Here is a 72,089-nt window from a genome sequence, read left to right as displayed (position 1 = left end):
CTACTACCAACTACCAAAAAAATCAGCTAATATACTCTGGTTTTTGCATATCCTTGCTCTAATTTAATCTTTTCTACTAAGTGGTCTCCAGATGTGTTGGGACTCCAATTCCCAAAATGTCTAGCTAGAATGGCCTTTGATGAACCATGATAGGTAAGTTGACATTCAGTGGATTTAACATTTCAGTATCATTGGAACTTTGACAATATTTAATAACTTGAAAACAGAAACAAAAAAGGAAAGAAATTCCCACAAGTTCTAAAATATGTACAGTTTACTTAATATTGTTATCAAAATTCACAGATAGTAATTTAAAATGATTATGAATGTCCAGTAGTTTGAATCCAGCTTATTATGAAATCTGTAGACAGTTAAAAAAGAAATGAAATTATTTCTTCAGTTCTCCCATGATAGTCAATCTCCATGGCTGAATTATTGAATTTATATCCCATCTTTCATCCAGAAGTTCAGGGTGGTATATACAGCCCATTTTTTTTCTATTTTTTTCCTCCAAAAATGGACTTTGTGGGATAAGTTGGGCTAAGAGTAGTAATTAGCTCAAAATCATTCAAGGATCTTCAATGGCTGAAGTGTGGACTTGAATCTGGGTTTCCCCAGTCCTTGTTAAACACCTTAACACACATTATGCGGTGTTATAATTCTTCTACAAGTACCTCTCCATAATGTTTTCCCTTCTATCTATTATATCTGCCTTCAAGACCAACCAGTTTAGCAAAAGCCCTCTCCATGTATGATGAATTATGATTCCCATAATCCCTAACTACTATAGTCATGCTGTTGAAGTTGAAAAGGATTTTTCGTCCATACATCTGTAGGGCATCAAGTTAGGGCAGACTGTTTTTGAGTGTTCTTTCCTCACTTTATATGTTCCTTTTGTGCTTTTTACATCTACCAAGGAAGCAAAAATGAATGATATAAACTCCAGAGATCTACTCCTTCCTGAAGAATAAGCTCTACATATTAGACCTGCTTCAGTCTTGCTGACAGCAATTCCACATGGCAGCCTGAAGCTGCTTTGTTCCCATGCTGATACCAACTGGAAATGAAGCCAGCTTAAGAAACTGCTGACTGGATTTCAAGCTTTGGCAGTGATGTTGGCCTAGTCTTCTGTCCAGATAGTTCCTACTAGTATATTTCCCTGCTTCCCTTCCACTTGTGCCAGGAAAGCAAGCTTCAACTGCTCTCTTTTCCATAGGAGGTTCGTGAACATGTGGTTTCCATTAATAAATCTTTTGTACACACACACACGCACACCATTGGCTTTTCTTCAGACTTGATATCTTCCCATTTGGAAAATCTGCCAATATACTAGTAAAAAAAGAAGAAAAAACACAGTTGTCTCATTCTTCCACCCTTCCACCTGTGAACCTGTAAAGCAAAGCAAAAAGCTCAGCCTTTCACTGGTCCACTGGTGAATCAGTGTTTCACCAGTCTACTAGGCCACGATGAAATCACCATAGGGCTGCCGCCAGTGTCTGGAGGGGAGGGGGCATTCCTGCCACAATGCAGGGCAGCCAATTGGAGTAGAGGCATTTACCTATAAGAAAATGAAGCACAGTAGGTAGACCACTTGGTATCTCTTGCTGGAAGAGTTGGAAAACACTCATTTCGACATGCAATAAGAAAAGACTATGGAGTATGGGAAACAAACATGGTGAACTTGAAGTCCCGGTATTTGGGGAGGGGAAAATATGACATTGTTAGTATTACTAAAACCTAGTGGGAAGGACCTTATGATTAGTATGTAATAATGGAAGGATATAATTTGTTAAAAAAAAGAGATCCAACAAAAGGGGGAGTCACATTTTACATAATGAATGACCACACATGTATGGAAATTTATAACACTAAGGATTATAAACCCTGCTGAAAATGTCTCAATGAATATGAAGGGAAAAGAAACAATAGTGATACTGTTGTGGGTGTATACAATATGCCACCCAACCAAGCAGAAGGTATAGATTAAATCTTCACCAATCAGCTGCCCAAGATGTCTAGGAAACATGCCGCACAGTAAATTCTAAGATCATTTGGTCATTCGCTCCCAAGATTCCAAAAACTTTAACTTCCTCAACCATTTCTTTCCTGTTGATAAGTATTAAGTCCAGTATTATTGAACCTCTAGTTTTCTCTTCCACCTCATCAAAGTTGCAGATGATACAAAGCTGGGGGGATTGTTAACACTTCAAAAGACAGACTGAAGGCTCAAAAGAATCATGATAGACTTGAACATTGGGTGCCATCTAACAAAATGCTGTTCAGTGGTAAGGAATGTAAGGTTCTACACTTAGTAGGAAAGACCAGATGCACAGGGACAAGATAGGTGGTACCTGGCTCAGCAGTAGTACTTGTGAGAAGGATCTAGGTAGATCTAGGTAGATCACAGATTAAGCATGAGTCAGTAGTGTGCTGCAGCTTCCAAAGGCCAATGCATTCTTGGCCTGCATCAACAGGTATAATGCTGAAATCATGGGAAGTGAGAGTTCCACTCTATACTGCACTCTTCAGATCATGTGTCCAGTCTGGTTGCTGCAATATAAGAAGGATGCTGAGGGACTGGAGAAAGTACAGAGAAAAGCAGCAAAGATACTGACGGGCTTAGGGGTTAAATGTTATGAAGAACAGTTATAAGAACTAGATATGTTAGCCTAAAGAAGAAAAAGCTAAAGGGAGACAAAATAGCAGTCTTCCAATACTTGAAGGCCATCACAGGGAAGAGTGTGTATTTATCTTCCTAGTGCTCAAGGGTAGGACAAGAACCAATGGATGGAAGTGATACAGAGAAAGATCCAAACTTGAAACAAGAAGGAATTTCCTGAGCGTGAGAGCTGCTGAGCAGTCAAACAGCCTGCCACCTGGAGTCATGGGTGCTTCATTAATGGAGATTTTCGAACAAATGTTGCCCAGCCATTTATCTGGCACAAGGTCTGAGGATTCCTGCCCAGGGCATGCAGTGGGACTGGAAGATAACCAAGATCCCTTCTAATAGTACGATTCTATGATTCTAAGACAGGCAGAGCTGCCTTCCTAGAGGGCTGGCTGGGGCAGGTTGAGGGCCCCGTTATGTGTTTCTCTCCTTGATTCAAGAGTAGTGGGCCATCTTTGTGCTGAGGCAAACAGAATGTAAAAATGCCATGTTTTCTCAACTTGTTCTGATTATCTGTGGTCTAAACTGCATGCCTTTCATCCACATTGAATCTCCCCCTCCCAATCCTTCCTTCAGGTATAAGTTCCAGAAAGTCTCCAGTGCAAGTCAAGGACTGACTCACACCAGCCCTTGAAACTAATGGCAAGTAGCTTAGATCTGATTAGCTGTGCAGAGGAGCTAATGGGAGGTGTTCAATGGAAAGAGGGAAAGGGTTAGATCAGCAGCAAGAAAATAATTGCTTGCTCATTGAGAACATTCAATAATTGGTAATGCGCCTTCCAACATTAATATGAGTTAGCAAGCCACAGCAATTTTTCTCAAAAAACATATTTCATATTCTTAAGTCCATTCAGTAATTAAATGACGGTCCTGTGGATTTTTTTTTTTTTGATTCCCATTTAGAGAGAAGGTAACAGTCCCAGTATTACAGTCTTGCCTACTGTGTCATGATACTTTCTATTGACAAACATTCTAATAAATCAACTCAGGCATGGCATATTTCATTCGCATCCTAATTGCAGTTCTCTCTCATTATTGATATTAATGACCCGGTGGTTCTAACAGTTAAGTGATGAACTGAGCAGAAAGCATGGTCCATAGGTTTTTGCTGCTTTTTAAAGAAATAGATTCAAATGTGAATTAGGATCTGCATGCAAATTGGAGTCTAAAAGAAATGGTTGCCTTTCAGCACTATTGAGTTTGCTTATTTTATTGGAAATCAAAGTAATATTAACAAGTTTCTGTGACAGCATTTAATGATGCTTTCCCTCACCGACTGTACTAGGTGCCATCACAGTAGCTATGAGTGTGCTCCATCGCAAAATTTCTGAGGCTTGTGTAATTAACGATTTCTCTATGATTAATTTACAGAACAGCTTTGTCTACTCAGAAGCAAGCACTGTTGAATTCAGTAGGATCTCCTTACGATTAAATGGGTAAAGGGCAGCAGCCCTAACAGAAGAGAAACATACTTCTATCTGAATGTGACCCTCTCCTGAATTCTTTAAAATAGATATATTTAGGTTATATTTGCATGCTTTGCTATCAAGATACATTGATTTGGCTATAGTGTTAATAATCCCAGGCAATTCTTAATTCTTAATTCGTTATTTATATGGTAAAACAAGCAAATAAATGTCATACAGAGGTGTGCAAAACATTTTAAATTCAAATTCCTTTGTTTTGCATTTGAAACAGTTGTTTTGATTTCAAGTGGGCTGTTCTGCACTTAAAATGGGGCATTTTGAATTTGAAAGGATTCAAATTCAAAACATTATGCACACCCCTAATGTGATATGTTAGTAATACAGCTTCTAATTGTGTGCATGTGAATTATCTTCAGATTCCTGCTCTTCTATAAAACCCACTTTTACAGATCCTAAAAGACAGGTTTATAGTTGGCTGCAAACTCTGACAACCCATTCATCCTAAAAAAGGCAAATGCAATTTGTATTTGGCTGTGTTCTTGGATCTGTTTTTTCCCTGGATGTAGTGGTGACAGTTATGAGGACTACCTTTTCTAACAGCTTTTCTGATTGAACATACTTACAGAGGGTGGATTTTGTATCAGGCCAGACTACAATAATCCTCTCTTTTGGATCCACCATTAAAAACATCTCAAGAACTTGAACTGATCCAAAATTTGATGGTCCAACCTCCATCTGACACTAGGAGATGCTTGAGGGTGACCTTCCAGTTTTGAAAAGCTCTCCCCCTCTGTAGTTTCATCTGGTTCCCTCTTGGCTATATTTTAGACAAGCTCTTGTAATTTTATAAGGATATTACTGGAAGGTACAATCATGGTGCCTTCTGGAACTGATGCCACTTCTTTCCTACCTGAAGGTGCCCCTAAACTCTAGAGACTCTTGCCTTTCTTATATTACTGTTTATAATAGGAGAACAGGTAAGCATAGATCAGGTGACAGGAACCTTTCTTTGGTGGAGGGATGATTCCTTTGAAGTAACTTACTGAAGTCTGCATCCTAACAGTAGGCAGAGTCAGAGTCCTGTGTGGTTAGACTAATTTCCTCCCCTTTTTATTCCTACTCTTCTATTCCATCCACTGGCCTGTCTGAGAAAGAACAGGTTGTTCTTAATGACAATCTGGACTGATAGTTTGTAGATGACTTCTGAAATTAGTCTGAGAACTTAGCTTATGCTTATGTGTGTGTGTTTTTCTCCATGGGACTGGCTCCTATAGTCTCAGAAATACCAGTATAGGAACCACTATGAGACGTTCCTAGCTGAATATGTGGGGTGTGTGTTATCTTTAGATACAGCCAACAAATGACATTAATTAATTAATGCCATTGAGCAAGCATTAATACTAGAGCAGACAGTATAATTATAGCAGCTTGGGTTTAAGAAGCCATATTGATAAAGATATGCTTTAAATAGCTTCAGGAAGACCTATTTTTATAACATCTGTATTCTTCAGTCAGTATATTTTTGCCATGGAAAACCACAAATGATCCAATGGTTGTCGTATTTCACCTAGGCCTCTTTGGCAAAGGAAGTCTTTGCAAAGAAACTGTGTTGACAAGCTAGGGAAAAAGTTTGCTTCCTTTTGTTTCTGGGCCAAAATATGATACCATCCTGGACAATATTCTACTTTTCCTTTCAATCCTTGCTTATTTCTGATGAGTTGGGAAAAACCTGAGCTCCATGCTTTGAACAGAGTTGACTAATGGAGCTTGCTGAGCTTTCTTATGAACTTTCTTCTCCTCTTAATTTATACATAGAGTTATCCCAAAGTGCAAGAAATGTTAAATCCATATTGGATCTCCCTATGTTCCATTCTCTTGGGCTGTATAATAAAGTATTTACTGCTGGTTGAAGTATGAATAAGGAATGTGCTCCTTGCTATGTTTGTTTTATGTCTCCCCCAGTGGCAGAAAGGTCTGGCAAAATGTTGTTGTTAACAGATAAAATCCTTCCAAAATGCTTCTGAGGAATACTGTTGACTAGCTATAAGAAATGGGAACTAACTTGCATTTTTATTATTATTTATGAATAATTGATCATGTAGTTATTTAGAACAACTAAAATATGATTTAATTCAGCTTTAGCCAGAAACTATGCCTGATGAGTGGGTGGCCTTATCAACTGAATGAATGAATAAACAACTGGTTGTAGTTCAACCAATCCACATGCCCGCATGAGTAGAATAATTAAGGATCAAAATACTTCTGTTTCCTGTATTATTATTATTTCTTTTAGTACAGCTTGATTTGTATTTCTGCTGCAATTATATGCCTATACAATGACTAGAATCAGTTTAGTCCAGTGATTAAGGTGTTGGGCTTGGACCAGAAAGACCTCTGATCAAGGGCCCACTTGATTGTGGATCTTGTTGAGTGACTTAGCTAATAATTTTATTTCAGCTGAATCTACCTCACAGAATTGTTAAAGTAGGCATAAAATTACAGGAGTTGTTAAACCAGGCATAAAATTATGGGAGACTCATTTATGGTGCTGTGGGCTATGTCCCAGGTAAAACTCAACTGGATAAAGAGTCCCCCTTTGGGGGGAGATGGGTGGTGACAAAAATTTGAAATATAAATAAATAAAAAATAAATAAATAATCAATTTCCTCCAATATGACCAGCAATCTCAACAACTTTCTCAAAAGAAAAGGTTGGAGACTGGTCAAAAATTGTCCAGAACTGTTCAATCAGAAAGGACTTTTTGAGGAGATGGGCACACCACTGTCTCCTTTAAGGCAGGCAGAACCACCTCCTTACTCAAAGATGCACTTACCACTGCATGGACATCACCTCCTGGGAAGCCTTAACTAACCAGGAGAATCGTGGATCTAAAATATAGGTGGCCAGGTTCCATCCTCAGTCCACATCCTCAGGAGTTACAGGGTCTTAGAACACTATGTTAAAAGAATTCTAATATTACTCAAAAATAGTAATAAAGCTACAGGACTACTTTTTTGCAGCTTTTTTGTCAGGGCATTCCCATACAAGTGCCTTGTACTATTTGGGGATCAGCTCTAGATCTAATTGATCTTACAACATAATCTATTTTTGAGAGCTAAATTAACTCAGGTCTCATAAATTATTTCTTATAAACTGGAAACCAGGAAGGGAATGCTGGTATTTTCCTTTGAGTTGCAATTAGTCTGCAGATCTGTTGGTCTGCAGTCTGTTTTCCCACTGCCTCACCCTTTTCCTCTTATCTCAGGAGTTTGAATTCTTGATCTTTCTTTTCTAGTAACGGGAAAATGCATTCTTAGGACAATATATGAAGGAGCACAACACTGCATTCCAGTTATATCTAAAAAGACCAGGGTCAGGCTCTGCTCAGGGCCTGAACAGAAGATCATTGAGGATTCTAGATTGTCTGCCTGGGGTTGAACTTTATGTTTAAGTTCTCATCTTCTCCCAAGAAATCAATCAATATCTGTGTAATTAATTATGAAATATTTAAATAGAGATTACTGTTTACATGGCACATATACAAGATGAGCTACAGAATATAAATTATTGCTAGAAGTAATAAAACAATTACTTTTAGAGCTCCAACAATTAACATGGGAGAAATGTGGGAATATCAACTTTCATTTTTCAGGCTAATTGAGATAGGAGAAAAAAAAGGATTAGCCTATCATAGTATTCTGGTTTTCTGTTTGTAGCAGTACTCTTAGCTTGCAAGGACATTTTATCATGAATAACTGCTTAACACTGCTGATTATGGATAATCCAAGCTAATAGAGATCTAAAAATTGAGCCCTCTACTGCAATGAAAGACAAATTCCATAGAAAGGATCTTGTGCCGGATTTCAAATGAACAATGAGTTGTTTTCTTCTCTTACAGAAACTGTGGCTTGGAAAGAGAACTTTATGGATTCCTCATTAATCTTGTTTTTCTGCTTAAGTTTAGAGTTCTTTCAGAGTTCAGGTGTAATCACAGCCTTCTGTTGCAACCAGAGCCACCATCTGCTGAAGCATTCTGTAAGCAATCTAACATTTCCCTAGAGATAGTTTAGCATTCAATTCACAAAGAAGGATGGCAGGGACGTGTAAACAAAAGGAGACAACTGCAACAGTGAAGAATGGGCTCTGCTCTAAAGATTCAATATGTTTCTTTGTAGTGGAAAAAGCCTATAATGCTATAAAAGCCTGGCACGGTTTTCTGATGTATTAATTGTTTTTCCTGCGCATCTCCCCTCTGTGGCAACATTATAGTTTCAGAAAGAACAACCTCAAGATCTTTGGGGGAAGAGGACTACTCAGTGCTGATGTGTATTTCAAAACAGGGCCTAGGTTCTCTGGTTCCTGCCAATGTTTGACCTTCTGGGACAAGGTAAGGATGCCATTTATGCTTTTCATCTCAGGCAGCTCCAGAAAACCCCAAAGGTGAGACGTGTTGGGCCTGCAGAGAATGACAGAGGGAACTAGATGCTTTCTTTTGCCAAGCAAAGGCATCCTGCAGCCTTTGTTTTAAATTTGTAGTTAATCTTCTCATGCTGCTAATGAGAATTCGTTTTTTAAAAGAACTCAGAATGGGAGCATGGGGGATATCAGTGTCCACTAGTAATTGTGTGAAGGGTGGGGGCGCTAATTTTAATTCAATGTAGCATGCAGAGATGCAAGTCTGAATCAGTGCCACAGAAGATAAGTGAAGGGCATAAGAGCCCTGCTGGATCAGTCCAGACTCATCCAGTCTGGCCTTATTGTTTTCCTGACAAAATAAAATAATACATGCTATTTGCAGAACAAACATTTTCCCACAGTAGCATAGGAGCATTTATCTTTGGAAAGCCTACCATGAGGACACTTTCTCACTGCTGCCCCCCATTAACTGGCTTTTAGAAACAAGCTCATGAGCACATGGAAGTCACATATGGAGCCGTTTGGTATCTGGACTACTAGCCAATGACAGCCTTGATGGGAAGCCCTGTTCCCAGGCCTGCAACTAGGGTCTGTTTCACCCGGGGCAAATATGGATTCCATGCCCATTTTGGTGCCCCTCCAGCGCTCATTTTGGTGTCCCCCCAGCGCGGCGCCCGGGGCATATGCCCCGCTTGCCCTCCCTAGTCGCAGCCCTGCCTGTTCCTGGGCAATATTAGAGAGGCATCTTTGCTTGCAACTGGAGTCACGCATTTTCATGAAATTCTCCTTTCCCTTCCATATAGGATTCTTTTCCGTTTAGGGTTTAGGCCATGTCACCTTATTTATTCCTGGGTTTATATGCTGCTTTTTCACAATGCCATTTTAAAATGGGATATTCATTTGCTTACTAATGCAAGACTTGGCATGCTTTCTTTCCAAACAGACATTTCCCCAAAGTGTCTTACGTGTCTAATTTAAAACTGATATTTAAAAAGCTAAAATTAAAATAACAAATAAAAATGGCTGAAAAAGTAAAGGCAAAAATAACCAAACAGTAATGTCATTTAAATAGACGGTAAACAGCTGGAGCTAAGTAACAGTAATAAACCAACCTAAAGCTAAGGAAGAAACGTGTCTAAAAGCTTGGGGCCATAAACAGCTCTTTTGCTGGTGTTGAGCAATCAATACAATGAATGGCACGTACATCCCTCTGGGAAGGTCACTTCTGAGCAGGCCATTTTTTCGTCTCTGGTGCATACCCAGAACTGGGGCTCTGATTTTAGGGCTTTGGTCAGAACAGCTGATAATCTGGCATAATTGTGCTTGACTTTCTCCTATGCTTATTTTTTTAATTTTTGTAACCTGCCCCTTCCTCCAGGATGTCAAAGAAGCATACTTAGTTCTCCTCTTCCCTGTTTCTTTCCTCACACCAATCTATCGTCTCTCAAGTTAGCCTGAGAAGCTTTTCTTCAAGAGGATCTATTTCATGGATTGGCTGCCTATTCCTTGCCTCATGCCTTCCAGAAACCTGATTGCATGGGGGGGGAGGGGGATTACATATATGGCTGCAAATGATCACTAGATGGCAGCAAAGAGAGGCTTGTCCTATAGACCTAGTAGTCCAACTTTGGGGCCATAGCAGAAGAGCGATGCAGAAGAGTGATGCAGAAGTAAGGAGGGAAGAAGTGAGCCACTGCTGTTTCTGCTACAACCTCCTTCTCCACTGCCATCCCAAGTCATCTGTGGCCTCAGTATGAGCATGTGCTGGAAGCAGAGCCCTTGAAGGCCCTGGAAGCATCCCTGGTGATCTCTGCTGGCTGCTCTATTCCTCTTTCTGCTCTCCTCTTTCCTGCTTGTGAAGGAATGAAGGGAAAGGGGATAGGCTTTCCATATCTGGACTGCCAACATCTAGATGGCAGCCAAGAGATACAGAAGACTAATTCTTTGCTCAGAGGTTTGCCTTGGAGTCCAGAAAGCTCTACTGGTGCAAGCCAGATGTGATCCCATGCTTGGCCTGAGAAGGCAGCCTTGACCTTGAGATGCAAGACTGGCTTGGCTAATTCTCTTTAAATGAAGTCATTATGGACTTGGTTAACCTTTATGCTTTGGGAAAGTACTGGAGGGAAATGCATAAACAAAATCTAACTGTGGAGAATTGAAAACTGTGCAGTATTTCCTCCATGAATTTTAAGATGACACTTAAAGAGCTTCAACAAATCCTTTGAGAAAGTTCCTGGCAATGTCTCCTCACCCTGCAACATTAAGTAGTCCTTCATTTCTTCTTCTAATGATAGAAATATTTTCTGTGGATTTAGAGGGAGAAGAGGCAGAATAATATTAAAACAGCTTCAGTTTGTGATAGCTTTTAAAAAAAAAAAGTATATTGTACACTTAATGACCAAAAATAAAAAAGGAAGTTTCCTTATGGAGGTCTGTTCCAAAGCTGTCACCTTCTATGGTCACAGGAGTCAACTAGTTTGTTCTCATCTAATTTGATTATTTTAAAGCTGGGTAGAAAGGTGATTTACAAATCTTAATAAAACAAACCAAGGGAATGGAGAAGAGTGTGCTTCAAAATAAGAACTACACACTTTTTCAGTCAAACATTTATTATGGCTGTGAACTAACATAAATAGAACTCAAAAATTAAACATTAATACAGCAATCTCACCATCATTTTGGGGAGCTCTGATGTTGGAGCCTTGGTGATATCTAAAGTCCTAAGAACATGAGCCTAAGAGAAAAATCCTTTATGTTAGCTCCCCAAAGAGTATAGATTCTTTACTCTGTTAGGTGAATCTTTTGGAACAGAGAGAATATTGCATTCTGCAGATCTAAAGCCTCTTTTAACTCAAACTATAAGCAATGGTGTTCATACAGTCAGTGGTACCACTTTGGCTTACAGGCACAAAGGTCCTGCCTGTGCTTTCAATCTTAAAACAACAAGAACAACCAAAAACACAAAACCATACCAAATCCTGTCCTGCTGCAGGGAGAGATGTGCCTGGCAGACAACCTTGGTGCATACTGAGTAGATGGCAGCAAAGAAATAGAGGAAACTTTTAACTATTTGCTGCCATATAGTGGTTGACTAAATTTTGCAGTCTGATAGGCCTAGATAAAGCCCATCCCTTTCCTCTTTCCTCTTTCCTGCCATGTTACATTTTTTATTGGGGGGGGGGTAATTTTTTTTGACAATCTTTTTGCTTTATTTTTCCGCAGGCTGTAATAACTTTTTTAAAAAAAATCCCACCATGCTTTCTCCTGAGTCAGGAGTAGGTTTTTCTGGTGCTTGCTCTACTTAAACTAGAAGAATTAGCTCCAGTGAGTCTGCAAGGATTATGACATATACAGGCAGACTAATCAAGCAACGATACTAGATCACAAGTATGCTTAATCAACCAACAGCAATAATAACACAATACACTAAACTCTTCCTCACAAAGATAGAAATCCCATTATATTTACAAACCTATGATAGCTTCTATATGCAAATAGCATAATGTTGGTCACCATGAACAGGCATGCTTGGTATGTCTGATAGTTTGACAACTAGGAAACAATCACTGATTGTGTGACTTTTTTGGGGTAGGTGCTACTGGGGGCAACTCAAGAAATTTCAGCTGAGTCTGCAACTATTGTATGTTAGCTGCAACTTTGTTCTGTGTTCTGTTCTCTTCAGCCGGTTAATGTGCTGGGTTTCAGTGCCAGAAGATTGCTTACCTTGTTTCAGCTCTTTATCCTGAACGCTTTTTTCACCAATTAGGTTTCAAAGGTCCGGCACTGAACAGACGGTATGAGCTAAGAACAGCATTGGTGGCATTTGGCTTTTATTGCGGGGAGGGGTGTACTATGCATTGCACTGTGATATGTGAACAGAAAATTTGAAAGCTTTAGAGTTTTTTCTTTGGACGAAGCATTCTTGAAACTTTGAACAAATCATTCAGTGATCCATTTGTAGTTGGGTGATAAGGTGGTGATGCTGTGTGTCTGATTCCATGCTTTTTCAGGACGGTCTGGAACTGTTTGGCTACAAATTGCACTCCATTGTTACTCCCTAATTGTTCTTGGACATCTGTTCTCACAAAGAGTTCTCTTAATCCCTCTGTGGTTCACGTGGCTGTTGTTGAAGTCATTAAAGACACCTCTGGCCACTTCGATAGCACAGTTCATTTCGACCTGTTTCTCTCTCGCTCTGTACGGTACTGCAAGTTTATTCACATTGGCTTCTACTCCTGACTGCAGCTCTAGAGTATCTCTAGCAGCAGTTTCCATGGAGATAGTGATTTCAAATGCCCCCTTCAATGCTAAATCTGCCTTTGTGAAAAGTCTTTTTAAATGCTTTCTTTCAGAATTCCGCAGATTAGCCAATCTCACAAGGCATCCTTTAGCCCTTGGCCACATTTGCCCTGTTCAGACAGTTTTACAAAATTCAGCTGGATGGGCTACAATGGACTTTTCTCTCTTTCTGTTTGCACTTATATAACCTGAAATGCTTTGCAATCAATAACGGTTTGGGCACCAAATGAGCCTGCCTTATTTTTACTAGTTCGGCAAAGTGGAATTGAGAGGGCCTTTGTGGGGCAAATAACCTTCTTCATGAGCTGAATGCTTGCCTCCTATAACACCCTTTTCCAGCAACTACCTCATTTGCCCCCCAAAAATCATTCAAGTCTCTCTGTATTTAATATCTAGTTGTCTGTGGCATCATCAAACACAGGAGTCTTTTCACTAACACTTGCCATCTTGCTGTGCTCTTCTTTCCCATGTCTTGTGTGTCAGCATTATTTTTCCTCAGTTAGTGAATTAGTTTTACTATCCTTGCTCCCACTCTGGACATAAGGTGAAGCTTGAGAGGCTTCCCCCCATTCCACTTCATGGTTGTGTCTTTTCTGTTGATCAAACAAAAGACAGGAGTAGGCTTCCTGCAGCTGGTCTTATAGAAACCTGTAGAAAAACTCCAGAGAGCCTGCAAGAATACAGATACAGGAAGCCCAAGGTAACTGAGCAACAATACTAGAACAAAGACATGCTTAATCAACCAGTAGCAATGATAACACAATACACAACTTGCGTGCTATTCAGCCTTGATTCTTTCCACATTTTCAGTACAGTCACTAGCAATTAATAGTATCTTCTAAAGTCAACTGATCATTGTTATGCCAAAATAACTCACAGGGTGGTGGTTGTGGGGAAAATAGGAGGAGGAAGGAGTATTAGGTATGTTCGCCACCTTGAGTTGTATATGAAAATAAAAGGTGGGTTAAAAATCTTTAAAAAATGCTTTGGGCCCTGTATGAGATCAGCACCTATCCATAATCCACTATTCATAAAAATAATAAAGGTGGGATAGTAAGTAAGTAAGTAAGTAAGTAAGTAAGTAAGTAAAATAACAGGAAAGAGGATGGGCTTTATATCACTTCAGAGATGGTTGGATGATGTTATGAAGATACTTTAAATCACTAGTGTGGAGACTCAGCCCAAATGAAGTTATCAACTTCTGATTCGGATAGCATACCAGTTTGCAGATATCACATGATGATTTATAGTCACAGCTCTTAGCACAGGCTATCCAGAAGGATTCCATCTTCATTTGGCCCCAGCCCACATAGCCAATGGATCAGGATTGGCAACTGTAGTCCAATAACATCTGCAGATTCACTGCTTTACCATTCCTGTTCTGAAACTAAATTGATAGCCAAATCTCAGTGAAAATCTACAGAAACATTGACTATGTCCTTAGTCATCTTCACAAACATGTTAAATTTATTTATTATTTATTATTACATTTGTATCACCACCAATCTCCCCCCCAAAGGAGGGACTCTGGGTGGTTTACAATAAAAACCCAGTTAAAATTCAACACAATTATAAAACAAATATAAATAAAAATATCAAATATCAAATATCAAATATCAAATATGGTAGAATCCAGATGGACTAAAAAATTCAATATCAGTCCATGAGACTAAAGGGCCATTCTAAGGGGCTAGCCATCGCCAGGAGTGGATATTCCCCTTCCTGCTCCAAGCATGCAATTATAACATTACATTTTATAAGTATCCTCGATAAGATCACAAGGGTCTACATGACTTTCTTCACTTGTTCTTGGGGATTTCTTTAGTCTGATGCTAAACTTCCAGCATGGCTCAATTTCAATCTTATTTTCACTGGCTGTGATGTTGAAAGATGCCAAAAGGGCTTTTGTGGGCTTTCCTTTCTTAACTGTTCCTCAGTCAGGAGGCCAACATGTAAACCTTCCTGGTGGCAAGGAGACCTCCAGCAGATCAACTTGGAAAGTGCTGTGGAAATCCATTATCTCCTGAGTGATGCTGTCACATGGCACAGATTTATTCCCACCATCCATGAGGGCGACATTAGCTTTATGATGTTTATGTACTCACCATAAGGTTAAAGCAATTCCTACGATTAAGTGAGATGGAATTGCATTACCGTAATGAAATGCACTTTCCTGATAAAGAAGAGTGTCACTTTCACAAGTGGAAGCACTGTTAGCACATTTTTATGAGAGAATTCCCAAAATCATATCTTAATTGCTTGGACAGCTGTGTAGTTTACATAACGAGCAAACAATGCCAAGGTTTTTTATTTCCTTTGTCAGCTGTACTGGATGTTAGTATGCATGGTGGACCTTTTTTAGGCCTTTTATTACTTGATTGCAAATCATTCTTCATTGCTGCCCAAATTTATAGAAGGACATTGCTCCCTAAGGTGCTGTATCCTTTCAGGTCTGTAACTGAACATGACTGATGGCTCCAGTGTAACAGTTGCTTATTACGGCGCTCACTGAGCTATGATTGCCCCAATACTTTATGTTGGCAGATGTGTTTCCCTTGGAACAGCATCTCGGAGACAGAGGTCATTGATCAAACCCCCCTCTGGCTGTTCCATTATGTGCAAATTATTGCTAAAAGCAGAGAGACCAAGATGCTCTGTGAATGTGTGTGTGGTGCACTTATCCCAGAATCGGGGTGGGAAAAAGGCTAGCATAAAGGAAACAAAGATTAAAAGGGAAAGGAAAAAGAAGGACGGAGGCTAAACCACCATTTTAAGCACATACTGTACACTAGGAAATAGATTGGTGGTAATGCATTTCAGTTTTAAGTAAACATGCTAACATTTATGTATCAATCTAGGCATACAACATTAGTATCGGTGGGCCTTAATTCCACATAAATGTGCGATTAAATGTATGATTAATTCTACATAAATTGGTGATTTTATCCATAAGTTAAAACTCTTTTAAGAAGGTTTGGAGGTTCTACGTTTCCAGATGTATTAGGGCATCCCTTTGCCCACATTACATTCTGGGGACAGTCCCATCTTATTTTGTAAAGAAGATCAATGTTCACAAGTCAGGCAGGGTAGACAGATTCAATTACATCATCAATGAATGGATCACTGAAAGACCTAAAAGGCCAAATTGAAGACACATCATTCTGGAGACAATCTATGTGGTTGCTAAGAGTCAACACCAACCTGATGGCACTTAACCAATTAATCAGTTAAAACCATAAGAGATTGTGAGAATGGAACAAGATGGGAAAAATGAACCAGTGAGAGAATGATTTGCCCAGAGAAAGCTGATCTGGGATTACATACAAGTAAACAGTTCTGTTAAAACTGAATAAATGTTAGTCAATTTACAAAAATACTTTTATTTTTAAAATATTTTTTATAGGTCTAGAATGCCCTTTTTTCCAGGTCACCAAATATCAAGCTTCATTGAGCCTTTCTAGATTATGAAAAATGTAATCTATCCAGGTCAATTAAAAATTTTCCCTGGGGAAATCTCCGCAGAATTTGTGTGTGTGTGTTTACGTTGCTGTAAGTATATGATTAAATGCGACTCAAGAAAAAACAGTTATTGAGGGTCACACCCTTACTGCATCATCTGATTATCTGTTATAATATTAAAGTTAATATAACTGTAAGCTGGGGGCTGCAGTAATAGTTTCTGTATTAAAGCAGGGCCTATGTAATTAATCTATAATTTAGAATTTCCCTGAGTATGTAAGAAACTCCATGTTTGGTTAATATTTTGAGAGGCTGTTCCATATATATTCCATCACAATATTTTAAAATGCTCTTGTTTCACTTAAGCCAACAATGTCATAGTTAATTTTTGCAAGTTCCTCCATGCAATAGTTTTGGCATGCAGCACTGAATCTGCTCCTAATATTGTAGGAGGGGACCTGGAACTTGGTCTGCAGCAACCTGTTAAATCTAAGAACAAATCTTTTGTTCTTCATGTATCTTGGAATGCCCATTACCTATTAAAAAAAGGTAGATCTAATATCTTACACTTTCAGATATATCACAGGACATTTTTCCTAGCTTACTAGAATAAGAATTTTCAAAATTTAACTTCTCTTTGGGCATAACTTGAAAGTTCTTATATGATCTCACTGAAATTCTGGCAAGCATGTGGGGCCCCTTGTCTGTATGGGATTTCAATATTCTCAGTTCCAACAAGACGTAGCTGAAAAATTGTTGCAGATGTGGGTACCTATGAAAAGCTTATGTTCTGGGATATTCCCAGTTTAAAAATCTAAATCTGCTTTTTCAGGTAAAGTGGCCTTCTCATAACTTGATTACTTTGGATCTACTCTGCTCCAAGGAAACTGCTTTTAAAACTATGCAGGCCTCAAAAATAAATTTGATATATTTCGCAGTATATTGAACATGAGTATTTGTTATTTTAAATTTCTGTATGGAGTTATGCTTCCAGCATTGGCAGTTCAATGTGCCAAACACTGCTACATGACAAAAGATGAAACAAAATTTTGACTCTTGTGATTGGTTGCTCCAATCTCAGACTTTTGATGGTGGGACTATATGAAGATGGATAGAAGAGGCTATCTCCAGTCTCAGCTCACTGCTGACATATTTTCCTTTGAATACTAAAGACCCTTTATATTTTGAATGACCATATTTTGACTTATTTTTAAGTTCAGCATTCTCATTCCCATTTGCCCTTGACTGATTCTTGCTTGATTCACTTTCAGTTAGTTTGTTTATCCAATGTTCCTTTTCCGCTTCCTTGCCTATTTATTTTTAGTTTATTTGTTTTATTAATCAAATTTTGCCACTGCCCATCTCCCCCCAAAGGGGGGACTCTGGGCGGTTTACAACCAGGATTTATTTATTTATTTATTTCCACTCTGCTATAAATTTTCAGTCATAGTACTTTTAACTTAGTTTTTTCCCCTTAAACATTTATCCTTCCTGCATATCATTCATTACTTACCTTATTTTGTATTGTATAAAATTATAAATAATATAGGTTTGTATGCAAGCATTTTTTCTGTCTTTTATCCTTGTAAGGGCTGAAGAAGGGGTTAAGTCACACTGTACCAGTAAATAATTACTGGGAGCTCCCAGGGCTGCAACTGGTAGAGGGGGCAAGCGGGGCATGTGCCCCGGGCACTGCACTGGGGGGTGCCAAAATAAGCACTGGAGGGGGGACACCAAGAAGGGGGCGGAATCCATGTTTGCCCTGGGTGACACAGACCCTACTTGCGGGCCTGGGAGCTCTGATGCAATGAACATGAATCATAAACTCCAGGAGACAGCGGAGGAGAGGGAGGCCTGGCGTGCTGTGGTCCATGGGGTCACAAAGAATCGGACACGAGTTAACGACTGAACAACAACTGGTAATCCTGAAGGAGTGGTTATTTTGGACAAAGAGCATGTAATTAGAACATACCTTCACCAATATGTATGAAATTTGTCATCCTTTATCTACTTATAAAGGGCTGAATTTTCTATCACACTCTGATTAAAAAAAGCAAGAAGTTATAGTTTAAAGCTAGTATTATATGTTTTTGTTTTTTGTTCCTGCTTTATAGATGGTAGAGCTCAGTTTTCCCACGATTCTTACTCTAAAATCAGGAATAAGTTGAGATGGTTATACCTTCTCCTCAGGCCAACATAACTATTTCTGGAGCCAATGACTAGGTTGTAAAATTAGTCAGCCAGATCCTCCTAGGCCTATTGCAGATAGTTCTTTTGATTTTCACTATTTATTAATGCATATTCTTGCTGTTATTAATAAATTCAATTTTAACTTTAAAGAAATATTATTTTTTCTTTTATGTAACTAAACGGTACATTTTATGGGATTGATAATTGGTAATTTCCCAATCTTTTTTAGTTATAATTAAGATTTTATTCTGAAATGTCCAATTTTTGGAATGGATCAAAAATTAAATCCAAAATCTGCCCATTTCCCTAGATAATCTGTGAAGACTGTACATATACAGCAGGAGTATGAAACCTGTAGCCTCCTGATGTGCAGAATTAGATCCCTTGGATCCCTTAATTGTAGTCTATAAAAAAAGGGAGCTAGACTCTAGGCCATTCATGCTCTTTAAAAATTCTAGTCGAGCTGTTCTATTACATATTGCCTTTTACCAAAATGCCAAGCTTGTCAAATGCCATCCCAAACCATTAAATTTAAAATAATAAGTCTTTTAAGTATCTCTGGTAGAATTTAATATGCAAATATGTGCAGCCAAAAGGAACTTCAAGACAAAATATATTCTGTGAATGTAAAAATAATTCATCCTGATGAGTTCATGTTTTAGAATTGATTACTAAACTGCTCAATAATCACGATACTAGTTTTAAGAAGGTTGCTCACTTGTGAAAATGAGAGGAAACCATTTTAATTAGTGTGCCTGAACCATGCAATCAAGCTGAAATGACCTTGTGTACATAAAATAGAAAAATTCTCATTCTCAGCATTCTTCATGGATTAGATCTTGGCTAATAAGAACATTTTAAGACATATAATGCAGACTAGTATGCTAGAATGGTTGGACCCACATGACTGCCAAGATATCTATGTTGCTTTAAATATATGCAGAGCATGTGTGGGAAGAAGGGAATTATCTCTTTATCCATTCACCATTTTTATGAAGAAAATGAATCTCTTGAAGTTGCTGCACTGATAAGAAAGTACACATGCTAGATCCAAAAAAGTGGATGTGCTCTGGATCTCACCTATTAAACATTGTCACCTGGCAGGAGACGGGGGGCCTGTCTTCTCGGTCACAGTGCCTGCCCTCTGGAAACTCATACATGTTGAGATTTGTGCGGTGATGACCCTGCTAGCATTACCTAAGTCCTTGAAAAGTTGGATGTCCCTTTGTGCATTGGGGTGTGAAGATTAGGTGAGCCCATCACTGTGATTTTTGTGCTTTTTATGACTGGAGTTTGCTTTGTCCTTGGTTGTTGGTTACATACCTGGTTGAAAGGCATACAGTTATTCAAAGGCATTACTTATTATTGTTATCAAAAATAAAATGGAAAAACAGAAAACATCCATTCCATGAATGCTTCAGAGGCTCAATTCTTATATGTAAAGGTCTGTCACTCAACATGAATTAAGGTTTTTATTGTGAGAGAAATGGGAAGAGATTGCAAGCAGTAAGCACGTCTTGTCAACGAATGATTAAAGTTGTTTAACATGCCAAAATGTTTGAAAGACAATCACAAATATTAAGGTCTGGAGAAGACTGTATGTGCAAGTAGATTTTAAAGAGCTGACTTTATTGTAAGCAAGTATTTCAAGATTAGAAGTGGAATCTTTACTTACTGGAAATATCACTCAGAGCCAACAATTTTGCTAATCTCAGAGCAATTAACTGAACAGCAGTGTGATTATGTTTAATTCAAATAAAAACCATATGAGCTATTAGAGAAAGATTATGGGTTAGAAATAGAGGTACATGGGAGGAGAATAGGGGATGTGGGCAACAAAGGGAACCCAGCAGAATCAACAAATGGTTGACATTTTATTGTAAGAAATAATTAACACCTTAGATCACTTGAAAATACAAAATTATCCTTAGATTAGGGGGTTTGATAATGTTTGTAAAATTGATTGAGTGGGGAGGGCCTTGTGAGTTTTATTGTTGCCAGCTTGTATTGCATTTAGATATAGGTTCATAGCAAATGAAAATACAACTACTTACTACCAGATAGAGCCCAAATTTTAGTATATATTGAAATAGCAAGGAGGCCATACTGTAGCCTATAGCATGTGGAGGCAATACCTCAGAAACTACTTAGATAAACATAGATATCTTACTGGTCATATAGTGTTAGTCTGCTGTCCTCTAAACTCTAGAGTTTTGATCTTGGATGGAGATCCAACACCACTTTCCTTTATCTGGCTCTTTCCAGCATAAGAAATCTCCAATCTTGGATTCTCAAAGGGGAATATGGCTTGACTTGGGCAGAAGTAAGGTAGAAGGCACTTTGAACCCCAAGCTCCTTCTCGCCCTCTGCTATCTTCCCAGCTAATGAGCTGGTCGACATGTATATGAATAACTCTGCATTACTTGCAGAAGTTTGGAGTTTAAAAAGTATCAGACTGACAGGGAAGGCATTGATGTTGCTTCTCTATATTTTCCTCCTTGCTGGTATAGTGCAGGATTCATTGGAGTGTTCCAGCATCAGCGTACTCCAACTGAGCATAGGAATTTCTTGCCTGATGATCATTTGCTCAAATATCTGGTAATATGTTTCAATTTGTGCTGAGCACTTAATCTTCTGCCAGATCCCAAATTGCTGGCATCATGTTGTTAGACCAACAGGATACCATGAGCAACTGCTGAGCTTAACCAAGAACAAATTCGTTTAGTTGTGACATTCTGCAGAAAGCATCAAGGGAAAACAAACCCCTTATACTTGCAACATCAAAACCATATGTCTGGTTAGTTTCACCTTGTTTTTGGCTAAGTGCAGGTAAGTAACATCTGACATCATTACAAATGTTGTGTGTGATTAGAATCCAAGTGCTGCAAAACTATATTTAAAATCTCATGAATGCACACAATCTGTTTACAGTTAAATATGTGACATTAATCTTCATGTATTTCAAATGCTCTTAGCGCTATGATTCTTTCTGTCTGGGTTCACTGCAGAAGATGTAGAACAGGTTTATGTGCTTGAAATAACAAAGACTGATGACAAGGTAGGACATCCTTAAACCCAGCTTTCTCACCAAGAATGTGAGGCCATTGTGTAGCCGCAAGGTATTAGAGGAGAGTGCTGAGTGCTGTGCAGTATGCATGTGTTGCCTTCAGAGGTGATAGAGGCACTGTCACAGTATCAGTGGAGGAGAACAATTCAGTTGTCACTCCAATTCATGAAATGGGAGGGGCACCATCTTATGAGTCATCTTTGGCTGCAGAATTTATTTATTTATTTATTTTTATTAAATACAGAGGCTGCCTGAGTGCAAATGACTCTGCATGGCTTATATTATAAAATAAAAACAAAGAAAAATCATGAATATCCAGAAGGACAAACAAAATGTCCCAAAAGCACCCCAAAGAAAAACTGACAAGGGCTCAGCAGCCATTCTACCCTCAGGGCAAAGCCAAGTTTTCAGTGACTTTTGGAACACCACCAGGGTGGGAGCCAGTGGATCTCTGGGGGAATGCTATACCAGAGGGCAGGTGTTGCAACGGAGAAGGCAGGCTTCCTAGGTCCGTATGGATGACACTGTTTAACTGAAGGAACCTGGGTTGCACTCCCTCTGCCTGATCTTACGGAACAGGCAAAAACTATTGGAAATTGGCAGTCCCTCAGACAACCAGACCCTCTGCCATGAAGGGCTTTATAGGTGGTAGTCAGCCCCTTGAATTGCACCCAGAAGCCAACTGGCAACCAGTGCAGCTTGCAAAGCAGCAATGACACATGGGCCCACCATAGTTTGCACCACTGCATTGTAGACCAACTGTAGCTTCTGAGTGATCTTCAAGAGTAGCCCCATGTCAAGCTCTGCAGGAGTCCAATTGTGAGGTGACCAGGGCGTGAATGTCTGTCTGAAGGAACTTCCAATCTAGGAATGGATACAACTGGTGCACCAGATGGATCTATGTAACGGCCCTCCTGGCTACAGCTCCACCTGCTCTTTGAGTGTTTTGAATTGGCTCTGGAAGTTTACATTTAAATCAAATAAATTACCAGGCTTCTGTAGTATTCATCTAATATTTCTTAAGGTACACAAGTGTGAACTGCAGAACTTCTTAGAGAAATATGCAATATGTCCAAGTTTACCTCTGGACCAAGGGATTGGAAACTGTCAGTATAGCACCAATTTTTTAAAAGGATCCAAGATGTATCCTAGAAATTATAGGCGAGTTAATTATGCCTCCAGTCTATTCTGGAAGCATATTTAAATATTAAATTATCAAGTATATAACATGACAAATCATGCTAAAAAAATTCACATTTTTTTCCTGCAAAGATAAATCCTGTTGCAGTGACCATTTACAATTCTTTGACAGTGTCAACAAGCATATAAAGAGGCATAATTCAGCAGGCACAGGTTACCTGGGCTTTCAAAGGATTTTGGCAAAGTTCCTTACTAAGGATACTAAAGAGAAAATCTAGTAGTCATGGGATTAAGAGGAGAAGTGACTGGTTAAAGAACAGGATTCAGAGAGCAGGTATTAAAGGACTCTCTCAGAATACAGGGATATAAACACAGTACTGACAGTAAGGAACTGTATTGAGATTTTATAGCTTTTAACTTGTTCATGAATACTCTGGAGTCAAGGGTAAGCTGCGATGTGGCCAGTTTTGCTGAGAACATCAAGTTAGGTGCAAATGGCTCAGAGAAAAGGTGACAAGCAAGGACCTTTCTCCAGTTGCACAAATGTGCCCTGGCAATATTTTCTTTTCCTCTTTGGCTCCCTGTGGATGTTTTAATCTCATCCCCAGACTAGGGGAGAAGCAGTCATCCATAGCGGTACATAGTATTTCCCCCCTTATTCTGAGACTATCTAAGGCAGTGTTTCTCAACCTTGGCAACTTTAAGATGCTGGCTGGGGAATTCTGGGAGTTGAAGTCCACACATCTTAAAGTTGCCAAGGTTGAGAAACACTAACAGGGCAGCCTCAGGTTATGTAAAATTTGTTAGGCCTTGTCAGCTTATTACTTTGGAGGGAAGTCAGGTGACTGCATTGACTTGAAATACAGGCTGAATAGGGGTCAAGAATGGGAATGAATAAGCTGAACAGGGGTCAGCAAATTTCCTTCATATATACAGTATGTTCCTATTGACTTAAAGATGTTTGGTTACCTCAGCAACTCAGCCCAAGGAGCACCAGAAGATCTCCCCACACTAGAGAAATGCGTGTTAAAATGGTGGTTTAATATAAGCAGGTATAAAGTGATACATTCTTACTTCACATATATGTTGAAGGAGCCTGAGCTCGTGGTGACTATCCAAGGAAGGAAAATTGGGTTGGAGTAGATTGCTTGATGAAATTGTTCCATATGCCTCTCTGTGAAAAGGGTATCTTCTATTTTGGGGATCATTTGAAAAGAACTGACAACCAATCTTCTAATGCTTTTATACAGACCAATGGAGTGACCACCCTTTTAGAATACAATTCCATAATCAAATTAACAAAATAATCAGCATCTGATTTAATTATTTTGGAACAAATAGACAACTAAAGGTGATGTATTTATGGCTCTCCAGATTTGTATAACTCAACTCCCATCAGCTCTAGTCAGCAAGGCTAATGATCTGAGACGATGGGAATCACTATGCCATGTCTGGATGACTCCCCATTCATCTTAGCCACTGTTAACTGACATTCTGCCATGTGAATCCCCATTACCTTATCTTTCTTTACAAACAGGTTATATTGTCTGTCCTTTGCTGAAGAAACTGCTGCCATTGTATTTGTATTTCTATTTTAAATATATCCAACACAGAAAACAGAATTTCGTCACAAAACACTGACATATTCTAGTTGGACTCTACTTAGTAGTTTCTATGACCTAGTTTGGTTTCCATGCAGCTGTGGTGTCAAGATTACTTTATCTGATTTCAGATGGCTGTACGGATTTGTTTATATTTCATCTTATGTTCAAACATTTCCATTTTCCTGGCAGGTGTTAAAATGCATCTTCCCACATGAGGGCATCAGAGCCGTTCCAGAAAGCTAAAGAACCAATTGTCGGCTCTTTATTGTAATGTGCTACTACAATAATTAGAAATGTATAAATATACACTGCTCTTACATACTGTATGAAACTTAAAAACTTTTCGGGTGGGATCTATCCATTTTCTATGTAGTAAAGAAGTCTTCATAAAATAAAATTCTCTTTGTGAATTGTAAAACCTGGGTGTGTAAAATCTGATTTTTAATAACCATGGATAGCCACTAACCTGCCATTAGCCACAAATGTTACAAACTCTCATTTAAAACATAATAAAATTTGTCCCAGTTACAAAGGCAGCTGTTCTAAAAAGTATTTGTTATTATATTTGAGGAAATTCAGTTTTCAGGAAGGCACCAAAAGAAAACAAGTAGAATATTAAAACAGTGAGATTGGAGGACTTACAAGTAAAACTCTTCACCATATGCTTTTCAGATCAGAATCAGTCTGGCCAGTAACTTCAAAAGTGCTGAGGTGCAATGTGTCTTAGAGTCTACCAGTGTGGAGAAGGCTGGTCTGAAGCACCTGAAAGATAATTTTAGTTTTCGTTGACCCAAACCACTGCCAAAGGAATCAGGAGAGTCCATGGAGGGTGGTGCCAAAAATGTCAAGATGATGGTAGCTGGAATCATGTGGTCATGACTACCATATTGACTTTTTTGACTGTCCTGGTGAAAGGCCCTGACTTCAACATTTAATTTTCTAGCACTGAGTTCATTTCATGACTCTGGAGCTTAACTGTACCAACCTGCTTCTCTCTTGTTATATTGACTTCAGCTCTCATAATTTCTAGCCAGTATGGCTAAAGGTGAATGTTGAAATCTAAAACATGTAGAGGACATCAGACCGAGAAAGAATAATCCTGGAGGCTAGTCCTTGGAAAAGTTGCTATATTGTGTTTCACAGGTATTCAGCTGAAAGCATTGATTATAGCTGAGATTTACAAAAGATCACAGTATAATCCCAACTCTATGCTTTATCAGCAAAACAGGAATATGACTCTCTGCATTGCATCATCATTTGCGCATGTTGCTTGACTTGACAATGATCATAGTGTTACAAGTAGGCCTAGGTTACATGAGAATAAGGCTGGCAGAGGACCAAGTCAGTATTTTTATTTGATGATACATCGGTTATTCAGATACAGTATGTGTAGTAGTAGTGGTTTTTTATCAAACCGCTGTATTATTCAAGAAAGATGTAGTGTTTATGGCTAACTGTGCCTGTTGTTTATTACATAGAAAGTGAGGAACTTTCTACTGTTCCAAGCAATTTATAACCTCAAGGACAATAAACAATAGCCTTATTTTGTAGGTGGCCTTAATTATGATTAAAGGTGCCTATGCCATATCTCAAAAACTTGAATGAACATTTTTTGTTCCTTCAAGAATTAGTTCAGTTTCATTGTGAAAACAAAAAAATCAAGTGTCTACCTCATTAATCAGGGAACTGTTTAGTCATTTGTTTTATTGTATTTTAATTGATTAAGGCTATAATTCTATAACCCCTAGGATAGTGTTGTGGGAACTTTAGGAAGATTGATTTGGAAACTGTCCTCTGAAGTGGAGAGAGAAAAAAGACTATGGTGGAAATGATCTGATCTTGAGTCATCTCTTCCCTTTGTGCCCAACAGGAACTTCCATTGCTTCTTACCTTCTGGCCACTTCCAATTTCAGACATAATAAAAAAGAGAGCATTGAAAGTGCAGCTTGGCCAGATTACAGGAGGTTCTGGATCTATGAAGCCCCAAACTCTCTCATCCCTCAGTCATGGTCCAGATATGGACAATGGGCTAAAACAATTCTTCTACTGCAGTGTTTGTCAACCTTGGCAACTTTAAGATGCTGGCTGGGGGAATTCTGGGAGTTGAAGTCCACACATCTTAAATTTGCCGAGGTTGAGAAACACTGGTATATTGCTTTTAATGGGAAAATATTTTAAAAACAAACAATAACAAGACAAGTAATAAATACTACTGTCCTTTGACTTTCCCCATACTGGAACAAACCTGACAAGATACTGGATTTCTCAGAGCATCTTATCTTACAGTTCTCTCAGAAGAATGATTGTCCTGTTGGTTCAATATTGTTGTTCATAGATAGGTAGAGAGCCAGGGGACGATGTTGATTAGATAATGCTTGGATAACACAGAAAGCTTCTTGGTTTTATTTATTTATTTATTTAATTTTTATCCTGCCTTTATTTTTTATAAATAACTCAAGGCGGTGAACATACCTAACACTCCTTCCTCCTCCTATTTTCCCCACAACCACCCTGTGAGGTGAGCTGGGCTGAGAGAGAGGGACTGGCCCAAGGTCACCCAGCCAGCTTTCGTGCCTAAGGCGGGACTGGAACTCACAGACTCCTGGTTTCTAGCCCAGCAGCTTAACGACTAGACTAAACTGGCTTTTAGTTAATATTTACTTGCATGTGCCAAGATATAAAACTGAAAGTGTTGGTTGTCTTTCTATTTTTCATGGACCACTCACTGGTTGCCAAACAGCAAAATTTGCCTCAAGTGTTCTTAAGTGGAGCGCTTTCTTTCCAGTGCTTAAGAGTGATGCATTGTCTCCTACAAAAGCTGTACAGAAGCAGTTTGCCTTTCAGTCTGACTGGGCCTGTATTATTGTTATATCATTTAATATATAATGATATAACATAAAGATTCCTATATTGAAATCAGAAACATTTTTTCTGTGAAACCACTGAGTATCATTACTTCAATAATTCTATTCACTGTCTCCTATTCCTTTGTGATTTCCCACATCCTTTTATCTGCCTTGAGAATGGGGGTTTTATAGGAGCCAGCTAAGAGCTTTTGGAGAGTCCATCCACAAAGCTTACGCACAGTTTCTCTTTCCTCACCAATGCCCCACAGCAAGTGATACTCAATTACAGACTGCTGATCTGCAACAGCCTCTTCATAATACAAAGAAGACCAAACTGGCCCCAATATGCCATTGACCTGGCATACAGGTCATACACTGAATGATGATCTGAAGAAAGAACCTACATGAATGCTCACCTGAACACATATGATGACAAACCCTGATTCTACCAGGATCCTGATCACACATAGAATTCCCTTCAGAATTTCTACCCATGTGCAGTGATCTGGGGATAGTGCCACCAGGGCCGCAACTAGGGTCTGTGTCACCAGGGGCAAACAGGGATTCCACGCCCATTTTGGCACCGCCCAGCACTCATTTTGGTGCCCCTCTGCGCGGCGCCTGGGTCACATGCCCCACTTGCCCCCCCACCCAGTTGAAGCCTTGAGTGCCACTGCTGACATAGATAACAGATTCTTTTTAATTCCCTCACCACACATACTTAGTAGAGGATAATCTCTGAAAGGGACTGCTAGTTCCCTATGTAGTTTGTTGGACCTGGTATTGAAGGAATTATATTGCATGATTTTGTCCAATTCTGTTTTGTTTAGTGACCATCAGCATTACAGCTGGAGGCAGGAAATTTCATAAATTATTTTTTTTAATGGAATGTAGAATTATTTGTGCATTCCCCTTGATCCTAGGTTCTAGCAGTACAGGACTGAAAGAAAACTACTTATCCACTTTCTCTGCTATGCACACATGTTATAAACCTTTTTGTTTCCATGTATGTACTTATTTGGAATTAATGGAATTTTCTTTTGAGTAGATGTTATTAATTAATTTGTATTGGTGTCCACCTTTTCACTGAAGTTCATGTGGATAGAATAGAATTGTGAATGGTAGACTAAAAAGGGGCTCCAAGTCCATTATCAAATTAATTTCTTTTACTTATATTTAGGTCAAGACAATATCTAAAAGTCCAATATACATAATTTTAATCTAGTCCTTGACACAATTCATCATTTTAATCTTAGAAATGATTGCATAATATTATCTCTGCAGTTCAACTAATTTAATATCTTGGTAGATATCACTTAAGAATACCAGATTCTCTATTTTTATATCCTTGGAGGCAGCGTGTACAAACAATATGCCAATCTTTCCACAACAGAGGTTACATTAACCTTTATTTTCGGAACTCAACACAATACATTTATAAATGACTATATAGGGTATTCAAATTCTCATTTACCTAAGTACAAACTGTTGTGGAATAATGGCTCTGCACCCAATGAGGGTGGTGGGACGCGGTGGCGCTGCGGGTTAAACCGCTGGGCTGCCGATCAGAAGGTCGGCGGTTCGAAATCGCGCGGCGGGGTGAGCTCCCGTTGCTAGTCCCAGCTCCTGCTCACCTAGCAGTTCGAAAACATGCAAATGTGAGTAGATCAATAGGTACCGCTTCGGCGGGAAGGTAACGGCGTTCCGTGTCGTCATGCTGGCCACATGACCCGGAAGTGTCTACAGACAACGCTGGCTCTAAGGCTTAGAAACGGAGATGAGCACCGCCCCCTAGAGTTGGACACGACTGGACTTTACGTCAAGGGAAACCTTTACCTTTACCTACCCAATGAGTAGAGGAGGGCAACAGGTAAAGAGAAAAGTTTATTCAGCAATGATTGTTGGATCTGTCCCTCAGGAGTGGATGTTACAGAACCTATAAATCTGCAGGGCACAATGTTCATTTCTCACTGGTTTAATGTATGTTTTTGGCTTTTACATTTTCTGCATAAAGGCACTTCGTTCTTTATACCGTATTTTAAAATACTGACTGGCCATGCCCAATGTAGGTTATCCTGACACGTGTACTAATTTATTATTTGGGTTTCCTTGTATGTCACCTATGTATTTAGAGATAATGGAGAAGCCCCTTTATTTCTCCTCAGAAAATGCCTATATTTTCAGTAACTTTGTTAAAGGAACATGCAAGTTTTAATCTGTCCTTGCAGGATTATTCAGATGGGACCAAGAGATGAAGCAATGAAAATTCAAGTAAGAAATGGGATAAAGTTTCAAGTTTCAGCTAACAGCTTCAGTGGACACATATAGAAAAAGTCTTCCTATTCCCAATGAAAAATATGGACTTACTGATTTATTGCTGTAGGGCCATTTGGGTATGTAGAATCCAGTGAAACTAATGATACATTTCATTTGGAAATCCTCGAGTGTGTCATGATGCATACTCTGCCTCTTACCATGATGCAGGTACAAAATGTGGAACTTGTGTTGTGACATCGAAATGAACATTTTGTCTTTTTGGCATCATCATGGTTAGACATAGATACTTATGGGACTGATTATGTTATAGCACACCCAGAGCTGAAATTAGGTTGCTAGATCAACATCTTAGAGGTTGTGTCTTGCCTTCAGTGAAACAGAGGCCACACCAAGGCAGAGAAACAGATGTCTTCATGAATCAAGTTGAGCTCACCATCAATGATGCAATGCTACTTCAGCAAAGCCTAGATGTTTTTAATCACAGTTAAGAATGTTTGGTTTAATAAAAAAATATTGCTTTTTAAAAAGGCAGGGAATATTATTATAGAGTTTTGCTGGGTTACACTACTTGGGATGGTCTGTGCAATCTTTGGTAGAAATGTCTGGCATATCCCTCTTATTTGTTTATTTAATTTTATTTTTTTCCCCACCTTAATTATTTTTTATAAATAACTCAAGGTGGCGAACATACCTAATACTCCTTCCTCCTCCTATTTTCCCCACACAACAACCCTGTGAGATGAGTTGGGCTGAGAGGGAGTGACTGGCCCAAGGTCACCCAGCTGGCTTTCATGCCTAAGGCAGGACTAGAAGTCACCATCTCCTGGTTTCTAGCCCAGCACCTTAACCACTAGACCAAACTTCCAAGATTCTGATATCCCTGTCAGATTCCTGCCATCAAAACTAGTAAAGGAGCCATATTACACAATTAAAAAGTTGGGTAGTTGCCTGTCATGATGAACATATAAGAAGTATTTTTTTTTCCTTTTTAATGTCTGGGAAGTTTTTCTCTCTCCAGCAGGAAACTGTTGGCCAGCAGAGATCACTGACTGGCTGGAACATTTCTATGCTCCCCAACTGGCCAGAAAAGGGTTCTGATTATTTTTTGCTTCTCTGCAACTGCTATAGATTTGCAGATAAGTAAACATCCTTGTTCTCATAGTGCCCTAGTGTCCTTACAGATTTGGAAATAGTCAGGACAGCCTGGTCCAATCTCAGTTTTAGTAGTGAAATCAGAAGACATGGGCAATGAAATGGCTGTTCCTCTGGAAAGGCCTCTATGAGCAGAAGGTAGAGAGATGTTGCTATTCTCAGCATTGGTAACCCAGAAATATGGTGGACAAGTTCCTACAGAGACAGAAGAGAGGGCAGCCCCGTGAGAATGCAGTGCACAGATTCCAGTTGGCTATTGACCTGCCAACTTTGACTCTAGTTATGTGCCCCTGGGGAGTAGTGACTCCTTACTAGTTCCTGTTCTGCTTACTCACACTATGTTGCTGATTTAAAAGAGCAAATGAATTTGGCTGCAGGGTGATTATGATGGTGCCTGGAATTGTGCAAAACATATGTATTTACTGCTTGACGCCTAATGACTCTGGATGGTTCACAGGAGTAATCCTGAATATTTATTCTACTGACTGTTTCCATCAACAACTAGGAACCCTGCTAAATTAAAGTATTTTGATGCAGTGAGCACCCCAGCCCAACAGGTTTCAAGGGATTGAAAAGTGGCATTTCCTAACTAAGTTCTACATCTAGGACTTTCCATATGCCTTACCTATGCTTTAGCACTGAGGCAGGATCCTTCCCTATCACAGTAGCATAATGAGATAAATTGTGCAAAACTGGTAAATGAGAAAACATCTGACATTCAAGATTCATACTTGTTCTCAAGGGCCCAACACTAACACCTACTCTCCTTGCCTATGTTTTCACTGCCTTGCATTCTGAATCAATCAGGCCAGCTATCATTAACTGATGAAAACCATATAGCACCCACGTAGCTTTGTCAGGTTTTACCACAAGTGATAATAGTGTTTTCTTTGTTTTATTACAATTTTATGTGACGGTGACCGATTTGCATATTCTCTAACACTTAATTAATGATGTCACCTTCCCAGTGCCTTGAAAACATTTTCCCCCCTCTCAGCAGACCTCCAACCATTACCTCCCACGTTTTTTGCCGAAGTCCTTTTTATTACTTTAATGACAAATAATTGGACAGATTCTGAGTAATGAGGGTGAGAGCCAAAGGACTGTTGCATAGGAGATGGCTGCTTGTTACAAGACATTTTTAGTGGTCTCTAAATCAGACAGACAAGTGGAGTAATGATCATCTTGCTGTAATGAGACACAATTAAGAATCACTGCAGCAAATGACAGACCAGTTCATTGAACAATAACCTCCCACTTCTCTCTTGCCCCCTCCAAAAGCGATCGAAGCTTAATTATAGCATCACCATCCGCAATGCTATAGTTAAGGTTGTGTCAGCATTTCAATTTGAAACCTGGCATTGTTCAAGGCTTTCTATATATATATGATTTGCTCTGAGTTGAAATTTTATGAAGATGGAATGCCATTTTCGCTGGACTTTTCCCTGCAGCCACAGTTAAAATATGACTGTTTGAAATGTAATAGAGGCATCAGTCAAATATTCTGGAATAGCCCCCTCAGTGAAATAGTCCATAATATATGGTTTAGGATCTCAACATTAGGAGCTGAAGAGGTCCAGCTAGAACAAGGGCTGGTCTTCACAATGTGGTGAAGACTTTGCAAAGAGAAGCACTGAACTAGTGGTTCCTTGAATGATTGTTGCACATATCATCATCCCAGAAATGAAAACAAACAAACAACAAAATGTTCCTAACTTAATATGAAGCCCATGTTTTTTTCCAACACAAGAAAAAAAGGTGACCCATAAAGAGGAGGGCTTCCAAATAGTAATTTTTTAATGTTTGGGCAGCTTGATTCACAAATAAGTTTCCCACAGCTTGGAGGGGCTCTGAGCAATCCCACTTGGGTGCCATTCTCTTTATTTGAGCTGACATCCAGTGCTCGATCCCTCAACTTGCTCATGGATCATCTACCTTCTTGTCCCTTCTTCTCCCCCTGTACACTGATTCCTTTGGTGCTGGCATATCATCTGCCATTTCCTGCAACCACCATATTCACAACCAGCATATTGTATCCTTTTTTTTTTTAAATCCTAGAAATAAAAGTGGGAGTCAACTAAATCAATCAGATGAGGCCTTTGTGAGTTTATCACCAGAAAGGATGCTGCTGTGATAAGTGGGCAGGGTTATTATTGTTGCAGTGCCTTCACTGATGACAAATTTAAAAAGGCACAATTTGATTAATTCAGGTGCTTGAGGATGATGACAATGACAATGATGATGATGATGATGATGATGATGATGATGATGATGATTTCTGAAGCAGCAGCCTTGATCAGCTGCCTGTCACTGCCAATCTCAGAGCCTCCACAGGTTTCTTAACTTCTCTGTACCTAAACTATGCCCTCAAACGCTGCAAGGAAGCAAGCAAGCAATAAATTAATAAATCCATCCATCCAGACTGCTTCTAGAGCAGGATTAATTTATTTTTTCCATAGCACACAATTGAAGGGATTTTTTTTACAACTGCAAAACAGAAAGAAATAGTGAATGCTGCCCCTTCCTACTTGTATCTTGCCAGTCTATAACCAGAAAGCCTTTAGGAATAATTGCAGTGCTCTAAGCAGACAATAGGATTATGTTTCCAAAACATCAGTCAGCTTGATCATTTCTAATTCCTAGCTGTAAATGCCAGGGGTATTCATTTTCAATATAGCAAAAGGTAACATCCGCCATCACAAATGTTATTAAGCCTCTATTAGTAACCAAGCTCCCAGAAATTTTCCTACAACTACCATATCAGGGCTTCAAAAATCCAGATAACCATTAGATGACAGAGAAGAGTTTGAGCTTTCTTTGTCTCTTAGATGCCATCTAATGGTCATCTGGATTTTTGCAGCTCAGGTATGGTATCTTTACCCTTCTTTACCCTTCCCCCAAGGGTAAATGGTTCTACCATTTATGATGGTGGTGGTAGAACCTGCAGTAATTTATAGTGAAGTCAAGGATTCTTCCACTCTTCTGAGGGTATCACCACTGAAAGGATTGTCCAAGGCTCCCAACTTTTCACCATGGAATCAAAGTTTTCAACAACGTTTCCAATACATACTATTTCTGACTTAAAATTCAGCTGTGAAGGAAAAGGATGGTTACTATTGAGACTCTGAAGATGGTACTAGGTCTATCTTGGCTTAGGTCAGATTTTGAGTTAAAAAACTTTAAGGAACTTAAAGTTAGCAACTTAATGTTCCTTTAGCTCCAAATTCTGAAATGTTCTGCTAGCCTTTACTCAGCTATTTTGTACACCTCACAGGTCCTTATGAAATATAATAGAAAACTTTGAGCCTTTTAAAAAAAAAATCACTTCCATCTTTTCTATTTTAAATTGGGAATGCTTTACATATCCCAGTTTCACTTTGTTGTTCTTCAAGCATTGCCACTGTCAATTCAACCAAATTGTACCCCAAACTGTTGTTTGCAGGCAAGCAAACAAACCGCAACCCCCCCCCCCCAAACAAATAGCTTAGCTCTTCCAGCAAAGTCTGTAGGTGTTATTCTATACTTGAACGTTAATCAAGATAATTATATTAAATCTGAGCTACAAGAGTTGAGATACAGTATCTTGGAAGCAGATATAGTAAACAGCAGATGATGTATCCATTTTAGCTGTTCAGGTTTAGCACAGTTTCCTAATTAGCTCATTATCTTCTTCCTCAATTATCTTTTACCAGCATTTAAGCAGGAATCACTTCCATTAGAATTTACAAACAGAATAATAATGTTTGATCATTCTTAAAACATAGCAGTATAAAACATTCATTGTTAAAAATATTTTTTGTTTATATTTAGGAATGCAATCTGAAGAATAGAGGTTATTATGTATTATAGCATGGTGGACTATTGTCACATTTCCTTTACAGATTTTATTCATTTATTTAAAAGATCCTTCATCTCAGTTTGTCTCCCACTGGCCACAGTCATTTCTAGTAAAATTATAATGATCAACTTTCTTCAGTATGTTACTGAGCAGATGTTTTTTGAACTTACTGCCAACAATCCCTGAAGACTGTATTTCCTTGAATAACCTGTCTTGAAGACACTATGAAGGGTTAACTGACCTTTTTAGTACCTGGGTAGTGTCTGAGATATGAAATAGACTATTAAGATTTATTTCTAATATAGGTCTAATAATTTCCAATAATTATGGAGTGTATATATGGGTTCAAAGGATTTGATTGAAATAGACAGTGCAAAACAGCATTCCATTTCCTTCCCTTTTTATTTGAACTACTGATAAAGCATTTAGCAGAACTGGTTTCATCTGCAGCTAAACTTTGCAAGTACTTTTTATAACTTCTAATTGCTCTATGTACCAACAGAAAATTTTTCCTCCCCTCTGATAAGGCAGTTTTTCAAAAGTACAAGTGAGAGAATTTTTTTCTGGACTCCAATTTTCAGCTCTAGTCAACTCTAAGTATACATATGGGCATATTTTGATTCAAGGGTAACGTAAGTGTCCCCTATTCTAATTCTAATTCTAATTCTAATTCTACCTCTACCCACTCTTACTACTTCCAGATTTAAGAAGCATCTTACAGGTGTAAATGGTCTCTGTCAGACAAACTGACAGCTGGCCTTGCTCTAGCTGGTGATCCTTTGGTGAAATCTTCCATTTTCTTTCTTCCATCTATCTTCTGGCACTCCACCAGGTGCTCTGTGTTGGCCTGCTTGGTCCCATTTTCCTCTTTGGTAGGTCTTCCCCTGGATTTCACCTTCGAACACTTCTTAGATTTTGGACTATTCATGAATATATGAACCTCCAGCAGTATAAAGAACAGCCATTGTAGGGTCACTAGCTATCCTTTCTCTAGGTTAAAGCAACAGTCCAACTTCAACAGCCACTAGAACTATCTAAGTCCCCGTTAGCGATCACTTCCATTTCCAAGTTTCTTCTCAGGGTGCTTTTAAGACTTCTCCCATTGCCACTCCAAATCTGCCACTCTCTTATGAGCACTATTTCCTATTGGAATCTAAACTAACACTTACTCTCTTTTTATCAGCAAAGTAAGTACAAACTGTTTTGTTTGAGTATCTGCATGGATATGTGAACAGTCAGCAAGAAGCTATAGCAGAGAACAGGCTCATCATAGGCTGTATATTATTCAAACAATAGAATGTATTCAATGTGTTAGCATAATTTTTTGGAAGAATATCACGTAGCCTGAGTCACATTCTTAAGTGATAAACACTTCCATTATCTTTGCTTTTCTTTAGTCAGAGCTTACAAATTCATTTCAAATATTGCATTTGGAAACATTCCTTTTTGTCATAATCATATTTTGATTATAATTTCAAATCAGAAAAGTTTACCAGTTGTTGCTATCTGAAGCCACCATTGTCTCATGAACTCTGCTTCCTTCCACTGATAACTAAGCTTTAACTTCATTAAATGACTGATGCAAAATTGTCCCCGTCTAATCTTTTCTAACTTTCTTAGGAGAGTTTCTGTCTGCCGCTTCCTCTGATGAGGCATCCTCTGATATATCTTTTCCTTGACATTATTCCTCTCTTCTTCTTGACATTACACACACTCTCTATCCTACCAGACTTGTAAATTTGCTTGGGCAGCCGACTGGGTCCCTCTACTTCTCAGCATTCCTGAGCACTATCCACTGTACCAGGCTTTGGCTTCTTCCTGTTGTAGCAGCAAAGTTTCCCATCTTAGGAAGGGGAAGCCAAAACCTGATACGATTTATTTATTTCATGTCCAGATCAAACTTTGTTCTGCCAAAATGTATCCACCACCACAGCTTTGTCATTAGCTTGCTGTAGGTCATTGACAGTACAAGGCTCCGGCAATAATTGGCACACCATCAGATGCGCTGGATCTTGGATTTCTCCACATTCACATGATATATTGCCATCAGCCAGCAACCCCCACTTAAATAGATTTGTCTTACACTTTGGTACCCCCACCCTCATCCTATTCATTGTCCTCCAAACTGTATGCAGGAGAGTGCTTCCTGCGGCCATTTCTTCCTTCGGTAGAATTGGTGAGCTCATTCCTCCATTTACTTATTCAATTCTGTTCTTTGGGTCCCTCTAGGGTTTTAGTTCTTGCCATAAAGCTCTTTCTAGATATAAGTCGACGAATTGGAGGAGCATATCCTTGAAGATTGTTGAAATAATATAATTGGGTGTACCCTGGAAATGGTGAACTACACCAGCTAATTCTCCTAACACCAGATCAAACCTCCTGAATATGATGGAAAGCATTGAATGATGTCATCAAATGATCACTGTGAAAGGGGGAGATCAATTCATTTCTCTTGTGTATCTGAAGCCATGCCAGAAGCTGACCTGAAATCAATTCCACTTTCATATCCATTTGCCTTGAAATGCTGAAAACTATACTACAGTTACTAAACTTCTGTTGGGATTAGAAGAACGAAGGATCTTGGAAGTGGGGAGAGTTAGGTTTCTGCCAGTGGGAGAATGGATCACCTAAAAGCTGTTCAGGTCTGCAACATTCCCAGCAAAATGATCTGCTGCAACTTCAGATATACTACAGTTGAACCAGCAGTAAATCAACTCAGTTCTCAAGCACAGAGTATTTATAAGATGGACAGATACAGAGCCGATTCTGAACTGGTGACCCCAGTTATGATCTCTTAGGGGTTTTCTCCATTATAGTTTTCTGCTGCTTGATTCCAACGCATAAACAGGTTTAACATGAAACTGGCATAAGAAATCCAGTTCTGGATTTCAGCCCCTTCCTCTGCTTTGGCCATGGCAATTTCTGCTGTTCTCTCCAGACCACATTCACTACAATGCCCATCTGGCAGATTTCTCTGCTTCTTCACTCCTCCCAACCATGCTGGGAAAATAGGCACCAACTGCTTTCATTTCCATGTCTTTGAAGCCATGTGATTACTACTGATAGCTTTTCTGTATGATTCCCTTCTTGTTGACTCCCCCTTGACACCTTTCCATTCGATGCTTCCACCAGTGGACCAGTAAAAGGAATCAGAAAGAAAACATGACAATATTACCATATTCCTGTCACTTAAGCTAGAGTGAACAGTTGTCAGAATTCTGGTCAATTTCACCTGATTTTTAAAAAAAGAGAAAAAAAGAGAAAAAGCTTCACTATTTCATTGTTCTAGCAGGGAATTTGATAAAAGAAAGAAAACACCACAGTTTTATCACTGCTTTTTGTAACTTCTAAGAGAAAACTGGTAGAAATCTTTCTTTCACCTGATTTTTTTTTTTTAGTACAGTTCCATTAGGGAACTTATCAAACAAACAAACAAACAAACATCTCTCTATCTTCATCTCCATCTTTCAGCCTTTCATCATTCTACTGATGACCATCATTCCATTGATGGGTAACTTTCACTACTCCAACAAACAACTTTTTTTTTTAAAGTCCATCATTTGTCCAGTCCATCAGCTCAGGATGAAATGGCATGGCTGTAGAGGGCAGCTACCAGCAATCAGAGGGAGGGGCATGTTAATTGAGGTGGAGGGTTTACCTATAATGAAATGAAATATAGCAACTGAACTGGACAGCTCATGTTGGAAAACACTGCTTTTGAGGCATAATAGGAAAATATGGGTTGTTGTGGCCTTCCTGCCAGACTGGTAGTACAATTGACAAATTGTCTTTGGATTTATTGAGCACAAAAGGAAGCAAACTACTTTTTTATTTCACTTCATTGTTTTTATCTTATATATATCATATGATTCTGTATGACAAGAAACATTATTAATTATACATTTAGCTAAGTTTCTGAAAAAAAAACACCTCTTAACTTCCAGACTGTGAGTTCTGACTGTTAATGCATGCATTCCTTGGAGAGATTAAACTGCTTGCCAATCCTTTGCCTTAGTGAGGTCTATTTTGCTCTTTATTGTCCCATGCTGGCTGGGGAATTCTGGGAGTTGAAGTCCACACATCTTAAAGTTGCCAAGTTTGAGAAACACTGGTATAGACTAATGGCATCATATTCCTGTATGGTCTGTTTTTACTTCTAGTGCAGCAGCTTAACAATTAAGAGACTAGGTATCAACCCACAACTAAATAATTTGCCCATGGATCTGCAGAAGATGCCTCCTGTGTCTTCTGATTCAGAGAACAATTGCATAACATGGAAAAATGTTTGTAGATATACTGGGATTATTCAGACTTTGAGAGACATGCAACCAGTCAGAGATCCTAGATGATGTTATATTATTTGTGCTCCTTGTTGTATAGGCAATTATAGTTTGGAGAATTTATCTGCTTATTAATACGTATGTGTCATACTCCATTCCTTTATTTTCTGGTGCTTTGCTTTTAAGACCAAACTATATATATTTTTTTCTTTTCAAGTTTATATAAAACCTTACTGCAAGAGATTTCAATTCCCCTTTGCTTTGCAGGATATCCATTGTAGCATATCCTAAGCCTTGTAGGAGTTAATTTAGCAATACTTTCATTTCTCTCCTGTGATTTCCTTTTATCCTATCATCTCGCTCTGTTTCTATTAGTTTTAAAAGTACCATGGTTACACATTTCAAGGTTCTTCTTAATGGTTTTTTTTTCTTGTCTTAAAGAAGACAAGAATATGTCTTATTAACTTCAGATTAAATTAAATAATTTACTAATTTAATAAGATATGCTTGTTATTTCTTCTTACATCTTCCAATATTTTTAACTATATTTACAAAATCTGGAAATATATGCCTATTCAGATATCAGTGTATTTGTTAAGGACTGGAAATATTACTAATTTTTAAGGGTGTTTTGTGTTCAATTTATAAGACAATGTGTTTTATTCAGCAGATTTGTTTTAATCTAATTACATAGGTGATTAAAAATTACTGCATGCTGGTGCATCTAATGTAAGTTATCTATTATTCACACCACATTTACTTTTAATATTCATGCAGATTCCCTTTGACATAACCTACTGTGTCACAGTTAATCCAATAAAGATAAAATATAGCTCAGCAAAACACCAGTCGATTCCAGCTTTCTGGTAATTATTAAAGACTATTTCACCCTGGTTCTTTCAATCAATGCATTTCCCCTTGGATGTGATGGGGTTCTTCTTTGAAGCTTGCAATCCTTCCAGCAGATTCAGAGCAACTTTGGGCTTCAGAGGCAGTTCAAAGAATGCAACAAGCCATCTCAGGTTCCTTCTTAAAGGCTGACACTGTCTGTTTGATGTATGGAGACTTAAAAATTCATCTTTCGCAAAGCATGTATTTGCTATCAGTCCCTTGATGTGGCCATTTATCAGTTTATCTGTATGTACTCTGCACCTTTACTAACAGTTCAAAGGTTAGAATGTCCTGCTACTTCCAGACCTAATACTGATTATATGCAATTCTGTAATTCCACATTGTTGATCTACCTAACCACCGAAACACATTACCTTTGTTAAGGAATATAGGTACAGCATGCTTGTGCCCTGGGATTGGACTGAAATGAGTTGAGAGAGAAAAAACTCTTGTTATTCTGCCAGCAGGACAATGGCTTCCTGATCTACAGTGTGCTCTTCAATCCTTGGTTCCTGATATTAATCAGGTGCACCCACCATGGTAATTTCATTTCATTGCATTCAGCAACAGCAATGAAGACATTCTATTGTCACAATTGTGAGTCCATGTTTTAGAGCAACAATACCTTCTCTTTTTAAAAAATTGTTCATAAAAACCAATACAAATGTTCTTTGATATCTGTTGCAATATAAATGGGCTTGGGACAATTTTAAAAAGTTTCAATAATCATAAGTTGAGAGAAAAGAAAAAAGTGATGCTGACCTTATGGAAAGGATTTCTTTTTTTAAAAAGTATTTAATGACCATGAGATTTCAATAGCTATATGTTGAGTGAATGATCCAGATTTACACTGAGTCAGACCATTTTTTTTTCCATCCAACTTGGCACTATTTAATCAATGAGAACCACTGCTGAATTACTTTCAGGAAGGTTAAGAGACAACATATGGAGAATCCAGCTCATCATGTTAATGCATCAAGAAAAGAATCGGGCAGAATGAGGAAAGAGCCTTGAACTTTCTTCACTCTGTGTGCTCCCATTTATGTCAAACTGGCATACAGCTGACATCTGAAAACACGATTAAGGTACATCCCACTCACCTGAAGAAGACCCTCTCTTTGTATTCACCTATGTATTAACCTAGGGGACTCTGAATCTCTTACCTGAGTACCTCTACCAGGAAAATACATAAGAAGGGATAAAACATCCTCTGTGATGGTGCCCATTTGTGGAACAATTCCTCTTAGAGGTAAAACTAAGATCAACCTTATGAACTTTTGATGCTAGGTCAAAACTTTTTACTTACTCAAATTTAAAAGTTTGGCTTTAGTTGCATCTATTTAATTGTTCCATGCTGGGAGAGGTGGAAGGAAAGAGAAAAAGAGGATGACCAACAGCAAGATGCATGAACTTAGTTATAGCAGCAATGGGTACACCGTTGGAAGACCTGAAAGACCAAGCTAGGGACAGATCACCATGGAGAAAGTTTATCTATGTGGTCGCTAAGAATCAACACCAACTTGATGACACAAAATCAATCAATCAATCAATCAATCAATCAATCAGTGATAAGGATGGTAGGATATAAGAGAAGAAATGACATTGCTTTCCATAAACCATAAATAATACATAAAATATAAATATAAATACAAGATATAAATATAAAACAAAATCCAGATGGCAATGAAAGTTCTAACTTAGTTCATGTGTATATATGAGGTCCAGCCATCCCCAAGAATGACTACTCCCCTTCCCGCCCCAAGCAAGATGGCAGAGCCATGTCTTCAGCTTTTTACGGAAGGTCAGAAGAGATGGGGCTTGCCTCACCTCCAGGGGAAGAATGTTCCAAAGGGCAGGAGCCGCTGCAGAGAAGGCCAAGTTCCTGGGCCCCACCAGACAGAATTCTCTTACAGATGGGGTCCGTAACATGCCCTCTCTGCGTGATCGGGTGGGACGGGTTGATGTAATGGGGATGAGATGGTCCCTCAGGTAGCCTGGCCCCATGCCATGTAGGGCTTTAAAAGTGATAACCAACACCTTGAATTGGACCCAGAAGCAAACTGGTACTTGTAATGGTTGCCTATTCTAAAACACCATCAGACTCATGAGTAGGAATTCAAAGATATCTGATTTATTAAAGAATAGTATGCAGGATCACAGAGAAAGCTGAGAATGATGAAAGCGCGCCAAATTCAAACTAAAAACCCTTGGTGCAAATGAAATCCCTCCTCCTGTAGAATCTTCTCAAGTTCACAATCCCAGGTGCTCCTAATGGTTTCTGATGGTCTGCGAGAAAAGTCCTTGAGCAGAAAAGATAACCCAAATACATTCCATTGTACTGATTTCACATACAGAGCTTGGTACAAGGTCTCACAGCAGCTCCCTCCCAAACAGAAATGCGCATCAGTGTTACGATGTATAAACTACATTGGATCAGTGAACATGACAGTACCCAATGTAGCTCTGGCAGCAAAGGTGTTACATGTGCCGATCTTGGGGCACCTAGAATCACCTGTGCGGCTGCATTCTGGACCAGCTGAAGCTTCTGGATACTCTTCAAGGGTAGCCCCATGTAGAGAGCATTGCAATAGTCTATATGGGAGATGACCACGGCATGAGTGACTGTCACAATGGCTTAAACATCTTATTTTACAATTGTTCCTTGGATGTACATTCCTTTCACTGTCCAGCGGCTGAATGGGTACTGGCTAGGAATATTCAAGAACCAAATGCCCTACATTCTTTCCCTTTTTTATTTTTTAATTTGTGTAATACATAATATTATTTTGATACAGTGGTATCAACAAGAAATATCATCATTTCCTGAGATACATGCTCATGGCAGTGAGAATAATTTTTGCCCAGCAACTGGAAGGAATATACAGTTCCAACAATATCTGATGGGGAACTTAAACTTAGAGAATATGCAGCGATGGCAAAATTAATAATATATATTCACAACAGAAGTTTAACCAAATTTAAGCAAGAATGGTTCTCATACGTACAATATATCACACAGCATGGCAAATATAAATGCTTACAGTTTGGCTTCTAAGGGGGTTTAAATGTTTATAAACATCACACTTTAGCAGAAAGACAAATAGGGGGAAGTTAACCAAATAACCTTTTCTTTTTCTTTTCCTCCCTTTTTCTTTTATTTGTTGTTGCCTATTTTGCTTTGCCTACTTTCTTTTTTTTCTCAACATGCACAAACATTAATAAGTAACAATACAGTGGAGACCTTAATATTAAATTAGGTCTAATATTAATTACAACAAATATTTTGATGTAATTTGCAGCTGTTTATTAAGGCTATATTCAGCTTTGGATATAAAATCTAAATAATCTTGTATTTATTAACATTGACATTTCAGATGATAGTTAATCCTGATATAATATCTTTTCTTTTTTCTTTATCTTTAATGGCCTAGGTGATCCACTATTAGCATGTTAATAATCTCTAGTTAATACTGTATAAATAACCTAAGTTCTTTTCCAAATCTTTCTCCTACATAGTCATTGACAGTGACACAGATACTAATTCTGCCAAGCTGTAGCTCCTGAGCTTTCTATAAAAACTTAATGTGTGCTAGGAAACTGGGTCAAATGTTTGTCAATCCTTGGAAGTCCCTCAACAGCAAATTTCACTAATTAGAAAGCTTATAATATAGCTTCTTATAAGTTGTGTTTTGTATTGCAAATATTATTTATTTCACTTTGAGATTTCTCAATTTTTAATTTCCTATTTCAAAAATAACAGCAATGATTGATTATAATGCTCAAGTGCCATATAGGTGATAGTATTTTCAATTACAGAAATCTTTTATTTATAATTGTATTAATGTCATTTAATAAATTATCTCCTTTGTTGTACTTTCCCAAAGTAATGTTAGGCTATGTCATTGGTTGCAGGGAAATCAATGTGAAAAGGCCTTGCATATCTTAAGGTGTTGGTTGTTCTAAAGTAAAGGTAGATGACTACCTTTCCTGGTCAAAGCACATTATAAACACATTATAGAGGCATATATCAGACCCTTATGAAAAGGCTACCATGAAGATGCTTGTACATTCACAAAATGGCTAACCCCCCCCAAAAAAATCTTTATTCTGGGCACAGGTCTAATCCAAGTACTCAGCTTCAGTTCCCCACCATGTTGGGACCCAGTTTTTTCTTTTTAAATAAAGATGGAACTGAAGGATAGGGTTTTGCTTTTCAGCAACTTTCCATTTAATTCTTTCATAATTAAAAGACTCTAAAAAACAACTTTTAGATTGGGGAGGGAGCCTCATGGATCCCAAGGAAGGTATTTGCCAGGACACTGGTCTTGAGTCATTAGATTATCTTTATCTGTCAGGCAAAGGTTGCGTAAGTTTGTTTAAACACCTACTTATAGATAACCCATTTCCTGAAGGACTCAAGTAGTTTACACTACAATAATACAACATTTAGAATAATCAAACAAAAACTAATCTAACTAAAGCTACCCAAGTACGCGCAATGCCCAATGCTCAGCAGAATAAAAGTTTTTTTAAGGCTTCTTGAAAGCCAGAGGGTGGGGTATTCCTGATCTTGGGAGGCAAAATATTCCAAAGGATGGGGGCAGCCATTGAGAAGGCATGTTGTCAGTTGCCCCTCATCTCCTGTAGAGTGAGAACTCTTAGCATTCTTTTCCTCAAAGAAAGTCCAGGGTGGTCCAAGCCTGGGTGGGATAGAGGAGGCTGCAGGCACCTGGATGCCAAGCCTTCTAGGGCTTTAAAGGTAATAATCAGCACTTAAAATTGGACCCAGAAGCAAACCAATAGTCAGTGCAGCAAATGAAACATAGCTGTAATATTGCTAAATCTGCTATGCCCAGTTAGTAAATGGGCCACTGCATTCTGGACAGCTGAAGCTTCTGAATCATTTTCAAAGGCAGCCTAGTGTAGAGTGTGCTACAGTATTCTGGCAACCCACTTCTATTTCCACAACGGACTGTTTACATATGGAAAAAAACAAAATTCACAACAATTAGCTTGCTGATATCCAGTCACAGTTCAACCTGACAGCCCCCTCTTGTTTCTTCCAGAACTTTTCCCCGTTGAGGAAACAGACATGAGTACACAACCTCATAATATTGAGGGACTTCCACTGACTGAGCAAAACCATCAGTAAATCCTCTCTTTGATCTCAGGTTTCTTCTAGCATCTCTGAGCTTCCAAATCTCTGGAAGCTGGGGGAAGGGCAGCATCACTAGGCTGAAGTACACAGCTAATAGCCTTCCAGGAGTCTTCCTGAATCCCATCTCCACAAGCTTCCTTATTTCTCTTTTACTAATACTTCTTTCACCACCACTTGTCTCATTAGTTCTCTTCTGTCTTTCTTACAGTAGTAGTCTGAAGCAGCCACCTTAGCTGTCTCTAAAATTTGGGCAAAGTTACGCCAAAGCCTTGATGTTCTCCACCAAATTCTAGGGACCGTTCACTGAAACTTTACTAAGGGAAAATAGGAATAAATGACAAATTGGAGCAAATCCAGAGAAGGACTACCAAGAGGGTGAAGGTCTGGAATCCAAGACCCTTGAGGAAAGGTTAAAAGTTCTTGGTATGTTTAGTCTGCTGGAAAGAGATATATCATAGCAGTCTTCAATAAATGAATGGGTGTCACACAGAAGAGGAAATGAATGTATTTCCTATTGCTCCAGAGGGCAGGATCAGAACCAATGAGTTGAAATTACAAAGTAGGTTCAGGCTAAACATCATGAGGAACTTCTTGACTTTATGTGCTGTCAGCCAGTGGAACATGCTGCCACATGAAGTGTTAAATTCTCCTCTGCTAGGTGTCTTCAGACAAAGCCTCTTAGAGATGTTGTAGCAGATTCTGCACTGAGCAGGTGATTTGGGTTGTATGACCTCTATGTCCTTTCCAACTCTAAGATTTTATGATAATTTAAGTCAGTAAATACTGCCACCACAAATAAATTTTATTTCAGCTTCATTAAGGTCTGCTATGCCCAGTTAGAAGTGCTTCTAGGGCCTTTTAAAAACTGGAAATTGGACTCCAGTGTAACTTAAGGGGGAGTCAATTCAGTAGTATAGGGCTAAATGTGAATAAGTTCTGAAATGTGATGTGGTCATTTTGACACAAGGAAAAACTAATTTGCATGAACAAGCCCTGATTGCATGAACAAGCCAGGAGCATAGGAAGATAAAATGTAATCAAGGTATTCAAATAATTAGGTGTTCATATATGCATGGTTTGGAAAGTCAGTACCAGCAATTTAAAATGGTAACAGTCTTGAAGAACCAGCCAATGTAAGGATTGACAAAGGGAAGAAGTAGGAAGAGAGAATCAGGACTACATGAACCATAATATTCTGGACCTAAATGGGAGGATGGAAAACAGGATCAGGAAGGACTTCCAATATGTTACTGTAGTGGTCTAGGTGAGAGACCACCAGCATGATTGGTTGAGGTATGCCAATAATAAAAAGTGAGTGGATTCTCCAGATATTCAAAAGATGAAAATTGTATGTTCTTGTTTTATTGATGAAAGGCTATAAAGAAATTTCTAATCCATAAGAACTTGAAAATCTTGTACAACAGAAGACCCCTAAGTTGACAGCCCTAACAGTTAAAAGAAGAAGAGATGGAGAGAAAATAGGATGAACAGGATGAAAAACAATATGTTCACTCTTATTCAAATTTAATTTAGGGCAGGGAAAACACACCCAACTAGTAATCCCAATGAGGCAGGTAGAGGGGAAAGACCACATCATCCAAAACTGTGAAAGAAGAATACACTTGAATGTAATCAAAACAGATGTAACAGTTAATTTGAAAAGAAGAAATCAGAGAACCTCATTACAAAGTATATGAATGAACAAAGGTGGACCTAGGACCAAATCTTGAGGAGCATCTACAGATATATGGAAGGGCTGAAAGTAAAGATAATTCAGTGTAAAACTGGGGAATAGAAAATGTAGGACTTAAGCCAATGAGAAACTTTATTATCAATGCCTAATGAACTTCAAGAAGATAAAATTTGTGAAATGTGTCAAATGCGACAGACAAATCCAGCAGCACCAATGCTGATGACTGATAGTTCATCAAATCAATGACAAGCCGAGTCAGTGTCAACTCAGTAGAATGGCCCAAAGGAAACCCTGATTGAAATAGAGCAGAACAATTTTTGTTTTAATGCCATTCTGATTTTATTATTATTTTTTTGCTCATGCATTTTTTGGAATTTTAAAAATGTAATAGTTCCTAAATTGGCTTTTCTTTTGTTGCTTGCCTTTGTAACTCCTAGGCAGAGGTGCAATTAATACATTTAATAAGTTAAGCAAGCAAACAGTAGCAATGGAAACACATTTTAGCTATAGTATATCAGTTTTCTATGAAACTGGCCTTCTCAACACTTCTCCCTCTCTGCTATTTAGTATTTTTAATAGACTCAGTATACTGTGATAAATACAAATATATCTCATTAAAGTATAAAATTCCATAGCTGAGTATTCTGGTATTTACTTATCACTTTTATGCAACATACAACACACACACACAAACACACACGTACACGAACTAAGCAATGGTGGAGAGAAAATAAGAAACGTTAATTATCAATATAAATAATATTAAACACTTTATTAAACAGTCACATAAAATTCATTGGTATTCTTCAACATTTGTGCCCTTTTATTACAAGATTTTTATAATTTATGAACTCTCTTTGCTTATCTATATGTTTTATTAATTCCACTCTTAACTTTTCTATTCTATTTATAAAGAAGAGACTCTTTTTAAAATAGAATCTTCTCTTTTGCAATCATCACCACCACCACCACCACCACTACCACCATCATCACCATCACAAGCACATCAAATTCTAAATAAGCTAATATTTTATTCACACTGATTTGCCTTTTGTAGATTCTAGAATGTTGAACAATAACCCTTTACCATGATCTATCTAAGAGCCTGTTCAATATGGTATTTATGCTGATCCAGCACTTACCGTATACCATTGTTTTCTACAATGTCAGCCTGGATTTTTGTAGTTCTTCTGCAGCGGAGTACTTTAAGCTCCAGCTTAGCTGCAGTATAGGAGAAAACACTGCAAAAATAATTTTGCAGCATTAAAGCTGGAACAGTGAGGCTGGCAAGTTGCCTGTTGTTGAGATCTCATACCTCATCTGCCTCCCTGGTTCTCCATTCTCTCTAGTGAAGTCAAGTCTCTTTTGTGCCTTATACTACACTTTTACACCACTGAACAACTATTTTCCCTCCCTGGTGAAGTTCACACACCTTGGTACCTAGCCACCATCTTCACTGTGCTTTTTAAATTGAGCAGCTCTTTCTCTCTCTCTGTGTGTATGTGTATGTGTATGTGCATGGGGTACTTTTCCTCACTGTGAAAACAAACTCAGTGTTGGCCACCTGTTTGGCTTATGGAGTATGCTGAGACAACAGAAACAGCAAGGACACCCAAAGAGTTTTGTCAAAATGCTTCTGCGGATTTGGGGGAAGAAGCCAATGGCTGTGTGGAAGTATTCAAAGTTAAGCAAATGGAAAGGAAATAAAGCTATTCAAAGACGTGCAAACAAGAATGTTTATTTAGGGAGGTATTTTTTCTGTGCTCAGAATGAAAACTTTAAGCAGTAAAGTTTCAAGGTCCATAGTGTTTTTCTTTCACATCTAAGAAATAAATGCAGAGATATAGATATAAATGAAACACAAAACAAAACAAGTTTGTAAAGTTGTATGTTCTATATACAGTATTTGCATCAATTTATCCGTTGCTAACTGCTTGGCAACCATGAGCTGAAATGTTCTCAAATTGTCAGCAACTCTGGGACTAGGGGCTCTCACAATTCTGAATGCTATCCATCCATTCTTGAGTCAACAAGTATTGTATTTTTATCCTTACTGCTAATCCATACCCTGCCTGTATTGCTGCTGTTCTGACTTGCTGCCAGATGATGGTGTTCTGATTTTGGGTGTGCAAAGCATGTTAAGCAAAGTCATTGGTTAAATCCTCTGGCTTTGCTGCCCTCTCATTTTCTGAATGTCATCAGCTGCAGGAAACCATCCACCTTACAACTTTGGAGAATTCTCCAGATATAAAATGAATGTCCAAAAAACAAAAATAATTATGCAAGGAGAAGTTAATCTCTTGTGGGAAGAATCTGGCTATCAGATAACCCACTCAGTGAAATACCTCAGTCTGCAGTTGACAGGTAATAATCAAGAAATATATCAAAATAACTACTATATTATGGGAAGAAATCAAAAGAGATCTCAAAAGGTGGAGAAATCTAAAGCTTTCCTAGTTAGGATAAATTGCAATTGTCAAAATGAATGTATTGCCCAAGATAGATTGCTTGTTTCAAATGGTGCCAATCTCAATCTCAATCTCATTCTCTTACAAAAATGGCAAGAAATTGTCAGTAAATTCATATGGAGTGGGAAAAGTCCTAGAGTTTAATTAAATTTTTTACACAATTGAAAAGACAGAGGTGGTCTTGCTCTCCCAAATTTTAAATTGTATCACAAAGCAAGCTACCTGTCATGGCTAACAGTGTATAAAATTCCTGAATAGTAGAATATCAGTATTGGAAGGAGCTGGTCTAGCCAACTGACTCTGTAGATATTTATGGTACAGAGATACAATAGAGGACAAAAACATAAAAGGATATATTATAAGATGAAGTTTGATAAAAGCATGGATTCCATAATGATGAGTCCAAAAATTTCACTGTTAGCTTCTCCTCTAAATGTTGGAGACAATCATAGGAAGAAAAAGGTAATTACATATGCAGCTATGGTTCACCCAGACTCTTTGAATAGATTAAAGACACAGAATTATGCAGTGAAGGTCGGAATATACCATGGTTGATGTTCTTACAAATTGTTGGAAGGATGAAATCTGATCTTAAGAATTAGGGAGGGAAATTAAGAAAAATCACAGAATTTGAAACACTTATACAAAATCAACAGCATCTGTTAGAGTGTGTATATAAACTCCTTCTCAGATATAATACAGGCACATAACAAATAAAATATTGCATGATAAAATGGATGCAGAACTTTAAAGAAACAGTTGCAACACAACAGTGGGAAGTATTATGGACCAAATGTATAAAATTTACTCCAAGTTATAATCTAAAAGAAAATTGGTATAAAATGTTTTACAGATGGTATTAACTCTGTCAATAATTTCCAAGATAGACAAATCATATATTAACAAATGCTGGAAATGCCATGAAACAGAAGGAACATTTTACCACAAGTGATAGACATGTACAAAACTGCAAAAGTATTGGAAAGATATACATAGCACCATTCAGAGAATTTTAGAAATTAAATTTGAAAAGAAATCACATTTTTTAAAACTAGGTATAATCTCAGAATACATTAACAAGAAACACCATAATTTACAGAGTGTCATGAGTGCCGTTGAGCTGAAGTCATCAGCGCAATGACACACATGACAATAGCAAGGAAATAGGTGAAGGGGCTCAAGATAAGTAGCCATCAACCCACAACGACTAACGGCCAACAAACAATAACTAAACGGATCACGGAGCACACCCAAGCCATCAGCGCCAATACAACGGAGATCGCCCAGCTGACAGCAATCACCAGAGGAATAGAAAACCTGATGATGGGCGATCCCGGAACCCCTCACCCACCGGCAGGGCAACGTATTGGACAAAGGGGGGTGACGTGACCGCGAGTGAGGGGGCGCTGACCGGCGCGGGGTATTTAAACCCCGCACCGGCGCGCTCCTGTCACTCTCAGCTTTTCTTCCGACGCTGTAACTGCGCTGTGAATAAATCAGAGCCTGATCCACGAACCAGTGTCTGAGTATTATTCAGAGGCAGGCAGCGCATGACATAAAGCTGAGAGTCATAAACTCAGCCTCGCCGAGCCCCACCGGACGACAACGAGCCGCGGGAGGAGTAGACGGCGAGAAGACCAGCAAGATGAGGCCGGAGCGGCGCGGGCAAGGAGGGCGAGCCGCGCGGCAAGAGACAGAGGAGGACCGACCAAGGCCAGAGGCACCGCGGACTCCCGGAGCCATGGATGCCCACCCCACCCGACCCGAGCCTCAGCTCCAACCCCAAGGGGAGATGGCGACGGAGGCAACCCGACCGCGGGAGGGAGCAGCACGACTTCCGAAACCAGCGGAGGACCCCGCGCCCCACATCGCACCCCAGCAACGGGCGTGGAGCGACAGCCCAACGGCGGTCAACACGGAGGAGGACGACGGAGACACCCAGCAGACGGCGGAGGAAGCGGACCCGCGGCAGAGGGACGATGAACCCTGCCGGCAACCCACCCCTGAGGACGCGCCAACGGAACCGGCCCCAGCGGCGGCGCGGGCTGTGGACGAGGAGGCACGAGCTGAACTCGCGGCCATGCAGGCTCAACTGACGGAACTCCGGACCATGCTCCAGTCGCTTATGCCCCCCGCGCCACCCAACGACGTCCCCGCACAGGCCCACACCCCGAGCGAAGCACCGAACCCCCACGGGCCAGCGGAGGGTCAGCAGACGGCACAGGCGGACGACACCACAGACCGGGAAGCGAGAGGCAGGGCCGCGCAAAACGCCCGGGCCCCAAAGGACTTCCCCATCTTCTTCGATGGGACCCCCACGAAACTCTCGTTCTTCGTCACGAACGCTAGGGAGTTCATGGGGAGGCACGGACACTCCTACGACTCCGAGGCCGACAAGATCGCTGCCGTGGCGATCAAACTCCAAGACAGGGCGGCGGACTGGTACGTCCAACTGTACGAGTCCAGCTCCCCCGCCCTCGCCACCTTCCCTGCTTTCATCAATGAGATGAAAAACTACTTCGAAGACCCCCTAGCCAAAGTAAGGGCGAAAAGCGCACTCCAAAGACTTAAACAGGGCACACGCACGGTCCCTGACTACGCCCTGGAGTTCAAAGCCCTCGCGGGGAAGGTCAGCGACTGGTCCGAGACCACCCTGCTGGAAATGTTCAAAAGGGGGCTCAACCGCGACGTTCTCCAATGGGCCCTCTACCGCGACGACCCAGAAACGCTACACGGGTGGATCCACCTCGCGGGGAAAGCCGAACACGCGCACCGCACCTTCCTCATGACAACCACGGAAGACACAAACTATGCCGGAAAAAAGGTACCCGCACCACACGTGGGGATGGCCGGCCCCATATACCCAAAAAAGAAATTCAACCGGGAGCCCTGCGGGAGGTGTGGCAAATTAGGGCACAAGACGGTGGATTGCTTCGCCAACCGACCGCCGACCAGTGCGCCCAAACCCACCCCGAAAATTAGCCCCAAACCACCCAACCTGGGGCCGCCCCCTCACCGCCGAATGACCGTGGCCACAGCGACACCAGAGGAAGGCTGGGACGCTTACTGGGGGGAAGAGGATAACGCAGACCCCGACCAGCCGGCGGGAAAAGCTCCCCGCCTGCCCTGAAACGCGTGGCGAGGCAGGCGGTGGGACAGCAGCGCGGACCACCTCGACGGAACGACGAAAGCCCCGTAATAATGGCAGCAATCAAACTCTCTGCCGGCAACGGAGCCACCACGGCCGCGGCACTAGTGGACTCGGGGTGCTCAAAAAACCTCATCCACCCCGACCTAGTCGCCAAACTCGACCTCCGCTGCTTCCCCCTCCCCACGCCGCTGGCATTCCACCAGCTGGACGGCTCCACAGCGGGAGGGAAACCAGCCACGCTACAAACCGAGCCGGTCACCCTGCAAATGGGCACTCACACCGAGCGCACATCGTTCGTCGTCACGCACATCGGACGGCCCATTGCAGTCCTGGGGATGCCATGGCTCGCGACAAACAACCCGCGGATCAACTGGGAGACCCGCACCTTCACATTCGGCGACGGCGAGTATCGAGCACCAGTTCCAGCGGGCAGAACCAACCCCACTGTAGGACGAGCGGAGGCGACCACACAAGACAACGCCGCTACCACAGCAGACCTACCGGAACAATACGCCGACTTCTCCGAGGTCTTCGGAGAGGCAGAAGCTGACCAACTACCCCCCCACCGCAAGACGGATTGCCGGATCGACCTACTGCCCGACGTCCCCTTACCTAGACCAAAGATCTACTCGATGACCCCGAAGGAGATGGCAACCCTCCGGGAGTTCATCGATAAAAACCTAGACAGGGGATTCATAGAGCCAGCATGCTCACCGGTCGGAGCCCCCGTCTTATTCCGGGAGAAGAAAGACGGCACCCTACGGCTCTGCACCGACTACTGGGGCCTAAACGCGGCTTCCCTGTCCAACAAATACCCCTTACCCCTGGTGAAGGACATGCTCGCCCACCTGTCCACGGGCAAAGTCTTTTCCAAACTGGACCTTCGCGAGGCGTACTATCGCATCCGAATCAGGGAGGGGGACGAATGGAAGATGGCGTTCAACTGCCCCCTAGGCGCCTTCCAGTACAAAGTACTGCCCTTTGGACTCGCGGGGGCCCCTGGGGTGTTCATGCAGCTCATCAATGAGGTACTGCATGAACATCTGTTCAAAGGGGTCCTGGTCTACATCGACGACGTCCTTATTTACACAAAAACGCACGAGGAACATGTGACCCTAGTCAGGCAAGTCCTCGACAAGCTCAGAAGGGCGCAGCTCTATGCCAAGCCTACAAAGTGCGAGTTTCACAAAGAGCGCCTAGACTACCTGGGGTACCGAATCTCCGGGGACGGCATCGAAATGGACCCCGCAAAAGTCGAAGCGGTGCTAAACTGGGAGCGCCCCCGCAACAGACGCCAACTACAGAGCTTCCTCGGATTCGCGAATTTTTACAGGTCATTCGCCCGGGGGTTCGCAGAGATAGCCCTCCCCCTAACGGACCTCCTCAAAACCAAAGGGGTGGGGGACACCTGACGCGCCAAGAACCCAGGCACAGTGCTGAATTGGACTCCCGCGTGCCAGACCGCATTCAACAAGCTGAAAGCGCTGTTCACTACGGAGCCAATCCTCGCGCACCCGGACCCAGAACGGCCGTTCGTGGTCCAAGCCGACGCCTCAGACTTCTCCCTGGGAGCCATCCTGCTACAGAAAGACCCCACGGGACTCCTGAAACCATGCGCCTACCTGTCAAGGAAGTTCTCCGAGACAGAAAGGCGATGGCACGTCTGGGAGAAAGAAGCCTTCGCGGTGAAATCAGCGCTAGAGACATGGCAACACCTACTCGAGGGAGCCACCCAACCATTCGAGGTCTGGACTGACCACCGGAACCTCGAGGCCCTACGAACGCCTAGACGCCTTAGCCCAAAACAGGTCCGATGGGCCCAATTCTTCAGCCGCTTTAATTTCCAGCTGAAGTTCATGCCGGGCAAAAAGAACTTCCTGGCCGACGCCCTCTCCCGACTGCCCCAAGACGAAGAGCCCGCCCCAGACACCATTGGGACGGTCCTATCCGCCTCGCAACTGGGGATGGCCGTGACCACCCGAAGCGGCACGCGGAGGCAGCTCGACTCTACGGCGCAGCCGACGGCGGGACAACCGGCGACCGGAAGAAGCCAACCGCAACTACCAGGGGGAATGCGCACGGACCTCGCCGCCGCCCTCAAAACCGACCCCTGGTTCCTGGCAAACCCCGACAAGGTAACGATGGCACAGGATCTGGCATGGGGGGAAGGCAGAATCTACGTCCCGGACTCGCAACGCCAGGCGATCTTGCATAGGTCACACGACGCCAAACAAGCGGGACACTTTGGGTTCCTCAAGACCCTACATCTAACACGGCGTCAATTCTGGTGGCCCGCGCTCAGGCGAGACGTAAAAGCCTACGTAGCGTCCTGCCCAACGTGCGCTAGGGCCAAACGGGCACCAGGCAAACCCGCGGGGCTATTACAACGGGTGGCAGAACCCTCCCGCCCATGGGAGGAAATCTCTATGGATTTTATAGTGGACCTCCCACCCAGCCAGAAGAAAACGGCCATTTGGGTGGTGAAGGACTACTTCTCAAAGCAGGCCCACTTCATCCCCTGCACGTCGGTCCCATCCTCACAACAGCTAGCCAAACTCTTCCTCATCCACGTGTACAGGCTACACGGATGTCCCGCACGTGTGGTGACCGACAGGGGCACACAGTTCACCTCCAAATTCTGGCGGGCCTTCCTAAAGCTGACGGGGACCCAACAGGCCCTATCTACGGCTTGGCACCCCCAGACGGACGGAGCCACAGAGGTTCTTAATGCCACCTTAGAGCAATTCATACGATCATATACTAACTACCACCAAGACGACTGGGCTGAACTGCTCCCGTTCGCCGAAGTCGCATACAACAACGCCGTCCACACGAGCACGGGGAAAACTCCGTTTGAAGTAGTCTTGGGGCGCGACTTCGTCCCCATACCGGAGCTACCTCAACCCCCGGAACCCCAGGTGGACGCTAGCGACTGGGGACGGAAGATCGCGGAAGCATGGCCAGTAATCACGGCGGCGCTGAAGGATGCACAGGCAGCCTACAAAGAGCAGGCCGACAAGCACCGGCGCCAACAACCGACGTTCCAAGCGGGGGACATGGCCTACCTATCCACCAAGTTCCTAAAGTCAACCCAACCCTCGAAAAAACTGGGGCCTAAGTACATCGGGCCGTTCCGAGTCACGCAAATAGTGAACCCGGTAGCAATACGCTTGGACCTGCCACACAACCTACGGAGACTCCACCCGGTGTTCCACACCAGCCTCCTGAAACCGGCAACCACCTCCCGATGGCACCCAAGCACGCCACAGCCCGCACCGGTGATGATCGACGGGCAACACCACTTCGAGATAAGGGACATTCTCGACTCCCGCAAGCAACGAGGAACTCTACACTATCTGGTCAGGTGGAAACACTTCCCCCACCCGGAATGGGTGGTGGCGCACAACGTTAACGCGCCTGACCTGACCAGAGCATTTCACCGGGCATACCCCGACAAGCCACAACCAAGGTCAGCAAGCCAAACCCCCCCCCCGCAGGCCCCCCCCGCCTCCCGTGCCCCAAGGGAAAGGGCCCCCCCAAGCCCGCGACTTGGGTGGACCTCCCCCCCCCGGGACTCACTCCCCCCGCCCCGGGCCCACGAGGTGGTGACAAGCGTTCGCCAGCACCCTCCCCCCGCCCCCCCGGCCGCGAGGGAGTGGCAAGCAAGTCAACAGGGCAACCTGGGGGCAACGCCCAGGAGATACAACAAAGGCGACGCACTTTAAATGGGAAAAAAAGAAGGGCCCTACCTGGAGCTGATAAGCACCCGACCAGCCACGCCTCTCTCCTCGCCGAACTGAGCCAAACAAACAGGGTGTGGCTGGAGCATGCGCACGCCAGGACGGGACCCGAGCATGCGCACCATGGACACACCCTGGGAAGGCACGTGGTAGAGGGAGGAGCAAAGGGAGGGGCGACAACTACTCTGGCGGGAATTTCAAAAAAAAAAAAAAAAAAAGTGCCGTTTGACAGCTCCACCGGAAAAAAAAAAAAAAAAAAAACCAGAAAACCGGGGGGGAGCACTATTCGGAAAGGGGGCAGTATGTCATGAGTGCCGTTGAGCTGAAGTCATCAGCGCAATGGCACACATGACAATAGCAAGGAAATAGGTGAAGGGGCTCAAGATAAGTAGCCATCAACCCACAACGACTAACGGCCAACAAACAATAACTAAACGGATCACGGAGCACACCCAAGCCATCAGCGCCAATACAACGGAGATCGCCCAGCTGACAGCAATCACCAGAGGAATAGAAAACCTGATGATGGGCGATCCCGGAACCCCTCACCCACCGGCAGGGCAACGTATTGGACAAAGGGGGGTGACGTGACCGCAAGTGAGGGGGCGCTGACCGGCGCGGGGTATTTAAACCCCGCACCGGCGCGCTCCTGTCACTCTCAGCTTTTCTTCCGACGCTGTAACTGCGCTGTGAATAAATCAGAGCCTGATCCACGAACCAGTGTCTGAGTATTATTCAGAGGCAGGCAGCGCATGACACAGAGATACGTGCTCATGGCTGCAAGGATAAACTTTGCCCAACAGTGGAAGGAAGAAAGAGAAGCTTTTCTGCTTTGCCAAGCAGCCTCCTCAGCCTGAAAATCTGCAGTCTGGTAGGATTCTTTTGAATCTGGACTCTTGGAGAGACATTGGGAAATGTACACTGGCTCTCCCTAATGTGCCATTTTCTGGAACCTGATGGGCATCTGATCTGCAGGCAATGAGAGGTGGCAGGTACACGAAAAGCCAGATTTTCCAGCTCCTCAAACAGAATGGCCCTGGAGGAGAGTGCTGGAGGTGCCACCAGCCTGAAATGGGCAATAAGGACACCTGAGGGCATCACTAGTAGCAACCCATGTAGGACTGTCCACACCTTGAATGTAACAAGGGTTGCTACTGGCTTAAGGAGGTGAACACCATTCCTTCAACAGCAGAACAGCTAAGGATTACTTAGGGCTGCTTCATGTGGGGGATGAAATGAAGACAATGTCATAACAACACAGTATGAAACAAGATTCTGCCACTGCATGTTTTGGGGAAAGCATGTTCCATGTATACCCCCTAAGGCTGAACTGATTGTGCTTTCAGGCAGAAAATATAGAGGCCCATTTATTATGCATTCATCTGTTTATTTACCACCAGCTACAAAATAGTGTTGGGTAGATATAACGTTAATCACAACTGAAAAGCAACCCCTCTCTGTGTGTAATAGGATCACAAATGTTTTTTGAATGAATTTCTATTACAGCAGGTAGAAATTATGCATTGCAAATGGAAGAGGCTGGAAGGCTTGATATGGTTTATATATTTATTTATTTTGACAGTGTTGGTAATCAGCCCTGACCCATAGACTCTAGGCAGCATACAGCAGAGAAATAATCAGAAGAAACCCATCCCCAAGATGTGGGCTACAAAATTATCAGCTCAGGTAAAAAGCTCAGTTTAAATGAGGTTTAAACTGCCTTATGGAACATTAGGACAGAGGGGGCTCTCCCATTTTTTCCAAACAAGAGCAGTCACCTGAGATAGAAGGGTTTCAGACAATGAAGTGATAAAACTGCAGGAAGCTTGGAAAGAAAATAGTAATAAAAATGTGTATGCTGCATTTGGAACCACAACCTTTGATTTACAAGGTTATACTGACTGCTATTGCAAAAATCAGGGTAAAGAAGAGGTGTAAACAATATTACAGTGAATGGTAAGTATTGGCTCAGTTGAAAGGGCATTCTTTGTGAAGTAGCCAATGATCTGTTGGAGCTAGCTGTAAGAAGGTAAAGTTACAGCTAGACCTAAAACAGACAAGAGGGAAATATTACTTTGAAACTGCAGCAGAAAGATGTGTCTAGAGGTTCAATTTGTAATGGGGAAATGAGTCAAGGCTAATGTCATTTAAGCCCTCAAAAAATTGTTGCTGCCTGTCCTGGATATGTGGCAGCCAAGCAAAGTGGATAAGTCCAGATAGAGGCTCCTGTGAAAGAATTAACATGAGAGCAGGAATTAATACTGGTCAGGATTTGCAGAGAGAATTTCCAGGCCTCACCCAGCAGAATGGGCAGGAGGGCTTCTAAACCTAGTCAGGCTGGCTTGCCATCTTTATAATAAGTCATGTAGATGTTGCTATCCAAATTGAAAAGACTGAAAATTAAGCCTTTCCCAAACTGGCAACTTTCAGAAGTAATAGCCTATACCACAACCCCCATCACCACTACAGAGCAACACATCTGGAGGGAACCAGACTGGGGTTGTTGAAAATTATTGAGTGCTGCATTTTTTCACAAACAGAGCAAAACTTTGTGGAGTTGAATTTTGAATTCAGGAGGAGGAGGAGGAGGAGGAGGAGGAGGGGAACCTGGCATTCAATTCTTTAATTCTTTTATTGCATTTTTTTCCTCACACAGATTGTTCTCCCGCAGTACATTCTGGGAACCAAGACTATGTCTCCTAATCCACTGAAGTGTATATTACTTTGTCTTGCAGACACATATGAACTTTTCAGAATTCTATTACCTATATGATCTTTCAGAGTCTGCTTTAGCAGGAATGTAATTTCCGGCTACCTTTGATTGCTAGAGTTATTTGCGGGGGGGAGGATGCTGTCCTCTTGCAGCTCATATTAGTATTTTCTATCCTATGTAACATATGCACAAAACATTGTTAAAAATATTTTTGACATCTGCCAATATTTAGATAATCTAATGATCAAATGCAATAAAAAGAACAATAAAAAAGGTAATTTAAAAGCACTCGCCCTTCCTGCAAGCAACCTGTGCAGAATAAGGCAGTAAATGTGTATTGAAATTTAAAAAGGTCCTTCAACTAGTATCTGGAAACTGAAAGAGCAGGGAGTTAAATAATCTCTTTATTTATTTCATTTCACAGCAATTTATGGAGGTATAAATTGTCAGAGGACTTGATCCTGGGACTCAGGAAGGAGAGGGCCAAAACATTGCTTTTTGCATCCCTAGGACAGCTTTCAGAGGGAGGAATTTTGGAGGATGGAGCTAGACACACAGCTCTTCAATCTAACCAGGACTATAGACCAGTGTTTCTCAAACTTGGCAACTTTAAGATGTGTGGACTTCAACTTTCAGCCAGCCATGCTATAGACTTTTCTATACTTGCAGATAGACCATATATTGCCATTAACCCATGACTTCTACCAAGATCATGTACCACAGATAGAGCCTTTCCCCACCTGTACTTGATCCTGGCACAAACATGCCCTGGCAACTTCTTTTTTCTGCTGTGTGCGCATGACATTACCTTCATCTTGTTTCTAGTCCACAAGCCCTAAATTGTCCTTGGTGTTAACATAATGTTTTCCCCCTAAAGCTGACAGCATCCAGTGGCAGATATGTTACATCTGTTACGCTTTGCCAGCCATTACCATAGAGAGAAGTTTGGTGTTTGCAGTGATTTGGAATAGATCAATGGGGGCAGGATAGTGATCACCATCTACAATTTCCACACTGGTAGTTTTTGGCCAACTCAAGGATGGGCAGCTAGCATGTCAACTCAACAATGTGGAAAGGCCCTAAGTTTCTTTGGAAATCCAAACAAGCTATGGCTGAGTAATTTGTTAGATTGAATAACAGTCCTACCTCCTCAGAGTACATTGGAAGAATAAGTTGGAACAGGCTGGTGATCAGTATCATATACAAAGATAACAAAAGAGAGATCCCTGAGAAAATGGGTGCAGAGTACTTAATTAGGTTTGTACACTGGATGACCCCTGCTACTGTGAAATTAAAGCTTAAATTCATAGTTCATTCCTTCTTTTTGATCCCTTTCCATCACTATTACAGTGTCCTTTCTTTTGGCCTTGGCATGGAATGTGTTCCTGTTTCTGACATATTAGTTCTTATCAACCTAATCTGGTATCTAGCAAGTAAACCAACATGTTATCCATATTAGATATATGGAAAATGGAGTGGTTTGTCTCTGGAATGCTCTATTTTCTCCTTGAATGGTCCATTTTTTCCCCCATAACAGTCAGTCTGAATGTTCAAGGGCCATTCATTCATTTCTAGAATGCACATTTTACACATCACTACCTAAACCTTGTGTTTATTTCTTTCTTTGCCTTGCTTGGAGTAAGAATTTGGATAACCACATCACCTGCCTCTGGTTTGTTTAAATCTGCAACCATCACTCTGTAGCATCTTTGGCAATCTCTGCTTCCCAGTTCATACCCCCTCTTGGAAGGAGCCCCCTTATAATGTCTTCCCTTGGGATTTAATTGAAGTTGGGGAGGATGCAGATTATCAAAGAGATGACTGCACAAAGAATGACCACCTCATACCTAAAGTTTGTGTCAGAACTCTGCATCCCACTTGTGTAAATTTATCTGATTTTCCCCCCCTCCTTTTTCTTTGGGGGGAAAAATCCAAAGCAATTATCCTAATCAAATTGAATGAGATGCCCATTTTCTAGAACAAAATTTACAAAATGAAGTGACATTGGAAAGAGACATGGGGTTGGGGGCTGAATGCAAATATTGACTTCAGCTGCTGCTGAAATCAAGAGAGCCACCTAGGAAGTACAGAACAGAATCAAGTTTATTTGCCTAATAGACTTTGAGTGCCTCCAGGACACAGTACAAACTTGTATGCCATTATCAGACAGGCCATCTCATGGCATCGGTGTCTGCTGAGGCTCATGAATATGTAAATCCTGCGTGTATCTTGGAAACATGCTTGACAAGAGAATAGCTAAAATGAAGCGATTCTAGTTAGAAGCCCATCAGTGTGCCATTCTTTATGTTTGAACAGGCAGCCCCTTGCTAAGTGACAGATCATTAAGGTTATCTACTCAGTCAGCGTAAATGAAGAAATAATTTGTTCATAATAACCTTCAGATGACCTCTCAGGGAAAAAAAAGATGGGGGAGAATCTTTAAAGTGCTATGTCTACTGATACATGTCATGCTTGTGTGAGGGGGCTGTCTTTTGGCCCTGCAGTAATGGTTGAGCTGCCAGTGAAACAGAGTGATAAACACCTCCTGACAGGGCCGTGGTGTGAAAAGATCTCATCACCTGCCATTAGTATAGTGATGAATAATTCAGGCTTCTCCATCACAGGCACGAATTTCAGTCAGCCGGTGTGTGTTTATAGAGAGAAGGGAGGGGGAAAAAGCCCCTTAGACCCACAGAGCTGATTTTTTAATGCATCGCAAACACAATCTTGTTGAGCTCATGTATTGCTGGTGATGGAAGACATGCAACCCAAACAACCGGCTGGTTATTAAATGAGTACTACCTTAGATGAATTACTACCAGTTGCTATCAGAGGAAGGCACGAGTTATTCACTGGACCGGAGTGGGTTGTGTTCACTGAATTCAGTGGAAACTCCTGCCAAACGGGTATATTTAGTGTTACAGCCAAAAGCACACTTCATCTATGCAGCCATGAAGAAGATGAGCCACTTGAAGGAGACCTAATCCTGAGACAGAGTTGAACTAACCTATTGCTTGTGACAGAAGTGATGGAAGACCGGTCATCCATTTGATGTTTCTGAGCTACATTCTGTGGTATATAGAACATCGTCCCTCATCTCAGGGTGTTATGTAAAGTAGGGCATAGCCAGTTCCTGAGCAGGTAAAGAACAGTTCAAGGTGAACAGTGGGAGGCTTGAATAAAGTAGTTTTCCCAACTGGGTGTCTTCACATGGAATGGGACTGCAATTGCCAGAATTCCTAGCCAGCATGACCACCTACATTTGGAAGGCCTTAGGCTGGGAAAGATTGTGTAACAAATGTCTACATGATGCATAATAACATAATCCCCATCGTGATTAAATAAAATAATAACGTAGTTTCCATAGTTCAAAGCATTTGAGGACTCTTCACTCTCTCTTCTGCTGGTACCTCTACAAGTAAGAGCTGGCAGTTGAGTGAAAGCAGGTTTAGCCCAGGGGAGAGTGTCTTTATGACACCGATCTGCTCTGATGGATCTTCTAATGTGAAATTTCTGACCCAATAGGCAGTGATTGCACATTGCTGTGACTCCTCTCATTATTCATGAAATATATGCTGTATGGTGTCGGCTCTCTCCCTGCAAGCTTGCTGCCAAGCAATTATTCATTTCCTCAGTTTCTGCATGCTTTCCTTCCTTTTGGTTTTGGTTTTAAATTATGATTCAAATTATTTTTATTGGTATCAAAAAGTATAACTGCCAGATGAATATAGCTTCCACAGTTTCTCTGACATTCTGCCTGTTTCATGGGAATGGTTTACCTGTAAAGTTGTTTAACTTATACAAAGAATGTCTAGGTTTTTAGTATAAAATAATATGGCAAACAATATTTGGAATTATAAAGATGCTGACCTAGAAGACCTGAAAAAAAAATCTGTCTGTTTGACTCATTCATTCAGGTTTTCCCCTCCATTCCCCCTGCCACCTTATGAAGAAACTGGCATTTTTTGGAAATTTAAAACCAAATGGGTTTTAAAAAATCCCTCACTCATATCTGCCTACCTATATTCCTAGTAAAGTTATGCCTACCTGCCATGAAACCATTATAATTAGGAAACCAACAGAACAGAAAGAGGTAATACAGTAACCTAATTTGACAGTATGAATACAGTTGAAGACATAGGGATTCAACCCCAGACATTTCAATTAAACAAACCCTAATGTCTGGATGGACAAATCTTTTGATACTGTTTCTGAAAGAATTTGATCCTTTTGTTAATTTTTATTCAAAACTGAACCAAATGAAATTCATATCCATCCTTAAGAGCCAGTTAATCCCCAAAATTGGATTAATCAGAATTTAGCAAGAACAAATTGCAACTTATTTCTTCCAAGTGTTACTTCCAACATATCTTTCATGTGCATGCAAAGCTAAATATCTTTTTGCTAGCCAAAGATGGTCCATCATTTTGACAAGCTAGAGTAAGATGATTACTTATACATTATCAAAAAAGTAGACTGGTGCATGACTGCCTGATTTTATTTTTTGCAATATATGTGCTTTATTAGTCCATTAAATCTATAACAAGACAATGATTTTAGGGAACAATAATTTTAAATAGTGAGTTTTATTAAAGTTAACAAATATTTTGGAGCCTAGAAGTGATAAATGACTTTGTTGCCTATAGACATTATTGAATGAAAAGTTAAATTCAGGTAGAAGATAGTGAAAATAAAGTTGTATTTTTTTCCTATTCAAGTTCATGGGCTCCACCCCCTAACCAAATCTGATCATGATCATCTCTGAATCCCAAGTCAAGACCATTTTTAGTTTTGCTTCTTTTTAAAATAATTTTTAAATTAACCAAATACAAAAAACAAAGAAAAAGAATACATAAAATTATGAAAGAGGAAAGAAAGCTGAAAAAAAGAAACAAAAACATACAAACATAACAAACAAACAAACAAAACACATATTTACAGACATAAATGTATCAATAAATTGATGCCATGATTCATTACAGCCATCCATGGTTAATCTATATTAATCAATTCTGCAAACCATTGAATAATATGAGGGCCCAGTTTTCTGATGAGGTGTCAACCAGTTTTTGGCAAAACCTCTATTCCTTCTCATGGTCTTTAGTCTGTATTTGGCTAAGATATTAGGAATGTAAGGCTCTGATACAACTCTAACAGTTGATTTTATCGATTTGGTAATTCAAATCAATTTTGAAAACCAAGATTTGTTGCTTTCAGGAATCTGATTTGAGTCATTCAATTTGATTCAACAAATTGAATGCCTTGAAGCTTGAAAATTTAGTTGAATCCTTCTTAAATTAATTTTCTGAATAGAGGTTTCATAGGGTCTGAGAAATCCTTTCAAGTATAAAATACCTTTAGAAGACTATCCTGTATAAAGCAGGGACATAGCCATTGTAGAGGCCTTTCTTCATTTGCATCTAATCAGAAGCTGTGGAAATATCTTTTTTTCTGTTGTATCCCCAGTCAGTGAGTGAGTGGCTGTACTAGTATTAACTTTATGTTTTTCTTCTTAATCCAACACCATCCAAGGCAGCCTCAATGTATATAAACTCTATTAGCCTCTATCACACATCACCTTGGAGCAGTTGCATGCGTGAGAGTCAGAATAGGCAAGATGGCAGTCACAGCATCACAATCTAAGCCCCATCCTTTTCTACATTTGTTGACATTGCAAGCATGTACAAAGGAGTGGGGCATCAACTGAAATGCTGCCACAACCTTTTTGCCTATTTCAAAGCCCTCCTCCAGCTCTGCTGCCTTGGAGGAGAGTCAAATGATTGGCAGTGACAGAAGCAATAGAGGTAGGATAGAGATTGGCTATGTCTGCATAGTTTTCCGGGAACTCAAGGGTGGATGGGTAGATAGCAAGATGTTGATGTAAGGATAGTTGTAAATGTGAAAGTACAGCTTTCTGACTCCTTGGCTGTTCAGTAGTTTTCAGATGAAGAGTCACCATTTCTATGGGCTGTTTTTCAGAAGGTGATGTTTGGAAGTTTCATTTCCAAGAGTGATATTCTACCAGTTAGTTTCCAGTCTTTTTTAGCCAAGGTTGCAATTTTAGAAATGTTTACTGTAGAATCATTTTCTGATTTCAAAGATGCTACACCAAAGGGAAGATAAATAACATCCCTACAACCTAGCAACCTTGTCTTATGCTCTTGTACTACTATCCATTACCGTTTATCAGGGAAGGTGGGTGGGGCAGGGGGAACATCAATCCTAGAAACAGAAGACAATGGAAATTAACTTACCTCATGAAAATGAAATTGAAATGATGGCAGTGACTCTAGTGGTAGGCTAAATGTGCTCTCTTGTATAAGAAAAATCTGGTGAGGTTTTTCTCTCCAGTTTTAGATCAACCAGCCTTGTAAGTCTCACAGTTCAAGTCTGTCTTGCTGGGAAATGGTTAATAGCAGTTTTAGAATAACCATCACTCACAAGGATCCTGGGTGCTGTTTGTGGGCATCTGGTAGTCATTAGCAGGATTACATTTATCAGACAAGTCATTTTGCCTAATTAGGTGGCTAACTGGCAAGGCCAACATACAGAGCAGCATTAAAATAATGGGCAGTGGGATCAAAACGGCCTTTTGTAGGCTCTGTTTCTTAGTTAATAGAACTAGAAACTGATTCTTTGTTCTTACAGTGCATGTTTCAGTGACATTGCCATGTAATCTTTAAAAAGAATTTGAGCAAAGTTTGGAATATAACATTAAGTATGTACATTTTTTAAAAACTGGGTGATTTTGGATGATGCATTTAAGTGGTTTTTTTTAAATACATGTAATCATGGTCTCATTTTTATTATATTTAAACTGGAATCTGTGCAGTCTTAGTTTAAATATTACCACACAGAAATAGCAGCAACAATTTAAAAACTGATTTTAAAGTCACATCTCCAACTTCCTTTATAGGGAGACACTCAGATCTTCTCTGTGAGGCCTGATCATTTGTTTATTTATACCACACAGGTTTACTCACCTATTTTACAGTATAAAATAAAATGGACAGTTGAAGCCTGTAAAAGCAACTAAAACACAGTAGTAGTAGTATCCAAAAGGCTTGGCAGGAAAGCAAGATTTTCCTGAAAGCAAAACTAGGTTGTAGCTCTAGTGACAGTGGAACTGTGTTGCTTGGCACTGAGGATGTTGTGTAGTTATAAGCCATTTCTGCTCAGTAGCTACCTTTAGATAAAGAAAATATTTTACAGGAGATTCAGGTCGAGGTATAAGTAGCAGGATTTAGAATGTCTTACGCAGCAAGTTTGAAAAGAAAATGTGATGAAATGAAGAAACCCAATTCATAATATGGGGCTAAGATTTAGTACAATCTACTTTGAGCAAAGACTCACAGGAAGTTAAACGTAGGTTGAATATATTTGCCAAGGTATTTTCCAGGCTATTAGGGAATCATTTTTAACCTGTAATAAGTACTAGCATTTAGGTTTCCATCAGACATTTCAGAATACAGCCACCACAATGTCATTGACTGGGCTGGATGGGACTGATGAGACTTGTGGTAGGAATCTATTAACCTCCAAGGCTCTGGTTTTCTCTTTAAGATTTGCAATTTAAGGGATACTATTAAACAGCTTGTTCTTTTTGACATTGACCTCCACAAACATTCATCACTGTCTCTCAGAACTCTATTTACCATGCTTTTGCTGGCTATAAATATCTGCCCAGGCCAATTTTACTTTGTGTTGGAGAAGAAAATAGGTGGACATTGGCAGCGTCACGTGTGTGTATGTGTGTCAACATCAGCAAGATGAGGAATGAATTGGTGTGATGCAAGGCCCATCTCTTTTATAAATATGTTACAATGCTCCATCTGCCATCTTGACAATTTTGACATCATGTTAAACTAAACATTGCTTTCATGGAATGGATCATTATTGGCAGTGCAACTCACAATGAGGAGTCCCTGATCTCCACTGAGACCATGGTGAAGGAGAAAACAAATAATATCCTAGGACCACCAACGCATACAATACAAGGATGATTATCCAAATCAGATCCCAGTGCTTACTTTTCCATAAAGGAAACAAAGCATTAGTTTCTAGCCACAACTAAGATAATAGCTGGATTCTCATATAGTCCTAAACCAAACCAAATAAACAAAAAACCCACACCATGTTTTCACTTGGTTATTTGTGGATCCACTATATAGAAATTTATTTAGCAGTTTGTCTGAACCAGGCACTATGATATGATCATCATGAGTTTTGTACATCACATTATGCCTTAGTTTTTTGACCAATCCACACTGGCCTGTTTTGAGTTCACATAGATTTTACAAACCACAAAGTTTGGGTTCATATATATAAAAACCCAGAATCAAACCACCTTATGGCCATGTGTGTTTCCGGACAAAATGTAGTTTGAGTCTTAAAAGTTACTATACAGAAAGTAGTGAATACAGTCCTACTTCATTGAAATCCCCAACTAGATTAAGAATCATTAAAAAATCACTACATCTTGGGTGGTTTAATTTTGTTTTAGTATAGCACATAAAGTACTAAACAAGTTAATGGAATATTTGAAGGGAAATACAGATATGTCACCGTGAGAATGTAGAGTACAACAGGGTTTAAAGAAATGGAGTTGGTTTCATGCCAGTGTGAATTGAAATGAGAATAATTTGGCTTCTGGAATCTTTTTTTGTGCAAAGATAAAAAGTTTTTCCACATTCTCACAATCAGAGCAGTTTAGGCAAGTGGTGAACATGAGTACCAAATGTGTAACTGGGTTATGGTTTATACGTATGTCTTATTTATTTTAAAATGACTATTAAAGAAGATGAAAATATGGACTTTGACCATGTTTCAGGTGAAAACTGGAGGGTGATTTTCTGCCTATATCAGGAAAAAGAAGTCAAATTGTCCTGGTGAATTTGCCTGCTCTTTCAAGCTTTTTCCATTGAAGAAAAGCTGTCAGTAGTACCAATGATAGCTTTTCTTTTACAGCAAATAGAAGCTTTGAAGATTTTCACAGAGACCATAACACATTTTTTTTAAAAAAAACCTCTTCCCGTTAACATCTACACCTTATTAACAAAGTCATTATTTCTTAAAGCTGGGATGTGCAACTTCTGCCAGTCTGAAGGCCATGCATGGCTTTGCATGGCATATTGTAGGCCATACTCCAATAGTGGGTGGAACAGGGCTTATTTTGTTTACAGTTTCAGGAGTTTTATGGGTTGAAATTAATGCCTTAGTTAACTGCAAGCCTTAAGGCACTATCTTGCCCCTTTAAACCTTCCTAAATCCCCCAAATAAAAAAAAAGTCAAACAATTTTTGACTGTTCTACCCAAGGTGCTCTACTAAGAACAAATATGGGAGGGAGTGGCTCATATTTTAGTGGTAAAATACAAGCTTGTCTTCTAAAAGTGTTTGTTCCTTCCTCTTGATATGGCAGGGAAAGACTCCTGTCTGAAATCTTAAAGACCTCCTCTCAGTCTCATGGACTCATTAAGGCCACCAATACAACGTTTCTTAAACTGTGAGAAGGGGAAATAACTCATTGATAAAACCCTTGCTTTACATGCAAGAGATCCCACATTGATCTTTGACATCTTCTAGGAATCATAGAACTATGGAATTGTAAGGGGCTCCTTAGTCAATTGAATCAAAGACTCCTCTCTGAAATACTGGAGAATAATTGTTGGTCACAGTGACAGCTGACAATGCAAGACTACAGTTTCCTTTCTCCTGTTTCCCACCTTAAATAATCATGCAATTTCAATGAGGTGGGGGGTTGTAAACACTTCCCTCAAATTAATGTTTAAAAAAACCCTAGATGGAATATTTTGCTGGAGGGGAATAAATACCTCCATCCCAGTTTTTGTTTGTTTCAGTTAAACAAAAATCTAAGTCATTAGGTTTGATACATACTTCAGAGTGCTTTGTCTTTTAAGCAAAAAGGATGCAAAATCCTGCCTGCTCAAGAGCTAAATGTCAAATCTAAGCTCAGGTTCATTTGGTTGATATAAGTCATTAGAAATAGGAAATGACAGTAGCAGCTCTACCTGGGTCTTAAATATAATTTTCCAGTGCTACCAGTCACTACTGAGATAAACATCTGACATTTTCATTTGCTATCATGTCCATGTTTCATTCTAGATCATGTTTGCTTTATTTACTTCTTCAGCAACAATGCATCAAATATCTCACAATGTAATCCCTCTCTCAGCACTTATCAATGAACTATGAAATAGCATTAAATAGAATTAATTAGAAGTTTTAATGAATCATGTCTGTTCTCATTTATTATACAATGTAATTTTCAACAAGTGATTAATTATGAGCCACAGATGAATGAATGCCTAATGTAGTTTGTTAACCTTATGAAGGAAGTTACAGTACACAGTCAGCCCAGAGAAGTTCCTTTCTATTATTAGAATATATTTATTTGCCTCACTGCTGCCTGTTCCCCCAGCATTTATAAGTACTGAAAGGTTTTAGTGATTTTATCATTAATTGCAGAATCTGATTTTTTTTTAATTATGAACATTTTCATCCAGGCTTATTATTATGTTGTTGCTCTTTCTGCAAGCCATTTTCAAATATCAGTTTGGAAAACAGATACCTGGATTCTTATATGCATTTGTAGAATTAACTATTTCCTTATATACTTCCAGTCCAAGGCCTATAAACTGCCCAGGAGAGAAAACGTAAATCCCTGAATTAAAATTGGAACCTTCATGTGATCCTAGGATGTCAGTCCTTGGATGTGATGGGATAGTGAAAAAATTTTAGATTCTGGATCTTAAATTCTTAGGAAAGCTGCCTTTTAGACAGTCACATATATTATCTCTGTTGAGATGCCAGTAACTAACTTTCTCTTTCTCCCTCCATGGCTTTAAAATTGGTTCTATATTCCTGATAGGGAACACACACAAACACATGTACCATCTGAACAAATGCACCAATGCATTTGAAATCCACTGTTGAAATGCTACACATATTTACTTGTAAAGAAGCATATATGGCATTTTAAAGTACAAGTGTATGTTTGTGATTATGTCTACATCTGAGAGGCTGCAGACATGACTGTCTGTCCATCTGATAGACCCTGATATGCCCATGATATCTGGCTTGCTTTGCATCAGCCTTTCCATCTTGATGTGTTGGATGACGCCCCCCCCCCCAAATTCCAAGCCATCATTTCTATTTCAGCATCTGAATTTTTTAAAATTTCCCCATCAGACTGGAATCTAGTGGAATCACTGCTTTTAAGCCAATCCAGAAAACAAAGCCACCAAATACTGTCCCATGAAAAGAATCTCATATAATAAATGAACTCAGTTGCAGTAGGCTTTTAGTAACCTGATCATCTTTGCTGATTGTGTAGAATGAAGAACAAGAGCAAGCAGCATAATATTGATCATTGATTTATAACCTCCTATTCAAATATTCCAAGGGCACTTTAATGAAGATACACCTTGGTTACTGAAATTTCATACACAGAATGGATCCTTACTGCCAGCCTGATGTCAGTTAAAATGAAGTGCTGCAGTCTGAACTGCTGATGTTAGAATTCCAGCTATTCCATGCTATAATTTCCATTACCTCCTGCTATAATTTCAGCTCTCCTCGGTTATAGGTCAGTGTTTAGTCCTTGCCATTCAGCATTAGTTCTTATTGAGTTATTTTGGTTCATATCTTCTTCAGCTTTCTTTCCTAAGAATTGGGGGGTGTATTTCTTCAAATCTTGCAGTTTCTCCAAGCCAAATCCTGCTATCATCCTCTCAAGCACGGAAATGGGTGACATACTATAGGTATTGACAAGCTGAATATCAAAAATTTCAATAATTTTGATAATTGTGATACAAAGCTTCTTGTAGCAGTCTATGGCATTGCCAGTCTTGTATATAATGCATCTAGTGATATCACATATCAGAAGTCTTTATTCTTTATAAATTCAACAGTTATGTCCTTTTCAGGTTGCATCTGCAGCATCTTCAGAGTCAAGCGTAAGAATGGTGTTGGCTTTATATTTCTACCATAAACTCCACTAGTGTACCTCAGTTCCATAACCTTATTCACACCATTTCAGCTGTGAGACTGAAAATTGTTCCTTCCATATTTGGACTTGCAGATGCGCGTGTGAATTACCTTCTCCACCTGATATTGTGGGTTTGTTTGTTTGTTTATTTATCATTCAAATTTTGTTACCACCCATCTCCCCCAAAAGAGGGACTCTGGGCAGTTTACAATAAAATTAATACTATACCAATAAATGTTAAAATCCATAAAAATACGAACAAGTTACAAATATAAATACAATATAAATAAATATAGATTATGGGTTAGTGCCATGGATGCAATCCATATCCTTTACTGTCTGCTTTGCCATGGCTAGGCCTGCCACAAAGTCCTAAGTGTGGTGAATTTTAAGACAGGATAAAATGGGGAGGGGATAGCCTAGTGGTCTGAGGAACAGGACCATTTTCCCCCCTCCATTTTTCATGGAATATTGTCGAAGACAGCTGCTTCATGTTTCCTCTATATTAAGCTTCTCCCAACAATATGAGGAAGTAAAAAAAATCTTATATGGAAAAAAGGTGGATTAAAGTTTGAGTGAAAAAGCTTCGATTTATATTTCACAATCTTTCTTTTTAGTTGCTCTGATGCACTGGAAAGAAAGGTTTCAAAAGTGTTTTATTCATGCACAGTCCATATTTCTCTTGTTCTCCTCTTCGATTTTCTTGATGTTCAGGGGAAAAAACTTGGAAGTATTATTTTGATGCTCACTCCTCTCTCTTCTCTCTCTCCTCCACCCCCTAGTCCCTTAACACTCTGTTCTCGGCAGTAATACAAACAGGAGAAATGTACACACAAATCCTATTCAGACGAAGATTGTAATGCATCGATTGCATTCTGAAAGCTACATTGTTCTCTTAGCTTGCTCCAGTATTTGGAACAATCAGAAGCCACTGCTCTCTAAGCAATAGGCTTTCAGGGGAGGTGGTCTTTATCAACAGTGTCTCAAGTGACTCCTTCCTCTCTCATTCAAGAATTAATGAACAGCTAGTGTACAAAGTGGCTGCAGCAACAGGCTTGGAAGATTAAGCCTGTAGGGAAATGAGGCACTGTACTGACTACAGTTTCTTCGTTGTACAGCAAGCTTCCTACTTCCAACATCATCACAGAGAATGCATATACAATTTGCCTCCTCTGAAGAGAAGCACAGCTATTTTGGTACATATTGTGAAACTCCCCAATTATTTTTTAAAAATCTAAAATGTGTGTACACATCCATAGTTTCCTAAATGGCAACCTCCTGCTGTCCTAGAGGGAAAAGTACATTTGTTAAAGTACATGTGTACACTTAGTTATGCATCTAAATTAATGAATAACAATAGGCTGTTCTAGCTAACATCCTCCTACAAAACAGGAATCTTGACTTTCTTTCTGGGTAAATGCAATGCTCGAGGGAAGAAAGATATTTTGTATCTGCCCTTCCTTTTTATGCAACCCTATAGATCTGGCTACAAAAATGAAGATGGCCACTAGCTGGAGACAACTAGAGAGTTTCCTGTCTCTCTTTGCTGCCCTCTAGTGGTTGTCTGAAGTTGTGCAGTCCAGATCTTGTACCCTAGTCACACA

Source organism: Candoia aspera, chromosome 2 (genome assembly GCF_035149785.1).
Source record: "Candoia aspera isolate rCanAsp1 chromosome 2, rCanAsp1.hap2, whole genome shotgun sequence".
In the NCBI taxonomy this organism is placed as follows: domain Eukaryota; kingdom Metazoa; phylum Chordata; class Lepidosauria; order Squamata; family Boidae; genus Candoia; species Candoia aspera.
This window is presented reverse-complemented; position numbering follows the sequence as displayed.